The sequence below is a fragment of the Lytechinus pictus genome, chromosome 2 (assembly GCF_037042905.1).
Source record: "Lytechinus pictus isolate F3 Inbred chromosome 2, Lp3.0, whole genome shotgun sequence".
Taxonomy (NCBI): Eukaryota; Metazoa; Echinodermata; class Echinoidea; order Temnopleuroida; family Toxopneustidae; genus Lytechinus; species Lytechinus pictus.
Window position 1 is genome coordinate 55362330 of NC_087246.1, and position 72089 is coordinate 55434418.

The window sequence follows — 72089 nt, forward strand, 5'->3', positions numbered from 1 at the left end:
GGGATTTACGCCAGTGAATCACATTACTTGATGTTTCTTTGTATTTTTATCCTATTTTGCGAAATAAAGATTGAATTGAATTGAAAAGGTAAGAGAAGTTTAAATGAAAAAACAAAATAATTCAAGTAAATAAATAAATTTGTAAATAAAATTTGACAGCATAATTCGAAAATTGTGGCACAGATAATGAAAAGGTCAAGAGGAAGTCTCCTGATTAGCAAGAAGTCTGATCATCATATTACTCATATTCTGCAATTCTGGCGCAAGCCTCTTTTTGAACCCCCAACAAAAACGTCCCGTAATTCGCTCAAGCATGAACAAAAATTATTTTTTTAATTGCATTTCAAAGATAAGACCTTAGAGCACATATTAACACCAAAATATAGACATCATAATTTGAAACAAAAATTTTATAGACTTTTCAAATTTGTCCCGTTTTTTTTTATACGCACTGTAGAGGTATACATAACTCATTAATCAAAATGCGAGCACGCAGCTGCGCTAGCTGATAGGCCTACGTTTTAACAATCACATCTGAAATGGGATATTTTGAGAACTTTATGAAATACAAGAAGATAATAGGAACTTGGTAAATCAAATAATGCGACCGCGAAGCGTGAGCTGAAAACGTTAATAATTTATTAGACCATAAAATGGACATTTTACAGAGCACTTGAAAAAAAAAATCAATTTGTAAATAAATCTAAAAAATAATGAAAGCTCGATATCCGAGCTGGAAATTTATTTTGTATATTGACTTCAAAACTTGATATCTTAAGCTCTATATCAGCCGATATGGAGCAAGATATAAATCTCATCGAACAAGCAATGAGAGCGAGAAGCGCGAGCGAAAATTTTATATAGTGACATGAAAGATTTTTTTTTGAAAGCCTTTACCTCACCTTATTTCATTCACTCGTCTTCCTCCTCTTATTTTCCTCTTTTTTTCCCTCTATCTTTCCCCTTTTTTCTTCCTCTATTTTTTTGCTCCGCCAATTTTTTTTCGGGGGAGGGGGGCACCTGGGGTGCACACCAAATCCCGAAGCTACGCCACTGATCCTTTATAAAGCATTTTACTGAGTCTTTTATACCCTCGCCAATTTTACCGTAAATACGTAGCTTTCCTAGCGAAATGTATACTTTTTTTAGTATTTAAGTGTTTTTGACACCCTTATCACGTTACATACATAACGTGCCCAGTCTTGAAAAAGAGAATTTTACGCGTTTCTTTGGTCGTACCTCGTATCCACTCGTCAATGGAAGTGACCCCCCCCCCCATAAAGAAGAAAACGAATATACCAAAACAGTGCAATATCGTAGACACAGTGGCGTAACTACGGAGGGAGGGGGGGGGGGTAGAGTTAACCCCAAGACAAGAAAAATATTGTGTATTATATTATATTTTATTATATTATATTATTTGTTGTATTATATTATATTACATAAGAATTTTTTCCTCATTACTTTATGAAACATAATTTGCTTCAGTGCCTATGAGTTCAACACTCCCAAAGCTCGCATTGTCTGTTTAATGAGATAAATAATACTGTTGAGGGGGATCATATACACTAAATATACTTCCTCGCACTTCGAGCTAATTATTATTTTATGTAGTGACATAATTTATGCTTCCTTTTCATGACTACCATTAGTGATTACCCCTTTTAAGGTCTGAATATAAAACATTTCTAGTCCGTGCTTACGTTCGCATTAGTGGATTGGTGAGATATGTCCATCTGCTTTTTATGAACTCCTAAAACACTCCTTAAACTGTCCCTTTTTCCTTGTCTGAATATAACAAATTTTCAGCTCACAATATTTGTTTAGTGAGATACGTCGTATTCATGGTAATAATTACTAATTTACTACAAAAATTGCTTCATTATGTGTTTTGGTGCACTTCTTAAAAAACAACAGCACGCGTTGGACACTGGCATTAGATGACTATGGTGATATATATATATATATATATATGCTCTTCGTGAATTCTTAAAAAAAATAGTCCTTAAAATGTCCTTGTTTGGGGGTCGATATATACAAAAATTTCAGCTCGCGCTTTGCGCTCGCATTGTTCAGTGAGACAGGAATGTATAATCATTACAAAAATTTGCTTATAATGTCCATTTCTTAGGTCTGAATATTAAAAAAAATCAGCTCGCGCTTCGCTTGCGTCATTTGATCATTGAGATACATATCCTTTTAATGGCGCGGTCCTTGAAATGTCTCTATTAGGTCAATATACCTGGCTGTTGAGCGCGCTTCGCGCGTCCACTAATTTAAGCGAATCAAAATTTGTGCTGGTCCCCCTCCCAAATGCCGTGACCCACGTTACGCCACTGCGTACAAATGCACCAAAACATGAACTCTATTTTATATACGATTGTACCGCATCATACTAAATGGGGCTTACATGCAAAACACACCATCTATCAACCTAACGAAGGGAACGTTATTTAAACCAAAATAGTTCTTTGGTCATACGTGTAACTATCATGACTATATTACCCATGTGAGAGGAATTTCCCCTCATCATAATGCCTTGATGCCAGTGCTATACCCTCACTACCAAGCGCTGATCCAGGGGGCGAGGGTCGTGGTGACTTTGTTTGACTTGCCACCTTTTTGAAGTCCAAATGCCTTCCATTTTAATTGACGATTCTTAAAAATGTATTTATTTGATTTTTTTTTTTTTTTTTTTGGGGGGGGGGGGGAGAAAATGCACCCCTTAAAAAATCCTGGATCGGCGCAGGCTGCTGACTGCTATTCTAAATGTCATTCCATTCATTGAAAACCACTATCATGACTATTCTTAGTTCACCTATTGTACTGTGCGTCAATATTCATTTATGATCACTAGAACATCGTTACTGGACTACGTAGACATATCGTCGCTAGGTCGCTGCTTTTCCAACTTTATGAAAATACATTTTGATGTTTGGGAATTATCCCCGAGATTTCTTTGGGAAGAAGGAGTAGATATATAACTCATTTGTCTAAAACAAAGCTAAAGTGTTCACGGAGTGTACGAAGACGGAGTGCTCCACAATGTCGAGTAGACTGTTGATATTCAATGTGTTTGGGTAAAACCTTACACTTGAATTATCTCTACAACACAGGCCCAGGAACAGCACTGGTTTAAATATTGATGCACGTGAGAAACAGCTCACACAATGTTAAAAGATTCTTGAATAACGACATGTTGTGAAGATGACAGATCATTCAGAATCAAACAGGAAGAAGTTATCTCAAACGAGTAAAATAAAAGCCCCCGCAGGGTGTTAACTTTAACGAGACATCACAAATAAGGAAATTTCCACACCATGGTGCTGATGTGGAAACGGAAGGCCTGTGTGGTCAAACCACACTATCTAGCTGCTTCGCGAAAAAAATCCAAACCAGCGAAATCCATTGAAGGAGGTACAGATGACTTTGGGGTCAAACGATATTTTCTAGCTGCCCCACGAGGTATTTGTAAATCGGTTAAATCTATTGAAAATCTTAGAGTGAGTATGACTAAAAAAGATGTAGATGTCTTTGAGGTCAACCCATATTCTCTGGCTGTTACACGAGGAATTTCTCAATCAGCCAAATATATCAATAATCTTAGATTGACTTTGGTTAAAGAAGATACGGAGGACTACTCTCCATTATTAACGGCAGTAAGAAATGGTCAAATTGAAGAAGTACAAAGATTAGTCAATCAAGGGGCCAATGTGAATCAGGGTAATGCTGAAGGCAAAACGCCGTTGATGATTGCAGCAATGAGCGGCAGAGTTGAGATGTTGGTATATCTAATCGGTCTAGGGGCTGAGGTGAAGAAAGGAGATAACGATGATGTGACTGCATTACACTTTGCTGCTCAGAATGATCATCTTGATGTCGTCAAATATCTGATTAGTCAAGGAGCTGAGGTGAATAAAGGAGACAGCGACGGTTGGACTGCAGTACACATTGCTTCTCAGAAGGGACATCTCGATGTCGTCAAACATATGATTGGTCAAGGAGCTGCGGTGGATACAGGAGATAACGATGGTCGGACTGCATTACACATTGCTACTCAGGATGGTCACCTTGATGTCGTCAAATATCTAATTAGTCAAGAAGGTGAGGTGAATAAAGAGAATAACATTGGCGCGACTGCGTTGCACTTTGCTGCTCATAATGGTCATCTTGATATCACAAAATATCTAATCAGTGAAGGGGCTGAGGTGAACGAGGAAGATGACATTGGTTGGACTGCACTATACATTGCTGCTCAGAATGATCATCTTGATGTCGTCAAATATCTGATTAGTCAAGGAGCTGAGGTGAATAAAGGAGACAGCGACGGTTGGACGGCATTACACATTGCTTCTCAGAAGGGACATCTCGATGTCGTCAAACATATGATTAGTCAAGGAGCTGCGGTGGATACAGGAGATAACGATGGTCGGACTGCATTACACATTGCTACTCAGGATGGTCACCTTGATGTCGTCAAATATCTAATTAGTCAAGAAGGTGAGGTGAATAAAGAGAATAACATTGGCGCGACTGCGTTGCACTTTGCTGCTCATAATGGTCATCTTGATATCACAAAATATCTAATCAGTGAAGGGGCTGAGGTGAACGAGGAAGATGACATTGGTTGGACTGCACTATACATTGCTGCTCAGAATGATCATCTTGATGTCGTCAAATATCTGATTAGTCAAGGAGCTGAGGTGAATAAAGGAGACAGCGACGGTTGGACGGCATTACACATTGCTTCTCAGAAGGGACATCTCGATGTCGTCAAACATATGATTAGTCAAGGAGCTGCGGTGGATACAGGAGATAACGATGGTCGGACTGCATTACACATTGCTACTCAGGATGGTCACCTTGATGTCGTCAAATATCTAATTAGTCAAGAAGGTGAGGTGAATAAAGAGAATAACATTGGCGCGACTGCGTTGCACTTTGCTGCTCATAATGGTCATCTTGATATCACCAAATATCTAATCAGTGAAGGGGCTGAGGTGAATGAGGAAGATGACATTGGTTGGACTGCACTATACATTGCTGCTCAGAATGATCATCTTGATGTCGTCAAATATCTGATTAGTCAAGGAGGTGAGGTTATTAAAGGAGATGACGATGGTTGGACTGCATTACACACTGCTGCTCAGAATGATCATCTTGATGTCACCAAACATCTGATCAGTCAAGGAGCTGATGTGGATAAACGAGTTACCGATGGTTGGACTGCATTACACATTGTTGCTCAGAATGGTCATCTTGATGTCGTCAAATATTTGATCAATCAAGGAGCTGCGGTGGATACAGGAGATAATGACGGTTGGACTGCATTGCACATTGCTGCTCAGAATGACCATCTTGATGTCATCAAATTTCTCATTAGTCAAGGAGCTGCGGTGGAAACAGAAAATAACGACGGTTGGATTGCATTACACATTGCTGCTCAGAATGATAATCTTGATGTCGCCAAACATCTTATTAGTCAAGGAGCTGATGTGGATAAACGAGTTACCGATGGTTGGACTGCATTACACATTGCTGCTCAGAATGGTCATCTTGATGTCGTCAAATATTTGATTAGTCAAGGAGGTGAGGTGAATAAAGGAGATAACGACGGTTTGACTGCATTACACACTGCTGCTCAGGATGATCATCTTGATGTCGTCAAATATTTGATTAGTCAAGGAGGTGAGGTGAATAAAGGAGATAACGACGGTTGGACTGCATTACACACTGCTGCTCAGGATGATCATCTTGATGTCGTCAAATATCTAATTAGTCAAGAAGGTGAGGTGAATAAAGAGGATAACGTTGGCGCGACTGCGTTGCACTTTGCTGCTCAGAATGATCATCTTGATGTCGTCAAATATCTGATTAGTCAAGGAGCTGAGGTGAATAAAGGAGACAGCGACGGTTGGACTGCAGTACACATTGCTTCTCAGAAGGGACATCTCGATGTCGTCAAACATATGATTAGTCAAGGAGCTGATGTGGATAAACGAGTTACCGATGGTTGGACTGCATTACACATTGCTGCTCAGAATGGTCATCTTGATGTCGTCAAATATTTGATCACTCAAGGAGGTGAGGTGAATAAAGGAGGTAACGATGGTTGGACTGCATTACACACTGCTGCTCAGGATGATCATCTTGATGTCGTCAAATATCTGATTAGTCATGGAGGTGAGGTTAATAAAGGAGATAACGACGGTTGGACTGCATTACACATTGCTGCTCAGAATGATCATCTTGATGTTGTCAAATATTTGATCACTCATGGAGGTGAGGTTAATAAAGGAGATAATAACGGTTGGACTGCATTATACATTGCTGCTCAGAATGGTCATCTTGATGTCGTCAAATATCTGATTAGTCAAGGAGCTGAGGTTTATGAACAAATGGATAACGATGGTCGGAGTGCATTATACATTGCTGCTCAGAAGGGTCATCTCGATGTCGTCAAATATCTGATTAGTCAAGGAGGTGAGGTGAATAACATTGGCGCGACTGCATTGCACTTTGCTGCTCATAGTGGTCATCTTGATGTCACCGAACATCTGATTAGTCAAGGAGGTGAGGTGAATAAAGGAGATAACGACGGTTGGACTGCATTACACACTGCTGCTCAGAATGATCATCTTGATGTCACCAAATATCTGATTAGTCAAGGAGCTGAGGTGAATAAAGGAAATACCGATGGTTGGACTGCATTACACATTGCTGTTCACAATGGTCATCTTGATGTCGTCAAATATCTGATCAGTCAATGGGCTGAGGTGAATAAAGGAGATAACGATGGTTGGACTGCATTACACATTGCTGCTCAGAATGATCATCTTGATGTTGTCAAATATTTGATCACTCATGGAGGTGAGGTTAATAAAGGAGATAACGACGATCGGACTGCATTACACACTGCTGCTCAGAATGATCATCTTGATGTCACCAAATATCTGATTAGTCAAGGAGCTGAGGTGAATAAAGGAGATACCGATGGTTGGACTGCATTACACATTGCTGTTCAGAATGGTCATCTTGATGTCGTCAAATATCTGATCAGTCAATGGGCTGAGGTGAATAAAGGAGGTAACGATGGTAGGACTGCATTGCAAAACGCTTCTCAGAAGGGTCATCTCGATGTCGTCAAATATCTGATTAGTCAAGGAGGTGAGGTGAATAACATTGGCGCGACTGCATTGCACTTTGCTGCTCATAGTGGTCATCTTGATGTCACCGAACATCTGATTAGTCAAGGAGGTGAGGTGAATAAAGGAGATAACGACGGTCGGACTGCATTACACATTGCTGCCCAGAATGATCATCTTGATGTCACCAAATATCTGATTAGTCAAGGAGCTGAGGTGAATAAAGGAAATACCGATGGTTGGACTGCATTACACATTGCTGTTCAGAATGGTCATCTTGATATCGTCAAATATCTGATCAGTCAATGGGCCGAGGTGAATAAAGGAGATAACGATGGTAGGACTGCATTGCAAATCGCTTCTCAGAAGGGTCATCTCGATGTCGTCAAATATCTGATTAGTCAAGGAGGTGAGGTGAATAACATTGGCGCGACTGCATTGCACTTTGCTGCTCATAATGGTCATCTTGATGTCACCGAACATCTGATTAGTCAAGGAAGTGAGGTGAATAAAGGGAATAACATTGGCGCGACTGCATTGCACTTTGCTGCTCATAATGGTCATCTTGATGTCACCGAACATCTGATTAGTCAAGGAAGTGAGGTGAATAAAGGGAATAACATTGGCGCGACTGCATTGCACTTTGCTGCTCATAATGGTCATCTTGATATTACCAAATATCTGATCAGGGAAGGGGCTGAGGTGAATGAGGAAGATTACTTTGGGTGTACTGCATTATACATTGCAGCTAAGAATGGAAATCTTGATGTCGTCAAATATCTGATCAGACAAGGAGCCGAGGTGAACGCGAAAAATGAAAACGGTTGGACTTCTTTGGACGTAGCTCTTTCAACAAATCATCTTGATGTCATTCAAGTTCTAAAGGCTGAAGATGCAAAACGTCTCAATATCGCTTCCAATACCGAGGTAAATTTTTCGGCTATTCATTTGTGAATTCGGTGTGGTGTAATCTGAGAAGGGCAGAGGCTGATCATGCTGATGGGAGAGTATCGATGGGAGGGCGGTAGCATATTTAGGGTTTGATGTTGATTTCAGCACGAATTTAATAGTTTAACACAATGCACGTATATGCATAATTTCGTTTCGGGCAATCCCGATCCAATGCATTTCATTTTGATCACGCGTATGATTAATATGTTTTTAGTCATTAAAATGATTTGATTTTTCATTTTGTTTATTTGCACGTATTAGGATAATTAACAGAGGCCTGGATACGATTATTTACGGATGGGTGCTGGTCTGTTAGTTAAACAAGTCCCCCTCCAGAAAAAAACCCAAGGCTTTCACTCCCAAATGGGGAGGACATTGGTCAGAATACATTTGAAAAGCAAAATGAAAACAACAACAACAACAACAAAAAGGGATTTCTTTCCCAAAGGAAATTTGAGTTTTGTCAGACGTGTATCAATCAGATATGATTATTTACGTCTGGGACCATCCTTTAACGTCACCATCCGAAAGACGTGACCAGGGCTGAGGAATGAGATTGGGATGATCTCTACATCTCTACATAATGAGATTCCAGCGTTCTGTTTGACTAACTCTCCTTTGTGACAGAATGAACCTTTTATTGATTGTTCAAACCTATTTCAAACGAGATCTCATTTTCGTCCACTTACTAGTGTGTAATTTAATTATCTATTCCATTTCTCACTTTCACTCTCCTTTTATCTCATTCTTAACTCTCCTCTTAATTTTAATTCTGCCTGATTTAAAGGATATTTATCTTGCTATACAACATGGTCAAACCACTGCCATTGAGAGGTTAGTGTCTCAAGGAGCTGATCTCAATGTCCAGTCAGCTGACGGTCAGATGTGTCTTCATGAAGCCATCAAACTCTGCTACAATACTGAGAGAAATGTAGACGAAAGTGATTCTCTAAGAAAGGTAATTCATATTTCAATTCCGTCTTAAGCTTTGATTAATATACAATGATTAAAAATGCATATACGGAGATGTAATTTTTATATATTATTCACATCCCCCATCTTTCGATTCTTTGTGGAAGCATGACTTTTATATTTTAGGATACCGTCCTATATCGGCCATGTTTCTTATTTTTCTTTAGAAAAAGACCCTTTTGAAGAAATTTACTGATATAATATAAGCAGGTTACGGATAGAGATTTCATCATGATATTGTCTGCAAATTTCATGCTTGAGAAGAGGTTTCCTTCGCAATTAAGTTTGCAGGTATTTTTAATACCAATCGACCGGTATCCCAACCAAAATAAAACGGCATATGACATAGCAAAATACAAATTTGTCATATGACACCTATATACATGATTGTGATTGTTTTCCAAATGTTATAGTTTCTTCAATTAATAAATAGGATATACAATGTAAAAATGAACCGAAATAGAAACAGGCATATATCTTTGTGTGTGTGTAAAAGGCTGTGGTTGTGTGTATTAGAGAGAGGGTGGGTGTATATGTATGTGTGTGTGGGGGGGGGGGGCTTACCAAAACATAAGACGGATTAAAGTATAATTTGATTTTTTTTTTTGGTCATGATTAGTAAAGTTATTTTATTTTTTAATACAAATGACTTGTTTTTACAGTTCAGTTTCATATATTCAGTGACTGCTTGTATAGCACTGCCGTCCAATCACAGATCAATTTTTGATGCCCTGCCAATTCCGTTAATCAGTGGTTGGGACATGCACATACACATGAGGGCGCTTTACATGATATTTAGACGATGAAATGAATATTCATTTGAGCAAATAACGCCAATGATATCAGAAATGGAATAAGAGAAAATCGACAGTTTTTATCGTGTCGCTTTTGTTTCTACCACCAGCCAAAGCTTCTATGAAGTTGGCCAAGAAATGCGATTTGAGTTTGATTGTGAAACATTAGTATATGAATATTTTTTTCATTTTCAGTGTTCATCTTTCTCTTCCAGATCACATATTATAAATTATTCTTTGAAAATTATCATGACCAAGGGTAGGTTATACGATGATATTTAACAATAATCTACATTACTTTTGAGGTTTGAATTTATGTTTATTTACGATCAAATTTGTCGATGGGGAGGGTGGGGGTCGACCATCACCCCTACAAGGATGTGAGATCAGTTGAAATAGGTTTACGTGTTATGTTTGATTCAGATTTCAGACGAGTTTTACAATGGAAACTTATCACCCGAGAAGGCTTTGGTGTGCTATCTCCTTGACAATGGAGCTAAGCCAAATTTGGAAGATAAGTCAGGAAAACTACCAATCCTCTATGCCAAGGATGAAGTGGTTAAACAGATAATCTTATCGAGGTAATTTTTTTTCATGTATATAACCCTATAAGCAATTCTCTAATATTTTTCTTTGAAGAATTGTGATGAATGGAAAAATATATTATATCAAACACTCAATAATGAATAACAGCATTCATATTCCTAGTTTCATCTGTGTAGTTCAACAGTTTAGTGCACTGATCAAACAATAATAAAGAAATATTGTTCTTAAATCGAATAAATGTTTCGTGAATGGTAATATTAAAAGTTTGTCAGTCGTATATGTCGTCTCGCTTTCAATTTTACTGATTTCATCTCTTCCATATTGATATTCAACCTTCCTCTAACAAAGTATAACTGTATATAGCCATTGATTCAGTCGCGTCAGTGTTTTTTTTTTCTTCTTGAAATAATGTTTATTATAAAAATGCATGCTTGATTAATTTTCAGAATGGATCCACCTGAAGTGGCCCGGTATTATCAAGGTAAGATCATTATATGCAGGAAAATTTTACAATCTTAAGTGGTGGCTCAGGGTATTACATGGTATTAAGGGGAACCCGTGTATGTGTTCCATTACAGACATTAAAAATGGAATCTCCTGCCTTGTCAAGCGCTCGACGTCATATAATGGGGAAGGGCTCCAGAATTTTATTTATTGGCGCAAATTTGCGAAAACAGAATGGGAAAGAACGGACGTGGAGAATGCATATCTGGACCGTTAAAGTGGATGTTCATCGAAAGCCTAGCTGATGAAAGCGGAAGGAAGTGGATGACGCGACAGCTCCGAAAATTGTTTGAATACTTTATATTTGAGATATACGTATACATCCTTTATCTAATGTTTCCTACCCCTTTCCGTTTCAGCTGAAGTGGATGTGAGTAGCGAGGATGTGCACAGGATCGGCCTAAAGCGGACATGGAACTTTTATTGCTCGTATAATTATGTCGCTGATTTATATCGTATACACGACGGAACTGAAGTTCATCCGTTCTAAAAGTGTTGTGCAGCTCAAAACTTGTTTGCGCGCGCAAATGAAATCACAGTGGACGGATGCTCAATGGATAGAACTTATGAAACACGTATGCAATGAGTACACAACGGATACATAGCGTTTTCTGACGGATGGCAAGAGATTTTTACGTTTTACTTCCCTTTAAATCCTATGGGACCAAGCCTTTAAAATAATTCGGCTCAGTATACGAAAGCATATCCAGCTCCCGGTCCAGCTCGTGCTTCGCGCTTACATAATTTAGATCCTAATCCTCCTCACGAACATACATTAATGGTGCTTAAAACCTCCCATTTTGGTGTCTTAATATGTGGCGGACCAATTTTACAATCGGAGCAATCGTTGGCGGAGCAAATATTAGTTCAGATTCTGAACGATTTTATTTAAGAGCAATCCCCCAACCGCTGCCAGGCCGAGAGATGGCGTGATCCCGAATTGTCCGGGCGAGGAAAAAATTCTGAACGATTTTATTTAAGAGCAATCCCCCAACCGCTGCCAGGCCGAGAGATGGCGTGATCCCGAATTGTACGGGCGAGGAAAAAATCAAGCAAATATCGGCGAGCGAGTCTCGACGGAGCAATTGCCCGGGGGGGGGGGGGGGGAGCACTTACATTGACGAGTGGATAGCATGCGCGACCCCAAAAACAAACACGTAAAAAGGATGTCTTTTTCAAGATAGGGCACATTACGTACGTAACGTAATAAGGGTGTCAAAACACTAATAAAAATGAAAAAATTGTTTATATTTTCGATAGGAAAGCTACGTGTTTAGGGTCAAATTTGCGAGGGTATAAAAAATTAAGACTAAAATGTTTTAAAACGGATGTACTTTTTGCCCAAGAGTCAGCACGAGACGTGTTTAGCGTACAATTTGCGTGAGGTGTGGGGAGATGGGGCTGTATATATTATAAGGTCTTTGGGCTGTACTAATGCAGGTAAAGGTAAAACCGACGACCGACGCGTCCGTGCATGGCATAACGATTGAAATATCGCTGTACTTGTTTAGGGGTTCAATTCAGGGAATATTTGCCAAGAGTATCGTTTTGTTTTCAATACTTGATTAGGGTATAGGGTTTCACACGCCAATACTTGTTAAGGGGTGCATTTTCAGAATATGGAAAATACGTGTTTAGGGTGCGGGGGGGGGGGGTGATGGGCATCAAAGGTATATGTGTAACCAAACAGTTTCGAGCTAAAGGTCGTTCGTTCGTTAAAGGTCATTGCCCTGTGTCATTCACTGAAGGCTTATTATGCATGATTGTTGTTATTCACTCTTCTTCATCAAATGCACAGAAATCACGGATACAGAACATCCCAAGGAATTTAAAGTCTCGGATGAAGCATGGATCCCACTAGTTCCAGTAGGATCTATGGATGAAGCAACTCCAGAGCAATTCACTACGCCCCAGGAAGATCCAAAACCTGAAAAGGAGCCGAGTGGACGGAATGAAACTCAAACCCAAAATGCAGAAATCGAGGAGGATCTTACTGATGAAGAATATGACCTGATTCAACTTGAAAAGCCTAGTGGTATCACGGTCAGAATTTCGAAACATGAAATTTACAGCGCAAAGGACATCAGTGTGGAAGCAATTAAAGACGTCCCACCTGAGTTTGAGCTGAAGGAGACGGAAGCCATCATTTCGGTTGGATTGAAGATGTCGCCTTCTGATGCATTCTTTGACAGTCCTGTGAGAGTAACGATGCCCCATTGTGGTGTATTCACAAAACCAAGGGATGCAGAAGTCTACATCTATTATCGCAAGAACGGTACTTTTTTCTATTTTAATTTTGATCGCTTTCCTTTCATTCAGTTTTCCCACTCGCATTTTGAAGAAAGGAGTAATACTATTTATTTCTATTTTGAAATTATAGTTCATAATGATGTCCAAAACAGCTAGACTCCGTTTGAAAGATATGAAGGAGTAAAATACAACGATATAAGTTTCTTTAATTTCGCTGTTACACCCAAATATTGCAAGCCTCGATATTGGACTTATGTGACGGCATCTCATGTGAACCGAGCGCTGATTTGCATTCGTTTGTATATATTATATAGCATAGGACCTATCTATTTGTTAACGAGAAATTCAACATTCTTAAAATGATTTACACAGAAAAATCTAAGAATTAATTGCATTAAAAGTGGTGAAGCTTACAGCTGCAGAACACTTTGTGGCCAATTTACTTACCGGTTACTTGTCGTATTAGTACCAGTGTATCTGCATGTACATTGTAGGTAAGTCTTATAGAGGCAAAGCAAGAAATCACAATGTATGGCCGAAAGCTAATAGAAGTATCCGTCAATTCAAGCACTTGGAGTTGCCAAAGAAAATATCAAATATGCATATCACTTTATTTGATTTTTTTACCGGTAAAATCGAAATGAACAACTTCCATTTGTTACAACAAACGCATGTATAATCACACCTTCTTCCACATAATATGACGTCATACACTGCAAAAACACCGGTGTTGATTTAACACCAGCCCGGAATCTATATATGTCCACACCAGAGAAGTGTTAAACAACACAAGTTTTTGGTCTAACAGCAGATAGGTGTTTATACAACACCAATGAGTATTAAAACAGCATTGGTTTGACTCTAAACTGGTATTGTTTCAATACTTCTCTGGTGTGGACATAATATAGATTCCGGGCTAGTGTTAAAGGGGAATCCAACCCAAATAAAAACTTGTTTTTATAAGAAAAAGAAAAATCAGACAAGTTGATAGGTGAAAGTTTGAACAATATTGGACAAACAACAAGAAAGTTATGAATTTTTTAAAGTTGTAAATGTTGGTAATCACTATACCCATGGAGACTTCAAATTGGCCGCATATGGGATGTCATAGTGATGTAAGGCAAGGACTACTCTTCCATGTACTCCAATACATATTATGGCTAAAATGTCATTTTTCCTAAAAGTTTTATTTTAAATTATATTTTTCTTTCATGAGGACATAAAACAATATACTACCTGGGTTATATTTAGATTACTGCCCCAGGGGAATGGGTACTTAGGAGAAAACCACAAATCCCTGATAATAAAGTATATGGCCTATGGGAAAGTTGTCCTTGCCCCTTGTCATAATTTACTTACCTAGTTGCCAATTTGAAATCTACATACTATTAGTGATCTCAATTTTAAAGCAGCTATAACGTTCTTATTGCTTGTCTGATTTCTTTCAAACTTTCACCATTCTGTTTAATTTATTTTTCTCCTTCCCAACACGACATTTAATGGCCAAGGCTGGATTCCCCTTTAAATGAACACCTGAGTTCTTGCAGTGTGGAATCCAGGCGGTAAGTAGAACAAAACAGCCCGTTTCCCAGGTTCGCTAATTTGAGTAACGGTATTCTATAGCAAACAGTCAGATGGTGGAGTGTGATTATAAATGAATCGTTCATCTTTGTATTCTGTAGACTACTTACTTTCAACTTCTGTTTCATCTTTCACTCTAATTTACCGCTTCCGATAAGGTGTTGGAAGAAGTCCTTGAAATATAATTAGTACATTTTGAAACTTTTTAACAATACATATCTTTAGTAAAGAGTGATCTCCTTTGTTCTGTGGTTTGGTAGAAAGAGAAATGACACACTTTTATTTTTTAACAATTATTTTGCAGATTCTACAAAGTTTACAGCGACTCGTTCTACCAGCACGAGTAACCCAAGATGTGTCGTGAGAGATCACGATCTAGATATCTACCTTAACCACTTCTCGGAATTCTGGATTCGCATTTATGATAAATTAAGAGGGGTATTTATTGGCAAACGTGTTGTCTTTACGCCATGTGTTCCAGTGCCAGCACCGAGAAATGAAGAGCACGTTTTGCTGGTCAACGTAAGAGATCATAACGTTACAGACTGGAAGGTGGGTAATTAAGTACTTCTATCAGTGGCGTAACTACGGGGGTAGGCATGGGGGGCACGTGCCCCCCCCCCCCATCGGCTGGCCAAAAAAAAAACGGGGAAAAGGAGAAAAAGAGGGAGAAAGGAAGAGAAACGTGGAAAGAAGAAATTATTGTTCATTATAGTTATAATTATAATTATGTTATGTTTTATTATACATAGGAACCTTTTTGTCATAACTTTATGAAACATAATTTGCTCAGGGCCTATGTCTTCATTGTTCCTGGTGCTCGCATGTCTGTTTAACGAGATAATTATATTTTGATTTGATATCACTTTATTGAAATCACAATAAAGGAAAGAAATTTACAAAGTCAATACAAAACATAATAAATATAAAGATAGCCCAGGTCATGACTCATAACTGTCGATGCAGGGCAGTAGTATAAAACTTAATGTACAATTTCGATGTAACAGGTACATAACATAATTATACACATAACATATCTTTTAAAAAAAAATAATTCCGACCACAATCATGACAATACTAAACCTGATAGGCGTATTATTATGGATAATGAATGTCATCAGTATCGATATAATAATCTAGACTTCAACATGTACATTATATAATCAGAAAGAAGAAATGGAAAGCAATAGAAAAGAAAGAAGGAAAAAGAAAAAGGAAAAGAGATGGAATGAGGAGAGAAAAGAGGGGGTACGTAACGAGAGAGAGAGAGAGAGGGAGAGAAGAGAGAGAGAGAGAGAGGGAGAGAAGAGAGAGAGAGAAAGAGTGAGGAGAGAGATCGGAAATAGTGAACAATATGAGTTATTGCTCTAAAAGATTGTAGTCGCCCCAGGTGGATTCATCCTTTGCACAATATATTGAGAAAGATGAAACAACTGCCATTTTACTCAAATTATCTCTAATCGAAGAATATTTTGTACGCCTGGCATCAAGAAAAGAAAAGAAAGATTTGATTCGTTGGGTGTTTTCTTTGGAAAGAAAACCCCTTGAACCAATTTCAATGGCTAGGAAATCTACTCGGTAGCCATTATTCTCAATGTCGGTAATCAAGGCAGTGTACTTTTCTGTTTTGTATTGGTGCGCTCTGTCAATTGCAAGTTCAAAAGGAACTGTTAGTTCTAAAATTAATAATCTTTTGCTACGTTCATTTAAGATCGGATACTGTATATTCTCAAATCGAACAAAATAGCTTGAAAGGGAAGAAATCTGAAGCAAAAAAGCTGCTCACTCAAGAAGTAAGTGAGATTTGGCATTCACATGTAAAGAATCTACTAGTTCAAGGTCGGTTTCTGGATCTCCTGTCAACAGAAGACAATTGTGTCATCTGGAAAAGTATAATGTATAACTTACCTGTACGAGTGCTAAAATTTCTCATAAATCTGGTCTTAAATTCGTTTGGGTGCATGACATGGGGATGGTCGAGGCCGGAGAATAACCATTCATGTTCGGGATGTCGTGAAAGATTCGCAGTTCGGTTTTATCAATTGTGTTTTCTGTAGCCAGACGTACAAAGTATTTCAAAATATTTTTATGGCGCCATGTATAGCGGCCTTGTGAGAGGAAGGTAGGGCAGCTATTCAAGACATGATTTAATGTTTCGAGACCTTTACAATGTTTACATCTGTTTGTAACAGATTTACCCCATCTAACCAAATTAGCTCTAGTGTTGGTTGTGTCGGTTACAGAATTTATGAGAAATTTTAGCACTCGTACAGGTAAGTTATACATTATACTTTTCCAGATGACACAATTGTCTTCTGTTGACAGGAGATCCAGAAACCGACCTTGAACTAGTAGATTCTTTACATGTGAATGCCAAATCTCACTTACTTCTTGAGTGAGCAGCTTTTTTGCTTCAGATTTCTTCCCTTTCAAGCTATTTTGTTCGATTTGAGAATATACAGTATCCGATTTAACAATAGTTGATTTTTTCCTAACCCATTTCCTTTCTCGTTCCAGTCGAGTATCCAAACAGTGGTTTACATTTTCATCACCCTGTTCTCTCATAGTTACGTTTGAAAGTGTATGACATTCTCTATATACATCTGAGATATTCGGAATGTTTAGACCATTTGGCATATGTACAAAAGCCAACGTTGCTGAGGGGGGCATACCACACCATTTCTTAAGATAAACGTTAGAAACAGAATCCAAGGCTAGACAATGAGAGTGGGTAATATCATTTACGGTAAGATCAAAGCGTAGTGATGGCAACAAGTATCGAGAGTAAACCTTTAGTTTATATTCGTTCCCGGGGGGGGCACTCAGTATATAATGCATAGTGGGTATGTGCCGCGGAGGGGACCCCCATTTTTACACTCAAATTTCCGTTCCAAGGCATAGCATTTTTGTCTTATTGAGAAAAAGAACAAAGAAAGCCGCTCCAAGGCATAGCATTTCCTTCTTATCGAGAAAAAAGAAGAAAGAAATCCGCTCCAAAGCTTCGCATATTTTTCGTTACGCCGTTCCGGTCGCATTGATCTGCTACAATTTTGGTGAAAAGCGGCCGTAGAGCGCTTTTCGACCATCGCCTAAGCCCGAGCGCACCCGGCGGAGGCCGCGCTAGCTGCGTCATGCACGATTGCCCGTTACATAGGGATGCATACGCACTCACAGAGATACCGAGATCCGTTCCGAGGACCCCCGTTTTCACAAACATTTGTAGTTCCGAAGCCCGTTCCGAGGACCCTCCTTTTTACAATAAGCCCGCTCCAAGGCCCCCGTTTTTTGCCTCGCCCGCGGCACACCCCTACCACTTTTTTGGTCGAGTGCCCCCCCCCGGGTATTCGTTACGTATCAAAGAATCATCTATATTTTTCAAACGAGATTCAAGTTTATTTGAAATATACGCATGAACGTCAGAAGAGGCAAGGTTTTTGGTTATTACAGACCCGAGAAATTTATGAATGTCGTTCCCAATCGAAGACACTTGCTCTTCCCCAACCATGAACTCCGGTTCGTTAAACTTACCAGATGTAAGAGAAAGAGAACGACATTTTGAGGGTTTCAAAGATAGTCCCATTGATTTGATGTGGTTATCTATCTGGTTTAATAACCGTTGATGTGTTCTTTTATTATTAGATATCAGGCAAAAATCATCGGCAAAAGGTGTCGTTATGATCCGTTTTCCACTCAAATCGTAACCATAAGCCGAATTAACCTTCAAAAATTGAATTATTGGATCGAAACACATAATGAAAACTAGAGGAGAGAGTGGGTCCCCCTGAAAAATGCCCTTCCGAAACTTGAACTCGTTTGAAATCCAATCTTTAGTAATTACTCTTCCAGAAAGTGAGCTGTACAAAGTCTTCATGTATAACTGAACAGAATTAGGAAATTTATGTCTTTGTAACATGTGATAAATAAGATCGTGGCTAACCGATCCAAAAGCATCGGCCAGATCGAACCATGTCACATGTTCTGTCCTAGATTTACTTTTCGCATGGGATAGTACTTCATGCATCACTAGATTATGTTCAGTACATCCATTTATACCTTTCAGAAAAGCCTTTTGTAAGTTACAATCAATTATATTATTATCTGTCATAAAATTTTCAAATCTTTCGGCTAATATCTGGTGATAGATTTTTCCTACGACATTTGACAGTGAAATCATCCGAAAGTTGCCTGGCTGAGAAGTATCGCCAGATTTGTATATAAGTGTAACTTTACTTTTAGACCAATTAGGAGGAGGGATACCAGTTTGCATCACCTTGGTGTAGAGAGTAGCTAAAAAGTGGTGCGTGCAAGGTAATTTCTTTAACATACCATAGTACAGTCCATCAGGTCCAGGTGAGGAATGCGAACTCTTCTTCCGTAGAACATTCTTCACAATTGATGGACGAATTGGAGTAGTGTCAAATTGGGGTGGGGTTGCCTGTGTACTGGAGCAATCTGTGTCTGGAAACCAATTAAGATCTGAAGTTATAATTTCTGAAGGTGATTGGTAGCGGGAAGTGAAGTATTCGTCGGCGAATTCCTGGGAAAAAGAGGGCCTTGGAGTATCACTATATAACGAGCCGTTGACGAGCCTTTTACAATAGTCCCAAAAATTTGAATTGAAGTGCTTTTCTTCCCGGGCAGTAGTTCGCTTTCGTTCCTGGCGTCTGTCTAAACCGCGAAGATGGTCGTATGTATGGAGCGCATCGTAGAAATTCCGGCGATCATCTTCCGTGGCGTCTTTAGCGAAGGCTTTCTTCCTTAATCTATTTTTCATTCTTTTCACTTGATTGAGGGTTTTGGGGGTCTTTCAAAATAGGGCGATGTGCTACTTTTCGGTTCAAAATCTTTGATCTCGCCGAAAAATTTCTGCAACAAAATCGAAAAACAATCTCCTGCTTCCGAGGGGGGATAGCCCCCGAAGATAGGTAATGATGGAGGGGCGCAAGTCGTTTGGCAAGGTCGCTGTCAGGGTCATTCCAATGCGTTAATGGCAATTCTGGTAGAGCAAACCGTATAAAGGCCGCGATTGAACAGGCAGCGGACAGTACTTGTATCATGACCGCTGAACCACTGGATGGCGAGCAAAGTAGAAGGCTGCTCTTCCTGATGTACTAAAACCTCCGGTTTTAAGTCAAGATACACCAAATATATTTCCTCGCACTTCGAGTTATTATTGTTTTATGTAGTGACATATGCTTCTTTTTCATGACTTTTTAAAGTGATTGCCCAATTTTAAGGTCTTAATAGAAAAATTTTCCTGTCCGTGCTTACGTTCGCTTTAGTAGATCGGTGATATACGTCTGCTCTTCATAAAATTCCTAAAATCAGTCCTTAAAATGCACCCTTTTCTGATCTGAATATAAAAAAAAATAGTTTGTGCTTCGTGCTCGCATCATTTGGTTAGTGAAATACGTGTGGTCTTAGTGAAAAGTACAAACAAGCCTTAGAATGTCCCTCTTTAGGTCTGAATTTCCTAAATTTTCAGCTCGCGCTTCGCGCTCGCAATATTTGAGTAGTGAGATGCGTATGTTAATCATGATTACTATGACTGCAAGTGTTTCATGTATGTAGATGTAATTCTAACAAAATCAGCAAGCGCTTGGCACTCGCTTTATATGACCTTAGTGAGATGTGTATAATTTTATTGGATTCCTAAAATATAGTCCTTAAAATGTCCCTGTTTGGAATCAATATATACAAAAAATTTAGCTAGCGCTTCGCGCTCGCATCGTTGTTTAGCGATACAGTTACGTATCATGATTACAAAAATTTGCTTATAATGTCCCTTATTAGGTCTGAATATCAAAAGTTTTCAGCTCGCGCTTCGCGCTCGCAGTATTTGACCAGTGACATACATATCCGTTTAATGGCACTGTCCTTGAGATGTCTCTATTAGGTCAGTATACTTAGCAACTTAGTCACCAAGTGACTCGAAATTTTGCTGGTGCCCCCTAATGCTGTGACCCACGCTACGCCACTGACTTCTATTAAGTTTTATAATAGTTTTCTGCTATTTGTAATTGCATTTCTCATAGATTTTCTTTCGGCTGTATAATATGGTGGTAAACGTTGTAGGATATTAATTCTCCTAATCCTTAAAAACTTCAGATGAATTAGTGTAATGTAACCTCATATGAAAATATATACAAAAATGGGAAATATAATAAGATTATACTACAGTATTTTTCTTTATTTATGAACGAAAATTAGACTAAAAGTGAATAAAGTAGGTAATACTGAATCACCACCAAGATTTTTTCTTATATTTCATTTGGAAGCAATACCCTTTTCTTGGGGGGGGGGGTGGGGGCTTTTCATATTTGTTTAGACCAAAATCACCTTTATTCGGTTGGGAGTAAAATTTAAACAACAAAAGATTGTCAAACTTTTGAAAAAAAATCAGACCTCCTCTTTAAAAATATTTCCCATGCCCTTGTGATCTCGTCTGCACTTACATATGCTATACATTATTGTGCCTAACATGTTAGCACATTTTACAAAATTGAAAATACATGTATAGGGCTAATAAACTAAATTAAGGAAAGGCAATGATTGGACAACACTCAGCAAACACACCCAGTACACACATTCATTAACGTACTTGCACTCAAACACACACACACACACACACACCTGCTCCTCCCAGAAACGCACACACACAACACTCACACGAGTGTGCAAATCTGCTTTTCAATCAGGATTTTAGTGAAATTTTAGATGAAAAGGCTGTGAAAGGTGTAAGTTTATTAGAATTTTCAATTTAATTATTATTTAGATTTAGCAAATCATAATGTTATCGAACTGACAATTGTCGGTAACACGTGCATGCATTTCTGAAGCCCCTGATTATTTTTATACCTAAGCGAGGAGTTTTACTAATTGAATCTGCTTAATTTATAACTATACATTAAACGTTTAATTTCGTAATCCCTTTCTTAATTTCTATGTAAGTAATTAGTGATTTTTTTTATTTCTTTTCCAAAGGTATCCAATTTCTAATCTCTTTGGTCAGACCCATATACAATACATGCGTTATACATGCATGACTGAGTTAGAACAATGGAAAGTGGTGTTACCAAATTTGCACGCGCAAACTGCGATTTTTAGTTAATTTTTTTTCTGGCTTTTACTGCTGTCTATTCGGAAAACAAAGATCATGGCTGAATTATCCATCTTTTCTTCTTTCATGTGAGACATGCGTAAAATATGATTGACGCATGGTCGAGAAAAAGTTGCCTTAAAACATGCTCGATTACTATCTATTCAACGAATCGTTGAAAAACGAGAATTTCGTTTTCCCAACAAAGCAGACAATGGGCTAACGTCGAATTGGATAACTGTTCGGGCTGGAGAAGGAAAGCCCTTTATTGTTACAATAGTGATAATTTTGATAATTACATGAAAACATGCTCAATTTCTACCTCTTCGACGAATCGTTGAAAAGACTATGGACTAGAATACGCGGTGAGTGCGATCTTACACTTAGCTTTATCTTGAATATGACGTTGTTTGGGTTCTTTCAAACTTGTAAAAAGATGCTTGAAATTATTGGATGAGGCAGGGTCAGCGGAATGTTGGATGAGGATGACCCACTTAAAAAAAAAACCTTCCGAGCGAAAAAAACTCGGCTTTCTCCTCTGCAGTTGCATAAAGTAATGCACCCCTTTTTCTGCTTCACTCAACCCCCTGTGAAATGTAGCGACAAATAAAACGACAGAAAGAAGTTTTGAGATAACAAAATTATCAAAATCATTATATTGCAACATTGAATTCCCATTGCCATAGAATCTAGCCCGAGAAAATCCACGGCATTAGCCTCCTGTCAGTGTCATAGCTTATTGCAAATAAATAACAACAATAACGGGCTTTCCTAATTCCCCAGCCCGAACAGAGCCGTTAGCCCATTGTCTGCTGCTTTGTTGGGAAAACAAAATGCTTGTTTTTCAACGAGGTAGTAATCGAGCATGTTTTCAGGCAACTTTTTCTCGACCATGCATCAATCATAATTATTTTACGCATGTCTCACATGAAAGAAGAAATTATGGATATTTCAGCCATGATCTTTGTTTTCCGAATAGACAGCAATAAAAAAAAACCGTAAAGTGATATCGCAATTTGCTCGTGCACATTAAAATTTGGTAACACAACTTTCCATTGTTCTAACTCAGTCATTCTTGCATTATTAACGTTGATACGGGTTAATGAAAGAAGACAAGCATATCTTTCCGTTCATGTACATTTCATGAAACAAATTTTTGATCATGATAGCAAAAAAAAATACACTGAATCTCTGTTTCGTTTGACCTGGGACGCAATGTACAGTATATTCCTGATTAGCAACATTTTATAAATGCATCAAATACAATTGTAATTAATTCGTTTTTCTATAAATTCGTCGGCGGTCATCCGAACCGTCGTATCAGTCAATTTTGGTCGATTTTGAGATTTTTGCAGAAAATTAAAGTACAAGTCCTAGTCTATTGAATAGAACATCTTTCTTCTGTGAAATACCATCGCAATAATGTAACCTGCACTTTGTCTCTACTTTCATAATGTTTTGGGTTTTGTTTTTGTATTTTCTTGCAATTGCTCTTTAAAAGGTCCCGGATGGATATCAAGTTCCGATACCAGGACAGCAATTCTTAGTAAGATGGCGTTCAGGAGAATTAAAGATATCCTGTAAAGCAAACAACATCATAAACAAATCTGAGGTAACATGTTATTGAGAAAAAGATATCCTCAAAATAGACTTTTTTTAACTTCATGTTCTTTCATTTGCCTCCTTAAAAACAACATTACAAGTAAACCAAAAGATGGGGTCTTTCGACCAAAGAAAATGTTATATATATAAATCATCTTTATTTCATAATCAATAAACCCAGGTCCTCTGCCAGTGATGATAGGCAAACCCCCCTTCACTGGCAAAAGGCAGGGTGATAATACATGATATTGATTGAATAGGTACAATTCATAAGGTACAGTGCATAAGAGTTAACACATAATTTACATTCCATAAGAAAGCTGAATATTAAGATATACTTGACTAAATTGAATGACGTACAGTATGCGGAATGAGACAAGCATGTTAAATGAAAAAGAAAGGTGACTGTATCAATGAAAGAGAGATGGAGAGAGGGGCCAGACAGTAGGAAAATACAAAAGAGAAACCATCACTTTGTGATGAAGATATACATTCATAATACAATTACGCGTCGCCACAACGAAAACAGTGTTTGTAACATATTATATACTTATTCATATTCATATAATCTTGTTATGAGAGATATTTCCATCATGTTAACTATTTCAATTATGATATTTTAAAATGACAAACTAATAAATGTGAAAACTATAATATATACGAGTTAGCCTTATCTAGATCAAGTTGTTTTTCCTGGATGACATTTGGAAGTTATACATATCACAGATGATCCATTTATTTAATTAAATATTGTTTGAATAATTCACATTCTATTATTAGACGGTAAGTTTGTTATCATATATGTATAATTGTAATTATATAGTTCTAGTTTCATAATTGTTTCGTTAACGTCTTAATGTAGATTATAATTTAGAGATCAAAATATCTATATCGTGAGAAAAAAAAACAAGTTGAGTTACTTATCTTTATCGGGGTCAAAATCATCAAGCAGATAGAGTAGGCTAGCTTTGGTTGTTTTCCGGGACACTGAGCAATGGGGGCTCAGTCCAAGTTGGCTGGTCCTTTGCAAGGAACAGAGAATAGCTAGTCATAATGCTCAGCTTGCTTATCCTATTCAACATCATTTTGTTTTTCTTCCCTAGTTTCATCGTTTTGAGTAGTGATTCGATTCTAATTTTATTTTGCTTAGACACATAACTTCTTGAACCTCCTTCTATACAGAAAAGTTTGCATGAATATCCCTGGTCAACGAGTTAGAAGTGCATACTTATTGCATTTGCTCACATGACGTGAATCAATTTTTTGTTCGAAAGGAACTGTGCGTTCAACAATAATGACTTCTTTATTTTGGACAGATGAAAGAACACGATCGGGTCGTAGAGGAGTCGGTAGAATATTCATAGGAATTGTGGGTTGATTGGCTTTGTCAGGAAGATCTACTTGGAGAGTGTAATCTCCAGATAATGATGACTGAAGACACTCGTATATCGCGTTCAAAATGTTGTCGTGTCTCCATGTACATCTACCTTGTTCTAACATGATTTTGCATCCAACATGCAGGAGGGTCTGTTTATTTCCGCACAGTTTACAATTTGCTGAGAGTTTTTTTTACCCCATCTTTGAAGGTTCCTAAAAGTAGAGAGACAGTCAATAGATGACCTGACTGCAAAACTGCAAAACTTAGAACTGTGGATGGTAGGTCGTATACAATACTTTTCCACGTGAGATCTTCCTGCTCAAGCATCATGAGCTCCAAAATTTACCTTGGAGCAGCAATCCCTCAATCTTATCGGTCCATATATCTTGATATTTATTTTTAAAAACACATGTGATATTTGGTTTCACTTTTGACCATTTTCTATCTGGCGTGGTATTCATTGCAACGTTTACCATATCTTTAGCATCACTATTACCATACGATTTCCTAGAGTAAGATTGTTCTCTTACTATACATGCCGTCATAGCGGCCTTTTTTGGTGTAAAAGACTCCGTCTTTTCAAACTGTAATGATAAAAAAATTAATTTTTATGTGCAGACCATTTTGGTTAAACATTTTCAATGAGTGCATGTTTATGTGAAAATTGTTTAAGCATGTTTTTAAAGCCCAAACTGAATGGAAAAATACGATAGACATGGTAAATCGATAAGATGAAATATTTTTGCATATTGTACGCATATCAATTTTGTGTGTCGGCACTCATTTGACGGATTGGTTTATTGAATACCTGTTGGAACCGGTTTCTAGATTGCTAGAGGTCCTGTAAGTACTGAGCTGATTGGGCTTTTACCTTTGTTGGTGAACGAGCAGAAAGTAGGAGGGCATAGGAGCCCATCAGGAGGGAGCTAGGAATTCCGATGAGTGGTGTAAAATATCATAAATAGGCCTATACAAGTAAAATGTTTATAACTATTCTGTAGTATAATTGTTAGGATGTTATGTTTATTTTTTATCTGTTTATGTTTGTAGCATGTTCATACACAAGAGAACTGTTGTTGAGCCATCGCCATTAGCGTCATAGAACGTGTGTGAGGCTTTACAAATCCACTCTTTAATAATTATTATTATTTTCTTATTAATGTTTTTATTATAAAACCGACGATATGAATGGAGAGCAAAGTGTTGTTAAAATGCGTCGTGTTTGGCATATCATTTGGGAGATTATGAGATGAAAAAAGTGATTTTTCCTCTAAAGTATTTGCTGTGATTTTTATGATTATATTTCCAGACTATCAAAGAAAGTGATTTTCGCAACCTTACTGAGCACCAGAAAACGTTTGTGATGGATACAACAAATGTCACCAAGAATAAAATCATTCTAGAATTCACCTTCCAACAGAGTACAACAACAAAAACACTTCACACTGGGATGCGGTTAGGTAATAAATGCTATTGATATATTCAAATCGCGAGATCGTTGTAAAAGGTTTATGGCAAATTTCTCTGTTGTTTTATGAGGATTGATGGTGGATGATAAACATGGTGGAGGCACAAAATATAATGCTTATTTATAGTTTTCATGCAAATAATTCAGGCGCCGAGGAATCAGGGTAGTGGGGGGGGGGTCACCCAGGTGCGGATCCATTGGAGGGGGGGCCTCCCCCTGCTCAAAGAAAAGAGAGAAAGGCAAATGGAGGAAAGGATAGAAGAAAAACAGAGAGGAAGGGGGAGGAAGAGAAGAAAAAGAGAGAGGAAGAGGGGGAAAGAAAGAGAGAAGGAAAACAGAGGAAGGGGAAAAGGGAAAGAGGAAAAGAGAAAGATAAAGGAGGAGAAACGGAACAGGGAGAGGGGATAGGAAAGAGAGAGGGAAATGACTGTTAAAATGAGCGGAAGCGCCCATTTGATGTGCGAACTAGGGGGCGCCGAATTGATGTTCGATCCAGCGGGCGCGAAATTGATGTCCGAAGTAGGGGCGCCAAATTGATGTTCGACATAGGGGGCGCCGAATTAATGTTCAACATAGGGGGGCACCAAATTGATTTTTGACATAGGGGGCGCCGAATTGATGTTCGACATAGGGGGGCACCAAATTGATGTTCGAACTAGGGGGTATCGAATTGTTGTTCAAACTAGGGGCGGTGAATTGATGTTCGAACTAGGGGGGGGGGCGATAATTGATGTACAAACTAGGGGGTGCGCCGAATTGATGTCCGAACTAGGGGCGCTGGATTGTTGTCCGACACAGGGGCGCCGAATTGATGTTCGACATAGAGGGAAGCCGAATCGATATCCGACATAGGGGGCGCCGAATTGAAGTTTGACGTATAGGGGCGCTGAATTTATCTTCAACCTGGGGGGAGGGGGTGGTGGAATTGATGTTCTACCTACGGGCGCCGTTATAGGGACCGCCGAAATTGAAGTTCGAATTAGGGGGCGCCGAATTTATGTTCGAACTAGGGGGTATCGAATTGTTCAAAATAGGGGGCGGTGAATTGATGTTCGAACTAGGGGGCGCTAAAGTGATGTACAAACTAGGGTTGTGCCGCATTGATGTTCGACCTAGGGGCGCAGAATTGATGTCCGACACAGGGGCGCAGAATTGATGTTCGACGTAGGGGGTGGCGAATTGATGTTCGACAGAGAGGGAAGCCGAATTGATATCCGACATAGGGGGCGCCGAATTGAAGCTTGACATATAGGGGCGCTGAATTTATCTTCAACCTGGGGGTGGTGGAATTGATGTTCTACCTACGGGCGCCGATATAGGGAGCGCCGAAATTGAAGTTCGAATTAGGGGGACGGTGAAGTGATTTTCGAACGGGGGGGGGAGGGGGGCGCTAAAGTGACGTACAAACCAGGGGGTGCGCCGAATTGATGTTCGACGTAAGGGCGCAGAATTGATGTCCGACGTAGGGGCGCAGAACTGATGTTCGACGTAGGGGGTGGCGAATTGATGTTCGACATAGGGGGTGGCGAATTGATGTTCGACATAGGGGATGGCGAATTGATGTTCGACATAGAGGATGGCGAATTGATGTTCGACATAGGGGATGGCGAATTGATGTTCGACATAGGGGATGGCGAATTGATGTTCGACATAGAGGGAAGCCGAATCGATATCCGACCGGGGGGGGGGGGCGCTGAATTGATGTTTTACTTAGGGGCACCGAATGGATGTTTGACGTAGGAGTAGTGCCAAATTGATGTTCGACATAGGGCGCCGAATTGATCTCCAATCTTGGGAGGCGCGGAATTTTTGTTCTATTAACGGGCGCTGATATAGGGGGCGCCAAATTGAAGTTCGACAAAGGTGGGCCGAATTTATGCTCAACCAAGGGGGGCGCCGAAATGATGTTTGACCTAAGGGCGCCGAATTGATGTTCGACATATGGGGGAGCCGAATTGATCAATGCTAGCGCATTAACTTTATCTCAAATCTGGACCTGTCTAATGCCTAATGCCGACTTAATGCCATGGTTAACTTCGAACTTGATAATTCCGAACTTTACGTTTAATTAGGTTGGACCAATTACCTAAGTAGCCTTCAACAGATCTAGTCCGTATACAGAACTAGTCCTAGATCTAAATATATTTTTCTTAGATCTAGTCTAGTCTCTAGACCTTGATAGACTCTGATCTACTCTGTATCAGCATGGAACGTATTCTAACGTCAGGCACAGACAGTGAGCAGAACATACACGTAAACTGTCTAGGCCAATGTTTATCACACGGCTCTGCATTATACTACTGCAATCGCATATTAAACTCGCCCCGAAACTCCCGAACTTGATCCCCGTCTTGATCAACAAATATAAAAGCTGATTGGTCTAACGTAAATCAATGTAAAGTTTGGATCGAATTAACCAATTCTAAGTTAACCATGGCATTAGTCAGCCGCAGGCATATATAGACACGTCCAGATTTGAGGTAAATTAGTTAATGCTCTAACCTAGGCTAGCTATAGCCTAGTATTTTTTTCCTGTTATAAATGGCAATTTGATAAGTGTTTAAGAATTGGATCTAGAGATAGACCTAAGCCTAAGGCCAATTCATGGCAACGCGAACGACCACAATTTTGTAAAGATCAAGTCCACGCGCATGCGTACTCGTATTCCGAAGACGCAAGTCATGAATATTCATATTGGCTCCCACAACTGTGGCGGGAAAAATAATTTCGCTACCGGGACCCATAGGCGGCGGAAGCGGGGGGGGGGACCTGTCCCCCCTAAATTTGAGGTGGGGGACGACCCCCCAAAAAAAAAAAATTGTTGCTGATAACCTTTTTTTTTTTGCTTGTCAATTTTTTTTCCTGCGTCCCCCCTAAATTCAGGTGATCCCCCAATTTATTTTTGTGTCCCCCCCTAAAATTTTGGTTGATAAACTTTTTTTTTTTGCTTGTCAAATTTTTTACCTGTGTCCATCCCAAAATTTCAGGTGGACCCCCCTAATTTTTTTGGCTTCCGCCGCCAATGCCGGGACGCGAAATTATTTTTCTGCCGGGACCAGTAGCTATATTGCTGGCCGTGTGCCAACGAAGTCAGACATCGGCATGATTGCGAAGATAATCGTAACACAGGATTGCCTGGTAGATAGCGCTTTTTCCATATCCTGTTGGTAAAGCAACAAATATGTCGTCAATCACGCTACGAATGGATAGGCGCCGCTTTTCCGACGGCGGCGGCGTCATCAACATTGAAATCTTAACCAAGATTAAGTTTTTGAAATGTCATCATAACTTTGAAATTTTATGAATCTAGTTGATGAAACTTAGACATAAGAGCAATTATGTATCCCTGAACATCCCGTGCGATTTTCAGGTCACATGACCAAGGTCAAATGTCATTTAGGGTCAACGAACTTTGATAATGTTGAGGGTATTTGTGGAATTGTCATCATAACTTTAAAAGTTTATAAATCTAGTTCATGGAAACTTGGGACATAAGAGTTACCATGTATCCCTGAATATCTTGTGCTTGTTTCAGGTCACATGACCAAAATCAAAGGTCATTTAGGGTCAATGAACTTTGGCCGTGTTGGGGGTATTTGTTGAATTGGCATCATAACTTAGAAAGTTTATGGATCTGAACATGTAGTTCATGAAACATAGACATAAGGGTAATTAAGTATGTTTTGCACATGTCTTAGGTCACATGATCATGGTCAAGGTCATGTTGGGTCAATGGACGTAGTATTTCATTATCATACGAGAGTTTTCTTTTGTGAATAATTATTCTATAGCTGTTCTTAAAGTCAGCACTGCTGCTATATCGAATCGCGTAATGCAGGCGAGACTGCCAGAGGCGTTCCACTTGTTTTTGATCGTCTCGGAATTTTCCACTAGGAATGCCGAGTTTATCGGCAGCATAATCCAAGCTTTCTCGCAGAAGCTTCTTGCGTGTACCCGTACTCGCCATTTTGGATGAAGAAAGTGACGTCATTTCACATGACTTATAGATACGCATTAGGCTACCTTCTTCTTTCTGACGTATTTCTGATTGGTGCGATTTATTTTTTCTTCATACGTATTATCCATGAGAATTTTTCGTACGCAAAACTGGCGTCTTTTCATTTTCGATAAAAAAATAAATAAATAAAGCAAGATGGGAGTGTGGTGGCTGCTTCGCAGTTCGTAGTCTTTGCCACATCAGACGTATCGCTTGCGTTCAGCATAACAGTAAAGACAATAACTACAGCCTCCGTCTAGATGATAGGCTAGTTCAGAGAGGAATAAAACTTTGTTTCACAGGACAATGGGGGGGGGGGGATTAGAATTTTTCATATTTCATGTAATAAAATACAAAATAAATAGTGAGTGGATGACGTCATCAGTTCCCTCATTTGCATACCGATCAGGATGTGGATATAGATGTTTTGTGAAATCAAGCGAAACTTTAAAATGTCATAAATTTCTTACTTTACATCCGATTTTGATTCAGCGTTATGCTTGTTTTATTTATTTTTTCTCTTTTTATTCAAAATAACTTTTTGTTGGGATTTTCCTGCATGTTAATTAGTGCTCTAAAGGTTCCCACTTCTGGTCTCCAAAATAAGATTTCAGCTTGAGCTTTGGGCTCGCATCAATCTTTCATTGAGATACACAAATTGTTCTTCGTCTAAAAACGTGCTTAAAATGTCAAATTTTCAGATGGGAAAAATAATCCAGCTCGCGCCTCGCACTCGTATTACTTTTTAGATACTGTCACCTTGGACATGATTTATTTTTGTTCAGGACTATTGAAGACACTTATTTTGTCCTAATCTTACACCTTTGTTGCATATAATGTTTAACCAGCTGCTTACATTCCTCAGGTGCGGTAGGGTAGGGAGCTTGCACGCAAAAAGGGCTGCTGCATTGTTAGGAGCTTGCGGTGACACGACATTTGCTCCTGCGACAATTGCTCCGGGCTTAATATTTCAGAAGGCATAGGATTAGAGTTAGGATTGTGATAGAGTTTTTGGTTCAGAATATTGTAATGATTACGAATAGGGTTTATTTAGTTTTGGAAGTTAGGTTTTATGTTTTGCTTATTGTGTAGATTTTCCATCGGAGCAATTGTCGCCGGAGCAAATGTCATGTGATTGGTTAGAAATTGAGGTGTGTGTTGGAGTGAGCATTTTGAGCAAGATACCCTGAGCAGAACATATTTTAACCTTGGTTTGGGAAGGTTAGGTTTTCACCTCTTCCTGTGTGAGAGATGTTGCTGAGGTGTCTCGAGTGTTGAGACCGGTGTGAAGAGGGTTGAACGATTCAACACTTAGCATTTTCAGGCTGGCTATTCCTAGAATCCTCATGACTGCCACACACACCATGATCAGCAACAAGCACCGGAATTACCAAGATATCCGTAAGTTTTGTATGTTTGTATCTTTTGCAAAAAAAATGAAACCACTTAAGAGCTTACTTGGTATCTTGAATGTTAGTGATCAATATTGTAGAACTCTTATTTTAAAACACAAGATGAATAGTGTGTTTGGATTTTATGAGAATTGTCAATTGGCATTAGAGTATATGAAAAGTTATATTATATGTCTCCTTTAAAGTCTCTTTTGGAAGAAATGTTTTGTGGAATGATTGTTGATTTAATAATATACTGTATTGTTGATTTAATAATATACTGTATAGTGAGCATCCAAATTCATGATCAATCATGAAGGTTTTTTGGGAGAATGTTATTTAAGCCAGGTAGTATAGTTAATATAATTGTTGCATGATTATGGAAGGGAACTTTTTCTGGAAAACTTTGTTATTTCTTTAAAACAGTCGCAGTTTTGGTCTACCTCTTAGCTGGCCTAAGAGTGTAATATCCTTGTCAAGAGATACAACACAGGCTCTGGGCCTGATGACACTACATAATTCCAATGTAATTGGGTCTTCGACGGACTCGCCGTCAACATTCAACACTTCTGAGTGAATGGTATTGAGGAACTACGCTGTGTTCCTGGTGATTGTCTTCATACACCCCAATTGTCGACTCAAGAGAACGTTCGTTCGCCAGTATAGACAGTGGTATTGTCACCCGCTTTCATCGAAGAAAGTATGACTGAACCATGATATTTGAAATCATGAAGTATATACCGGAACTCATTTTCTTTTCACAAGAAACCGAACGTAAATTATCAAATTGCTGAAAGTATTATTATTATTATATGCTAAAGTTACAGGTTTTCATTGCATTGACGCCCAACGGCGACAATGCATTGTTCTTGTTCCGTATTCCTATTCCGTCGTCTTTGCATTGACGCCCACTGGCGACAATGCATTGTTCTTGTTCCGTATTCCTATTCCGTCGTCTTCTTCTTTGCATTGACGCCCAATGGCGACAATGCATTGTTCTTGTTCCGTATTCCTATTCCGTCGTCTTTGCATTGACGCCCAATGGCGACAATGCATTGTTCTTGTTCCGTATTCCTATTCCGTCGTCTTCTTCTTCTTCTTCCACCAAATCCCATTTGTTTAACACATGGTTTTTGTTAGCTCTACCCTGGCTCCGTCCCTCATCCAAATTCATCCAAACTTTGTAGACATGTTGTCCAGCATCCTTAGTTGTGCACCTCGTCTTCCATTTTCCAAAATCACTCATGCATGACCATCAAGGCGCCATTTTGTAAATTTCAAGTCCATTTGCATACCATTACTAATCTCGTCCTAACTCCCGCATCCTGCATGCTACAGACTTCTAACAAATTGCTATAGATAGTCAAAGAGTTGCTTCATCATTTGCGACATATAACCTGACCTTAAAAATGCCTGCTTCATGCCCTAAATTCAAATCCGAAATAGCCTTCCTTCAAAAACTTCATATTTATTGAAATGTAAAGTCAAAAAATCGTAAAATGGCCATAACTTTCTGTTTTTTTTGCAATTCGAGCTCATATATTTAGGAATGAATACTGGCAACATATCATACATACGAGTCATTTTTCACGCATCATTGACCTTCCGGTATTGAAATAGCGCCCTCTAAAGTTTCAAAAACGCTTACCTTTGAATGCTCCTCGTTGCGTCATGCATGGCCAAACCCGTACCCTTTTTTAGATTTAGGGTGTTCAAGATATGCCCTTTCATGCCATTTAGAAAAATATATACCTTACCACTGACGAAATATCTGAAAAATGCTCCCGAAAATCAGCAAAATACGCAAAAATGCACTATAATGCCAGCACAACTTCAACTTGCTCTTATTTCCTTATTATTGAAGCTTATTCTTTCTAACTTGGCAGATATGAGGATTGATATATACTTTAACCGTTCGTCAACCTTTTGTGACAGAAACTGACATAGAGCTGACGTCAGGTTAAAATTATTGTGCAAAACTGTCATTTTTAATGTCTTTCTTTATATGGCATTTACTTCCGGTCTATTGCTTGCGCACAAATAAAAGTGGTATCAATGTCACCGCATTGGAATGCTCTATCCATTGATACCAAATACGACATAGGTTACAACAGAAAATTTCAAGATAAGCCAATCTGAACACATGGTATACTACTCACAATGCACACATTATCAACAACAGAATTGTACACAATGTCTATGGCATAACGTATTATGCATGCACATCTTTCTGTTATGTACTTTACACTGAGTTACGTTAATGAACTGTCAGGGAAATTTGTATGCTTATTCATATCACTCTTTGTGTCTTTTTCTCCCTTCTCTCTCTTTGTTGAGCAGCCATATGGTCTAAAAATGGACGAAATCTGTTTGACTCGAGAATGTAACTTCCTATGGAGGGCAAAATGTACCAAAATCTACTTTGATTAACATGTAATTTTTGTTAGTCCTCCCCTGCTTCCGCTCCTCATCCAAATTCATTCCGATTTAGTAGACATGTTGTCCATGATGAATTATTGTGTACCTCTTATTTCATTTTCTAAAATCATTCATGCATGACAGTGCATGCGCCATTTTGAGTGAGTGACATCATCATCTCTCTCATTTGGATGTAACTGGCTCGTTCATGTAATAAGCGAAACTTTGAAATGTCATAACTTTCTTATTTTTCATCCGATTTTGATGAAATTTTCAGCATTGTGCTTGTCTGATTTTTCCCTATTGATTCAAATCAACATTTTTCTGAGGTGGACTTCACCTTTCAATCAGACGCGTCAATGCATGCACATCGTTCGGAAACGATTGCAGTTCTAGTTGCATTGACGCCCAATGGCGACAATGCATTGTTCTTGTTCCGTATTCCTATTCCGTCGTCTTCTTCTTCTTCTTCTTCCACCAAATCCCATTTGTTTAACACATGGTTTTTGTTAGCTCTACCCTGGCTCCGTCCCTCATCCAAATTCATCCAAACTTTGTAGACATGTTGTCCAGCATCCCTAGTTGTGCACCTCGTCTTCCATTTTCCAAAATCACTCATGCATGACCATCCAGGCGCCATTTTGTAAATTTCAAGTCCATTTGCATACCATTACCAATGTCGTCCTAACTCCCCCATCCTGCATGCTACAGACTTCTAACAAATTGCTATAGATAGTCAAAGAGTTGTTCTATCATTTGCGACGTATAACCTGACCTTCAAAATGCCAGCTTCATGCCCTAAATTCAAATCCGAAATAGCCTTCCTTCAAAAACTTCATTTTTATTTAAATGAAAAGTCAAAAAATCGTAAAATGGCCATAACTTTCTTGTTTTTATTTGTTTTGAGCTCATACTTTCAGGAATTGATACTCGCAACATATCATACATACGAGTTAGTTTTCACGCATCATTGCCCTTTCGGTATCTAAATAGCGCCCTCTAAAGTTTCAAAAACGCTTACCTTTGAATGCTCCTCATTGCGCCATGCATGGCCAAACCCGTACCCTTTTTTAGATTTAGGGTGTTCAAGATATGCCCTTTCATGCCATTCAGAAAAATATATACCTTACCACTGACAAAATATCAGAAAAATGCTCCTGAAAATCAGCAAAATACGCAAAAATGCACTATAATGCCAGCACAACTTCAACTTGTTCTCATTTCCTTATTATTGAAGCTTATCCTTTATAACTTGGCAGATATGAGTATTGATATATACTCTAACTGATCGTCAACCTTTTGTGACAGAAACTGACATAGAGCTGACGTCAGCTTAAAATTATTGTGAAAAACTGTCATTTTTAATGCATTTCTTTATATGGCATTTACTTCCGGTCTATTGCCTGCGCACAAATAAAAGTGGTATCAATGTCACCGCATTAGAATACTCTTTCCAGTGATACCAAATACGACATAGGTTACAACAGAAAATTTCAAGATAAATCAATCTGAACACATGGTATACTGCTTACAATGCACATAATATCAACGACAGAATTGTACACAATGTCTATGGCATAACGTATTATGCATGCACATCGTTCTGATACGTACTTTACATTGAGTTACGTTAATGAACTGTCAGGGAAATTTGTATGCTTATTCATATCACTCTCTCCGTTTCTTTCTCTCCCTTCTCTCTCTCTTTGTTTAGCGGCCATATGGTCTAAAAATGGACGAAATCTGTTTGACTCGAGAATGCAACTTCCTATGGAGGGCAAAATGTCCAAAATCCACTTTGATTAACATGTAAATTTTTTTATTCCTTCCCTGCCTCCGCTCCTCATCCAAATTCATTTGGTAGACATGTTGTCCATGATACATTAGTGTGTACCTCTTATTTCATTTTCTAAAATCATTCATGCATGACAGTGCATGCACCATTTTGAGTGAGTGACATCATCATCTCTCTCATTTGGATGTAACTGGCTCGTTCATATAACTCTTTTGTTAAAAATAAGCGAAACTTTGAAATGTCATAACTTTCTTTTTTTACATCCGATTTTGATGATATTTTCAGCATTGTGCTTGTCTGATTTTTCCCTATTGATTCAAATCAACATTTTTATGAGGTGGACTTGACCTCTAAATCAGACACGTCAATGCATGCACATCGTAATGAAACGATTGCAGTTCTAGTTGCATTGACGCCCAACGGCGACAATGTATTGTTCTTGTTCCGTATTCCTATTCCGTCGTCTTCTTTGCATTGACGCCCAATGGCGACAATGCATTGTTCTTGTTCCGTATTCCTATTCCGTCGTCTTCTTCTTCTTCTTCTTCTTCTTCTTTGCATTGACGCCCAATGGCGACAATGCATTGTTCTTGTTCCGTATTCCTATTCCGTCGTCTTCTTCTTCTTCTTCTTCTTCTTCTTCCACAAAATCCCATTTGTTTAACACATGGTTTTTGTTAGCTCTGCCCTGGCTCCGTCCCTCATCCAAATTCATCCAAACTTGGTAGACATGTTGTCCAGCATATCTAGTTGTGCCTCTCGTCTTCCATTTTTCAAAATCACTCATGCATGACCATCTAGGCGCCATTTTGTAAATTTCAAGTCCATTTGCATACCATTACTAATCTCGTCCTAACTCCCGCATCCTGCATTCTACAGACTTCTAACAAATTGCTATAGATAGTCAAAGAGTTGCCCCATCATTTGTGACGCATAACCTGACCTTCAAAATGCCATCTTCATGCCCTAAATTCAAATCCGAAATAGCCTTCCTTCAAAAACGTCATATTTATTGAAATGTAAAGTCAAAAAATCGTAAAATGGCCATAACTTTCTTGTTTTTTTTCATTTCTAGCTCATATTTTCAAGAATTCATACTTGCACCATATCATACATACGACTTAGTTTTCACGCATCATTGACCTTCCGGTATTGAAATAGCGCCCTCTAAAGTTTCAAAAACGCTTATCTTTGAATGCTCCTCATTGCGTCATGCATGGCCAAACCCGTACCCTTTTTTAGATTTAGGGTGTTCAAGATATGCCCTTTCATGCCATTTAGAAAAACATATACCTTACCACTGACGAAATATCTGAAAAATGCTCCCGAAAATCAGCAAAATACGCAAAAATGCACTATAATGCCAGCACAACTCCAACTTGCTCTTATTTCCTTATTATTGATGCTTATCCTTTCTAACTTGGCAGATATGAGTATTGATATATACTTTAACCGTTCGTCAACCTTTTGTGACAGAAACTGACATAGAGCTCACGTCAGCTTAAAATTATTGTGAAAAACTGTCATTTTTAATGTCTTTCTTTATATGTTATTTACTTCCGGTCTATTGCCTGCGCACAAATAAAAGTGGTATCAATGTCACCGCATTGGAATGCTCTTTCCACCGATACCAAATACGACATAGGTTACAACAGAAAATTTCAAGATAAGCCAATCTGAACACATGGTATACTGCTCATAATGCACATATTATCAACAATAAAATTGTACATAATGTCTATGGCATAACGTATTATGCATGCACATCGTTCTGCTATGTACTTTACACTGAGTTACGTTTATGAACTGTCAGGGATATTTGTATGCTTATTCATATCACTCTCTCTGTGTCTTTCTCTCCCTTCTCTCTCTTTGTTGAGCGGCCATGGTCAAAAAATGGACGAAATCTGTTTGACTCGAGAATGCAACTTCCTATGGAGGGCATAATGTCCTAAATCCACTTTGATTAACATGTAATTTTTTTTAATTCCTCCCCTGCCTCCGCTCCTTATCCAAATTCATTTGGCAGATATGTTATCGATGATGCATTAGTGTGTACCTCTTATTTCATTTTCTAAAATCATTCATACATGACAGTGCATGCGCCATTTTGAGTGAGTGACATCATCATCACTCTCATTTGGATGTAACTGGCTCGTTCATATAACTATTTTGTTAAAAATAAGCGAAACTTTAAAATGTCATAACTTTCTTATTTTACATCCGATTTTGATGAAATTTTCAGCATTGTGCTTGTCTGATTTTTTCCCTATTGATTCCAATCAAGATTTTTCTAAGGTGGACTTGACCTTTCAATCAGATGCGTCAATGCATGCACATCGTTCGGAAACGATTGCAGTTCTAGTTGCATTGACGCCCAATGGCGACAATGCATTGTTCTTGTTCCGTATTCCTATTCCGTCGTCTTCTTCTTCTTCTTCTGCTTCTTCCACAAAATCCCATTTGTTTAACACATGGTTTTTGTTAGCTCTGCCCTGGCTCCGTCCCTCATCCAAATTCATCCAAACTTTGTAGACATGTTGTCCAGCATCCCTAGTTGTGCACCTCGTCTTCCATTTTCCAAAATCACTCATGCATGACCATCAAGGCGCCATTTTGTAAATTTCAAGTCCATTTGCATACCATTACTAATCTCGTCCTAACTCCCGCATCCTGCATGCTACAAACTTCTAACAAATTCCTATAGATAGTCAAAGAGTTGCTCCATAATTTGTGACGTATAACCTGACCTTCAAAATGCCATCTTCATGCCCTAAATTCAAATCCGAAATAGCCTTCCTTCAAAAACTTCATATTTATTGAAATGTAAAGTCAAAAAATCCTAAAATGGCCATAACTTTCTTGTTTTTATTCAATTCGAGCTAATATTTTCAGGAATTATTACAGGCAACATATCATACTTACGAGTTAGTTTTCACGCATCATTGACCTTCCGGTATTGAAATAGCGCCCTCTAAAGTTTCAAAAACGCTTACGTTTGAATGCTCCTCATTGCGTCATGCATGGCCAAACCCGTACCCTTTTTTAGATTTAGGGTGTTCAAGATATGCCCTTTCATGCCATTTAGAAAAATATATACCTTACCACTGACGAAATATCTGAAAAATGCTCCCGAAAATCAGCAAAATACGCAAAAATGCACTATAATGCCAGCACAACTTCAACTTGCTCTTATTTCCTTATTATTGATGCTTATCCTTTCTAACTTGGCAGATATGAGTATTGATATATACTTTAACCGTTCGTCAACCTTTTGTGACAGAAACTGACATAGACCTCACGTCAGCTTAAAATTATTGTGAAAAACTGTCATTTTTAATGTCTTTCTTTATATGGCATTTACTTCCGGTCTATTGCCTGCGCAGAAATAAAAGTGGTATCAATGTCACCGCATTGGAATGCTCTTTCCACCGATACCAAATACGACATAGGTTACAACAGAAAATTTCAAGATAAGCCAATCTGAACACATGGTATACTGCTCACAATGCACATATTATCAACAATAAAATTGTACATAATGTCTATGGCATAACGTATTATGCATGCACATCGTTCTGCTATGTACTTTACACTGAGGTACGTTTATGAACTGTCAGGGATATTTGTATGCTTATTCATATCACTCTCTCTGTGTCTCTCTCTCTGTGTCTTTCTCTCCCTTCTCTCTCTTTGTACCTCTTATTTCATTTTCTAAAATCATTCATGCATGACAGTACATGCGCCATTTTGAGTGAGTGACATCATCATCTCTCTCATTTGGATGTAACTGGCTCGTTCATATAACTATTTTGTTAAAAATAAGCAAAACTTTGAAATTTCATAACTTTCTTATTTTACATCCGATTTTGATGAAATTTTCAGCATTGTGCTTGTCTGATTTATCCCTATTGATTCGAATCAACATTTTTCTGAGGTGGACTTGACCTTTCAATCAGACGCGTCAATGCATGCACATCGTTCTGAAACGATTGCAGTTCTAGTCTTCTTCTTCTTCTTCTTCCACAAAATCCCATTTGTTTAACACATGGTTTTTGTTAGCTCTGCCCTGGCTCCGTCCCTCATCCAAATTCATCCAAACTTGGTAGACATGTTGTCCAGCATATCTAGTTGTGCCTCTCGTCTTCCATTTTTCAAAATCACTCATGCATGACCATCTAGGCGCCATTTTGTAAATTTCAAGTCCATTTGCATACCATTACTAATCTCGTCCTAACTCCCGCATCCTGCATTCTACAGACTTCTAACAAATTGCTATAGATAGTCAAAGAGTTGCCCCATCATTTGTGACGCATAACCTGACCTTCAAAATGCCATCTTCATGCCCTAAATTCAAATCCGAAATAGCCTTCCTTCAAAAACGTCATATTTATTGAAATGTAAAGTCAAAAAATCGTAAAATGGCCATAACTTTCTTGTTTTTTTTCATTTCTAGCTCATATTTTCAAGAATTCATACTTGCACCATATCATACATACGACTTAGTTTTCACGCATCATTGACCTTCCGGTATTGAAATAGCGCCCTCTAAAGTTTCAAAAACGCTTATCTTTGAATGCTCCTCATTGCGTCATGCATGGCCAAACCCGTACCCTTTTTTAGATTTAGGGTGTTCAAGATATGCCCTTTCATGCCATTTAGAAAAATATATACCTTACAGCTGACGAAATATCTGAAAAATGCTCCCGAAAATCAGCAAAATACGCAAAAATGCACTATAATGCCAACATAACTTCAACTTGCTCTTATTTCCTTATTATTAAAGCTTATCCTTTCTAACTTGGCAGAAATGAGTATTGATATATACTTTAACCGTTCGTTAACCTTTTGTGACAGAAACTGACATAGAGCTGACGTCAGCTTAAAATTATTGTGCAAGACTGTCATTTTTAATGTCTTTCTTTATATGGCATTTACTTCCGGTCTATTGCTTGCGCACAAATAAAAGTGGTACCAATGTCACCGCATGGGAATGCTCTATCCAGTGATACCAAATACGACATAGGTTACAACATAAAATTTCAAGATAAGCCAATCTGAACACATGGTATACTACTCACAACGCACACATTATCAATAACAGAATTGTACACAATGTCTATGGCATAACGTATTATGCATGCACATCGTTCTGGTCCGTACTTTACACTGAGTTACGTTAATGAACTGTCAGGGAAATGTGTACGCTTATTCATATCACTCTCTCTGTGTCTTTCTCTCCCTTCTCTCTCTTTGTTGAGCGGCCATGGTCAAAAAGTGGACGAAATCTGTTTGACTCGAGAATGCAACTTCCTATGGAGGGCATAATGTCCTAAATCCACTTTGATTAACATGTAATTTTTTTTAATTCCTCCCCTGCCTCTGCTCCTCATCCAAATTCATTTGGCAGATATGTTGTCGATGATGCATTAGTGTGTACCTCTTATTTCATTTTCTAAAATCATTCATACATGACAGTGCATGCGCCATTTTGAGTGAGTGACATCATCATCACTCTCATTTGGATGTAACTGGCTCGTTCATATAACTATTTTGTTTAAAATAAGCGAAACTTTGAAATGTCATAACTTTCTTATTTTACATCCGATTTTGATGAAATTTTCAGCTTTGTGCTTGTCTGAATTTTCCCTATTGATTCAAATCAACATTTTTGTGAGGTGGAGTTGACCTTTCAATCAGACGCGTCAATGCATGCACATCGTTCTGAAACGATTGCAGTTCTAGTCTTCTTCTTCTTCTTCTTCCACAAAATCCCATTTGTTTAACACATGGTGTTTGTTAGCTCTGCCCTGGCTCCGTCCCTTATCCAAATTCATCCAAACTTGGTAGACATGTTGTCCAGCATCCCTAGTTGTGCCCCTCGTCTTCCTTTTTTCAAAATCACTCATGCATGACCATCTAGGCGCCATTTTGTAAATTTCAAGTCCATTTGCATACCATTACTAATCTCGTCCTAACTCCCACATCCTGCATTCTACAGACTTCTAACAAATTGCTATAGATAGTCAAAGAGTTGCCCCATCATTTGCGACGTATAACCTGACCTTCAAAATGTCATCTTCATGCTCTAAATTCAAATCCGAAATAGCCTTCCTTCAAAGACTTCATATTTATTGAAATGTAAAGTCAAAAAATCGTAAAATGGCCATAACTTTCTTCTTTTTATTCAATTCGAGCTAATATTTTCAGGAATCTATACTGGCATAATATCATACTTACGAGTCAGTTTTCACGCATCATTGACGTTCCGGTATTGAAATAGCGCCCTCTAAAGTTTCAAAAACGCTTACCTTTGAATGCTCCTCATTGCGTCATGCATGGCCAAACCCGTACCCTTTTTTAGATTTAGGGTGTTCAAGATATGCCCTTTCATGCCATTTCGAAAAATATATACCTTACTGCTGACGAAATATCTAAAAAATGCTCCCGAAAATCAGCAAAATACGCAAAAATGCACTATAATGCCAGCACAACTTCAACTTGCTCTTATTTCTTTATTATTGAAGCTTATTCTTTCTAACTTGGCAGATATGAGTATTGATATATACTTTAACCGTTCGTTAACCGTTTGTGACATAAACTGACATAGAGCTGACGTCAGGTTAAAATTATTGTGCAAAACTGTCATTTTTAATGTCTTTCTTTATATGGCATTTACTTCCGGTCTATTGCTTGCGCACAAATAAACGTGGTATCAATGTCACCGCATTGGAATGCTCTATCCAGTGATACCAAATACGACATAGGTTACAACAGAAAATTTCAAGATAAGCCAATCTGAACACATGGTATACTTCTCACAATGAACACATTATCAACAACAGAATTGTACACAATGTCTATGGCATAACGTATTATGCATGCACATCGTTCTGTTATGTACTTTACACTGAGTTACGTTAATGAACTGTCAGGGAAATTTGTATGCTTATTTATATCACTCTCTGTGTCTTTTTCTCCCTTCTCTCTCTTTGTTGAGCAGCCATATGGTCTAAAAATGGACGAAATCTGTTTGACTCGAGTATGTAACTTCCTATGGAGGGCAAAATGTACCAAAATCCACTTTGATTAACATGTAATTTTTGTTAGTCCTCCCCTGCCTCCGCTCCTCATCCAAATTCATTCCGATTTGGTAGACATGTTGTCCATGATGCATTATTGTGTATCTCTTATTTCATTTTCTAAAATCATTCATGCATGACAGTGCATGCACCATTTTGAGTGAGTGACATTATCATCTCTCTCATTTGGATGTAACTGGCTCGTTCATATAACTCTTTTGTTAAAAATAAGCGAAACTTTGAAATGTCATAACTTTCTTATTTTACATCCGATTTTGATGAAATTTTCAGCATTGTGCTTGTCTGATTTTTTCCTATTGATTCCAATCAACATTTTTCTGAGGTGGAGTTGACCTTTCAATCAGACGCGTCAATGCATGCACATCGTAATGAAACGATTGCAGTTCTAGTTGCATTGACGCCCAACGGCGACAATGCATTGTTCTTGTTCCGTATTCCTATTCCGTCGTCTTCTTCTTCTTCTTCTTCTTCTTCTTCCACAAAATCCCATTTGTTTAACACATGGTTTTTGTTAGCTCTGCCCTGGCTCCGTCCCTCATTCAAATTCATCCAAACTTGGTAGACATGTTGTCCAGCATCCCTAGTTGTGCCCCTTGTCTTCCTTTTTCCAAAATCACTCATGCATGACCATCTAGGCGCCATTTTGTAAATTTCAAGTCCATTTGCATACCATTACTAATCTCGTCCTAACTCCCGCATCCTGCATGCTACAGACTTCTAACAAATTGCTATAGATAGTCAAAGAGATGCTCTATCATCTGCGACGTATAACCTGACCTTCAAAATGCCATTTTCATGCCCTAAATTCAAATCCGAAATAGCCTTCCTTCAAAAACGTCATATTTATTGAAATGTAAAGTCAAAAAATCGTAAAATGGCCATAACTTTCTTGTTTTTATTCATTTCGAGCTCATATTTTCAGGAATTGATACTGGTACAATATCATACATAGGAATTAGTTTTCACGCATCACTGAATTTCCGTTACTGAAATAGCGCCCTCTAAAGTTTCAAAAACGCTTATCTTTGAATGCTCCTCATTGCGTCATGCATGGCCAAACCCGTACCCTTTTTTAGATTTAGGGTGTTCAAGATATGCCCTTTCATGCCATTTAGAAAAAAATATACCTTACCGCTGACGAAATATCTGAAAAATGTTCCCGAAAATCAGCAAAATACGCAAAAATGCACTATAATGCCAGCACAACTTGAACTTGCTCTTATTTCCTTATTATTTAAGTTTATCCTTTCTAACTTGGCAGATATGAGTATTGATATATACTTCAACCGTTCGTTAACCTTTTGTGACAGAAACTGACATAGAGCTGACGTCAGCTCAAAATTATTGTGCAAAACTGTAATTTTTAATGTCTTTCTTTATATGGCATTTACTTCCGGTCTATTGCTTGCGCAAACATAAAAGTGGTATCAATGTCACCGCATTGGAATGCCCTATCCAGTGATACCAAATACGACATAGGTTACAACAGAAAATTTCAAGATAAGCCAATCTGAACACATGGTATACTACTCACAGTGCACACATTATCAACAACAGAATTGTACACAATGTCTATGGCATAACGTATTATGCATGCACATCGTTCTGCTATGTACTTTACACTGATCGAGTTACGTTAATGAACTGTCAGGGAAATGTGTATGCTTATTCATATTACTCTCTGTGTCTTTCTCTCCCTTCTCTCTCTTTTATTTGAGCGGCCATATGGTCTAAAAATGGCCCAATGGACGAAATCCTTTTGACTTGAGAATGTAACTTCCTATGGAGGACAAAATGTACCAAAATCCACTTTGATTAACATGTAATTTTTGTTAGTCCTCCCCTGCCTCCGCTTCTCATCCAAATTCATTCCGATTTGGTAGACATGTTGTCCATGATGCATTATTGTGTACCTCTTATTTCATTTTCTAAAATCATTCATGCATGACAGTGCATGCACCATTTTGAGTGAGTGACATCATCATCTCTCTCATTTGGATGTAACTGGCTCGTTCATATAACTCTTTTGTTAAAAATAAGCGAAACTTTGAAATGTCATAACTTTCTTTTTTTACATCCGATTTTGATGAAATTTTCAGCATTGTGCTTGTCTGATTTTTCCCTATTGATTCAAATCAACATTTTTCTGAGGTGGACTTGACCTCTAAATCAGACACGTCAATGCATGCACATCGTAATGAAACGATTGCAGTTCTAGTTGCATTGACGCCCAATGGCGACAATGCATTGTTCTTGTTCCGTATTCCTATTCCGTCGTCTTCTTCTTCTTCCACAAAATCCCATTTGTTTAACACATGGTTTTTGTTAGCTCTACCCTGGCTCCGTCCCTCATCCAAATTCATCCAAACTTTGTAGACATGTTGTCCAGCATCCCTAGTTGTGCACCTCGTCTTCCATTTTCCAAAATCACTCATGCATGACCAATAAGGCGCCATTTTGTAAATTTCAAGTCCATTTGCATACCATTACGTATCTCGTCTTAACTCCCGCATCCTGCATGCTACAGACTTCTAACAAATTGCTATAGATAGTCAAAGAGTTGCTCCATCATTTGCGACGTATAACCTGACCTTCAAAATGCCATCTTCATGCCCTAAATTCAAATCCGAAATAGCCTTCCTTCAAAAACTTCATATTTATTGAAACGTAAAGTCAAATAATCGTAAAATGGCCATAACTTTCTTGTTTTTATTCAATTCGAGCTCATATGATTAGGAATTGATACTGGCAAAATATCATACAAACGAGTCAGTTTTCACGCATCATTGACCTTTCGTTATTGAAATAGCGCCCTCTAAAGTTTCAAAAACGCTTACCTTTGAATGCTCCTCATTGCGTCATGCATGGCCAAACCCGTACCCTTTTTTAGATTTAGGGTGTTCAAGATATGCCCTTTCATGCCATTTAGAAAAATATATACCTTACCACTGACGAAATATCTGAAAAATGCTCCCGAAAATCAGCAAAATACGCAAAAATGCACTATAATGCCAGCACAACTTCAACTTGCTCTTATTTCCTTATTATTGATGCTTATCCTTTCTAACTTGGCAGATATGAGTATTAATATATACTTTAACCGTTCGTCAACCTTTTGTGACAGAAACTGACATAGAGCTCACGTCAGCTTAGAATTATTGTGAAAAACTGTCATTTTTAATGTCTTTCTTTATATGGCATTTACTTCCGGTCTATTGCCTTCGCACAAATAAAAGTGGTATCAATGTCACCGCATTGGAATGCTCTTTCCACCGATACCAAATACGACATAGATTACAACAGAAAATTTCAAGATAAGCCAATCTGAACACATGGTATACTGCTCACAATGCACATATTATCAACAATAAAATTGTACATAATGTCTATGGCATAACGTATTATGCATGCACATCGTTCTGCTATGTACTTTACACTGAGTTACGTTTATGAACTGTCAGGGATAATTGTATGCTTATTCATATCAACCTCTCTGTGTCTTTCTCTCCCTTCTCTCTCTTTGTTGAGCGGCCATGGTCAAAAAATGGACGAAATCTGTTTGACTCGAGAATGCAACTTCCTATGGAGGGCATAATGTCCTAAATCCACTTTGATTAACATGTAATTTTTTTTAATTCCTCCCCTGCCTCCGCTCCTCATCCAAATTCATTTGGCAGATATGTTGTCGATGATGCATTAGTGTGTACCTCTTATTTCATTTTCTAAAATCATTCATACATGACAGTGCATGCGCCATTTTGAGTGAGTGACATCATCATCACTCTCATTTGGATGTAACTGGCTCGTTCATATAACTATTTTGTTTAAAATAAGCGAAACTTTGAAATGTCATAACTTTCTTATTTTACATCCGATTTTGATGAAATTTTCAGCTTTGTGCTTGTCTGAATTTTCCCTATTGATTCAAATCAAGATTTTTCTGAGGTGGAGTTGACCTTTCAATCAGACGCGTCAATGCATGCACATCGTTCTGAAACGATTGCAGTTCTAGTTGCATTGACGCCCACTGGCGACAATGCATTGTTCTTGTTCCGTATTCCTATTCCGTCGTCTTCTTTGCATTGACGCCCACTGGCGACAATGCATTGTTCTTGTTCCGTATTCCTATTCCGTCGTCTTCTTCTTTGCATTGACGCCCAACGGCGACAATGCATTGTTCTTGTTCCGTATTCCTATTCCGTCGTCTTCTTCTTCTTCTTCCACAAAATCCCATTTGTTTAACACATGGTTTTTGTTAGCTCTACCCTGGCTCCGTCCCTCATCCAAATTCATCCAAACTTTGTAGACATGTTGTCCAGCATCCCTAGTTGTGCACCTCGTCTTCCATTTTCCAAAATCACTCATGCATGACCATCAAGGCGCCATTTTGTAAATTTCAAGTCCATTTGCATACCATTACTAATCTCGTCCTAACTCCCGCATCCTGCATGCTACAAACTTCTAACAAATTGCTATAGATAGTCAAAGAGTTGTTCCATCATTTGCGACGTATAACCTGACCTTCAAAATGCCATCTTCATGCCCTAAATTCAAATCCGAAATAGCCTTCCTTCAAAAACTTCATAATTATTGAAATGTAAAGTCAAAAAATCGTAAAATGGCCATAACTTTCTAGTTTTTATTCAATTCGAGCTCAAATTTTCAGGAATCAATACTGGCAACATATCATACATACGAGTCAGTTTTCACGCATCATTGACCTTCCGGTATTGAAATAGCGCCCTCTAAAGTTTCAAAAAAGCTTACCTTTGAATGATCCTCATTGGGTCATGCATGGCCAAACCCGTACCCTTTTTTAGATTTAGGGTGTTCAAGATATGCCCTTTCATGCCATTCAGAAAAATATATACCTTACCACTGACAAAATATCTGAAAAATGCTCCCGAAAATCAGCAAAATAGCAAAAATGCACTATAATGCCAGCACAACTTCAACTTGCTCTTATTTCCTTATTATTGAAGCTTATCCTTTCTAACTTGGCAGATACGAGTATTGATATATATCCTAACCGATCGTCAACCTTTTGTGACAGAAACTGACATAGAGCTGACGTCAGCTTAAAATTATTGTGAAAATCTGTCATTTTTAATGTTTTTCTTTATATGGCATTTACTTCCGGTCTATTGCGTGCGCACACATAAAAGCGGTATCAATGTCACCGCATGGGAATGCTCTTTCCAGTGATACCAAATACGACATAGTTTACAACAGAAAATTTCAAGATAAGCCAATCTGAACACATGGTATACCACTCATAATGCACACATTATCAATAACAGAATTGTATACAATGTCTATGGCATAACGTATTATGCATGCACATCGTTCTGATACGTACTTTACACTGAGTTACGTTAATGAACTGTCAGGGAAATTTGTAAGTACGCTAGTGCCGGGGGGAGGGGCACTCAAATCATTTTTTGATGGGGGCGTGCCTCACGAAACTCTGAAATGGGGGTCTATTAGGAACTGACTAAAAGGGTAAAATACGGGGTCTTGGGAACTAAATATATACCGAGCGGTGTGAAAAACAGGGTCTACGGAATAGGATCGCAGCACTGCAAATACGTTGCACCATAGCGATGTGCATGCACTCGCCATGCATAGAGCGGCTACTAGTATTATGTAGGGAGTTGCAAAGACGTACGTGCATCTCTCATATCATATGCGGTGCTCACGCTGGACAACTTTGGTAGAACTGAGATGGATGGTAACGGGGGTCTTGCGAGCGGGGCTGGGCGGCTACTGAACTGAAGTTTTGTCATTCGGAGTACGAGTATCTAGAGAACTGAAAATTGGGTCTGAAAAAGGGGGTCATCAAAGCGGCACGTCCCCGTACCACCAATATATGTGAGTGCTCCCCCCCCCCCCCCCGGGGCTAAATGTACCAAAATCCACTTTGATTAACATGTAATTTTTGTTAGTCCTCCCCTGCCTCCGCTCCTCATCCAAATTCATTCCGATTTGGTAGACATGTTGTCCATGATGCATTATTGTGTACCTCTTATTTCATTTTCTAAAATCATTCATGCATGACAGTGCATGCACCATTTTGAGTGAGTGACATCATCATCTCTCTCATTTGGATGTAACTGGGTCGTTCATATAACTCTTTTGTTAAAAATAAGCGAAACTTTGAAATGTCATAACTTTCTTATTTTACATCCGATTTTGATGAAATTTTCAGCATTGTGCTTGTCTGATTTTTTCCTGTTGATTCAAATCAACATTTTTCTGAGGTGGACTTGACCTTTCAATCAGACGCGTCAATGCATGCACATCGTTCTGAAACGATTGCAGTTCTAGTCTTCTTCTTCTTCTTCTTCTTCTTCCACAAAATCCCATTTGTTTAACACATGGTGTTTGTTAGCTCTGCCCTGGCTCCGTCCGTCATCCAAATTCATCCAAACTTGGTAGACATGTTGTCCAGCATCCCTAATTGTGCCCCTCGTCTTCCTTTTTTCAAAATCACTCATGCATGACCATCTAGGCGCCATTTTGTAAATTTCAAGTCCATTTGCATACCATTACTAATCTCGTCCTAACTCCCGCATCCTGCATTCTACAGACTTCTAACAAATTGCTATAGATAGTCAAAGAGTTGCCCCATCATTTGCGACGTATAACCTGACCTTCAAAATGCCATCTTCATGCCCTAAATTCAAATCCAAAATAGCCTTCCTTCAAAAACTTCATATTTATTGAAATGTAAAGTCAAAAAATCCTAAAATGGCCATAACTTTCTTGTTTTTATTCAATTCGAGCTAATATTTTCAGGAATTATTACAGGCAACATATCATACTTACGACTTAGTTTTCACGCATCATTGACCTTCCGGTATTGAAATAGCGCCCTCTAAAGTTTCAAAAACGCTTACGTTTGAATGCTCCTCATTGCGTCATGCATGGCCAAACCCGTACCCTTTTTTAGATTTAGGGTGTTCAAGATATGCCCTTTCATGCCATTTAGAAAAATATATACCTTACCACTGACGAAATATCTGAAAAATGCTCCCGAAAATCAGCAAAATACGCAAAAATGCACTATAATGCCAGCACAACTTCAACTTGCTCTTATTTCCTTATTATTGATGCTTATCCTTTCTAACTTGGCAGATATGAGTATTGATATATACTTTAACCGTTCGTCAACTTTTTGTGACAGAAACTGACATAGAGCTCACGTCAGCTTAAAATTATTGTGAAAAACTGTAATTTTTAATGTCTTTCTTTATATGGCATTTACTTCCGGTCTATTGCCTGCGCACAAATAAAAGTGGTATCAATGTCACCACATTGGAATGCTCTATCCACCGATACCAAATACGACATAGGTTACAACAGAAAATTTCAAGATAAGCCAATCTGAACACATGGTATACTGCTCACAATGCACATATTATCAACAATAAAATTGTACATAATGTCTATGGCATAACGTATTATGCATGCACATCGTTCTGCTATGTACTTTACACTGAGTTACGTTTATGAACTGTCAGGGATATTTGTATGCTTATTCATATCACTCTCTCTGTGTCTTTCTCTCCCTTCTTTCTCTTTGTTGAGCGGCCATGGTAAAAAAATGGACGAAATCTGTTTGACTCGAGAATGCAACTTCCTATGGAGGGCATAATGTCCTAAATCCACTTTGATTAACATGTAATTTTTTTTAATTCCTCCCCTGCCTCCGCTCCTCATCCAAATTCATTTGGCAGATATGTTGTCGATGATGCATTAGTGTGTACCTCTTATTTCATTTTCTAAAATCATTCATACATGACAGTGCATGCGCCATTTTGAGTGAGTGACATCATCATCACTCTCATTTGGATGTAACTGGCTCGTTCATATAACTATTTTGTTTAAAATAAGCGAAACTTTGAAATGTCATAACTTTCTTATTTTACATCCGATTTTGATGAAATTTTCAGCTTTGTGCTTGTCTGAATTTTCCCTATTGATTCAAATCAACATTTTTCTGAGGTGGAGTTGACCTTTCAATCAGACGCGTCAATGCATGCACATCGTTCTGAAACGATTGCAGTTCTAGTCTTCTTCTTCTTCTTCTTCTTCTTCCACAAAATCCCATTTGTTTAACACATGGTTTTTGTTAGCTCTGCCCTGGCTCTGTCCCTCATCCAAATTCATCCAAACTTTGTAGACATCTTGTCCAGCATCCCTAGTTGTGCCCCTTGTCTTCGTTTTTCCAAAATCACTCATGCATGACCATCTAGGCGCCATTTTGTAAATTTCAAGTCCATTTGCATACCATTACTAATCTCCTCCTAACTCCCGCATCCTGCATGCTACAAACTTCTAACAAATTGCTATAGATAGTCAAAGAGTTGCTCCATCATCTGCGACGTATAACCTGACCTTCAAAATGCCATCTTCATGCCCTAAATTCAAATCCGAAATAGCCTTCCTTCAAAAACGTCACATTTATTGAAATGCAAAGTCAAAAAATCGTAAAATGGCCATAACTTTATTGTTTTTATTCATTTCGAGCTCATATTTTTAGGAATTGATACTGGTACCATATCATACTTACGTCTTAGTTTCCACGCATCACTGAATTTCCGTTACTGAAATAGCGCCCTCTAAAGTTTCAAAAACGCTTATCTTTGAATGCTCCTCATTTCGTCATGCATGGCCAAACCCGTACCCTTTTTTAGATTTAGGGTGTTCAAGATATGCTCTTTCATGCCATTTAGAAAAATATATACCTTACCGCTGACAAAATATCTGAAAAATGCTCCCGAAAATCAGCAAAATACGCAAAAATGCACTATAATGCCAGCACAACTTCAACTTGCTCTTATTTCCTTATTATTGAAGCTTATCCTTTCTAACTTGGCAGATATGAGTATTGATATATACTTCAACCGTTCGTCAACCTTTTGTAACAGAAACTGACAAAAATCTGACGTCAGCTTAAAATTATTGTGCAAAACCTTCATTTTTAATGTTTTTCTTTATATGGCATTTACTTCCGGTCTATTGCTTGAGCACAAATAAAAGGGGTATCAATGTCACCGCATTTGAATGCTCTTTCCAGTGATACCAAATATGACATAGGTTACAACAGAAAATTTCAAGATAAGCCAATCTGAACACATGGTATACTACTCAGAATGCACACATTATCAACAACAGAATTGTACACAATGTCTATGGCATAACGTATTATGCATGCACATCGTTCTGCTATGTACTTTACACTGAGTTACGTTAATGAACTGTCAGGGAAATGTGTATGCTTATCCATATCATTCCGATTTGGTAGACATGTTGTCCATGATGCATTATTGTGTACCTCTTATTTCATTTTCTAAAATCATTCATGCATGACAGTGCATGCACCATTTTGAGTGAGTGACATCATCATCTCTCTCATTTGCATGTAACTGGCTCGTTCATAATTAAAACTATTTTGTTAGAAATAAGCGAAACTTTGAAATGTCATAACTTTCTTATTTTAAATCCGATTTTGATGAAATTTTCAGCATTGCGCTTGTCAGATTTTTCCCTATTGATTCAAATCAACATTTTTCTGAGGTAGACTTGACCTTTCAATCAGACGCGTCAATGCATGCACATCGTTCTGAAACGATTGCAGTTCTAGTTGCATTGACGCCCAATGGCGACAATGTATTGTTCTTGTTCCGTATTCCTATTCCGTCGTCTTTGCATTGACGCCCAATGGCGACAATGCATTGTTCTTGTTCCGTATTCCTATTCCGTCGTCTTCTTCTTCTTCTTCTTCTGCTTCTTCCACAAAATCCCATTTGTTTAACACATGGTTTTTGTTAGCTCTACCCTGGCTCCGTCCCTCATCCAAATTCGTCCAAACCTTGTAGACATGTTGTCCAGCATCCCTAGTTGTGCACCTCGTCTTCCATTTTCCAAAATCACTCATGCATGACCATCAAGGCGCCATTTTGTAAATCTCAAGTCCATTTGCATACCATTCCCAATCTCGTCCTAACTCCCGCATCCTCTATGCTACAAACTTCTAACAAATTGCTATAGATAGTCAAAGAGTTGCTCCATGATTTGCGACGTATAACCCGACCTTCAAAATGCCATCTTCATGCCCTAAATTCAAATCCGAAATAGCCTTCCTTCAAAAACTTCATATTTAATGAAATGTAAAGTAAAAAAATCCTAAAATGGCCATAACTTTCTTGTTTTTATTCAATTCGAGCTAATATTTTCAGGAATTAATACAGGCAACATATCATACTTACGAGTTAGTTTTCACGCATCATTGACCTTCCGCTATTGAAATAGCGCCCTCTAAATTTTCATAAACGCTTACGTTTGAATGCTCCTCATTGCGTCATGCATGGCCAAACCCGTACCCTTTTTTAGATTTAGGGTGTTCAAGATATGCCCTTTCATGCCATTTAGAAAAATATATACCTTACCACTGACGAAATATCTGAAAAATGCTCCCGAAAATCAGCAAAATACGCAAAAATGCACTATAATGCCAGCACAACTTCAACTTGCTCTTATTTCCTTATTATTGAAGCTTATCCTTTCTAACTTGGCAGATATGAGTATTGATATATACTTTAACCGTTCGTCAACCTTTTGTGACAGAAAATGACATAGAGCTGACGTCAGCTTGAAATTATTGTGAAAAACTGTCATTTTTAATGTCTTTCTTTATATGGCATTTACTTCCGGTCTATTGCCTGCGCACAAATAAAAGAGGTATCAGTGTCACCGCATTGGAATGCTCTTTCCACTGATACCAAATACGACATAGGTTACAACAGAAAATTTCAAGATAAATCAATCTGAACACATGGTATACTGCTTACAATGCACATATTATCAACGACAGAATTATACACAATGTCTATGGCATAACGTATTATGCATGCACATCGTTCTGATACGTACTTTACAAATAGGTTACGTTAATGAACTGTCAGGGAAATTTGTTTGCTTATTCATATCACTCTCTCTGTGTCTTTCTCTCCCTTCTCTCTCTTAGTTGAGCGGCCATATGGTCTAAAAATGGACGAAATCTGTTTGACTCGAGAATGTAACTTCCTATGGAGGGCAAAATGTACCAAAATCCACTTTGATTAACATGTAATTTTTGTTAGTCCTCCCCTGCCTCTGCTCCTCATCCAAATTCATTCCGATTTGGTAGACAGGTTGTCCATGATGCATTATTGTGTACCTCTTATTTCATTTTCTAAAATCATTTATGCATGACAGTGCATGCACCATTTTGAGTGAGTGACATCATCATCTCTCTCATTTGGATGTAACTAGCTCGTTCATATAACTATTTTGTTAAAAACAAGCGAAACTTTTAAATGTCATAACTTTCTTATTTTAAATCCGATTTTGATGAAATTTTCAGCATTGTGCTTGTCTGATTTTTCCCTATTGATTCAAATCAAAATTTTTCTGAGGTAGACTTGACTTTTCAATCAGACGCGTCAATGCATGCACATCGTTCTGAAACGATTGCAGTTCTAGTCTTCTTCTTCTTCTTCTTCTTCTTCTTCTTCTTCCACAAAATCCCATTTGTTTAACACATGGTTTTTGTTAGCTCTGCCCTGGCTCCGTCCCTCATCCAAATTCATCCAAACTTGGTAGACATGTTGTCCAGCATCCCTAGTTGTGCCCCTTGTCTTCCATTTTTCAAAATCACTCATGCATGACCATCTAAGCGCCATTTTGTAAATTTCAAGTCCATTTGCATACCATTACTAATCTCGTCCTAACTCCCGCATCCTGCATTCTACAGACTTCTAACAAATTGCTATAGATAGTCAAAGAGTTGCTTCATCATCTGCGACGTATAACCTGACCTTCAAAATGCCATCTTCATGCCCTAAATTCAAATCCGAAATAGCCTTCCTTCAAAAACGTCATATTTATTGAAATGTAAAGTCAAAAAATCGTAAAATGGCCATAAGTTTCTTGTTTTTATTCGTTTTGAGCTCATATTTTCAGGAATTGATACTGGTACAATATCATACATAGGAATTAGTTTTCACGCATCACTGAATTTCCGTTACTGAAATAGCGCCCTCTAAAGTTTCAAAAACGCTTATCTTTGAATGCTCCTCATTGCGTCATGCATGGCCAAACCCGTACCCTTTTTTAGATTTAGGGTGTTCAAGATATGCCCTTTCATGCCATTTAGAAAAAAATATACCTTACCACTGACGAAATATCTGAAAAATGCTCCCGAAAATCAGCAAAATACGCAAAAATGCACTATAATGCCAGCACAACTTGAACTTGCTCTTATTTCCTTATTATTTAAGTTTATCCTTTCTAACTTGGCAGATATGAGTATTGATATATACTTCAACCGTTCGTCAACCTTTTGTGACAGAAACTGACATAGAGCTGACGTCAGCTCAAAATTATTGTGAAAAACTGTCATTTTTAATGTCTTTCTTTATATGGCATTTACTTCCGGTCTATTGCTTGCGCAAAAATAAAAGTGGTATCAATATCACCGCATTGGAATGCCCTATCCAGTGATACCAAATACGACATAGGTTACAACAGAAAATTTCAAGATAAGCCAATCTGAACACATGGTATACTACTCACAGTGCACACATTATCAACAACAGAATTGTACACAATGTCTATGGCATAACGTATTATGCATGCACATCGTTCTGCTATGTACTTTACACTGAGTTACGTTAAATGCACTATAATGCCAGCACAACTTCAACTTGCTCTTATTTCCTTATTATTGAAGCTTATCCTTTCTAACTTGGCAGATATGAGTATTGATATATACTTTAACCGTTCGTCAACCTTTTGTGACAGAAACTGACATAGAGCTGACGTCAGCTCAAAATTATTGTGCAAAACTGTAATTTTTAATGTCTTTCTTTATATGGCATTTACTTCCGGTCTATTGCTTGCGCACACATAAAAGTGGTATCAATGTCACCGCATTGGAATGCCCTATCCAGTGATACCAAATACGACATAGGTTACAACAGAAAATTTCAAGATAAGCCAATCTGAACACATGGTATACTTCTCACAATGCACACATTATCAACAAAAGAATTGTACACAATGTCTATAGAATAACGTATTATGCATGCACATCGTTCTGCTATGTACTTTACACTGAGTTACATTAATGAACTGTCGGGGAAATTTGTATGCTTATTCATATCACTCTCTCTGTGTCTTTCTCTCCCTTCTCTCTCTTTGTTGAGCGGCCATTTGGTCTAAAACTGGACGAAATCTGTTTGACTCGAGAATGTTACTTCCTATGGAGGGCACAATGTACCAAAATCCACTTTGATTAACATGTAATTTTTGTTAGTCCTCCCCGGCCTCCGCTCCTCATCCAAATTCATTCCGATTTGGTAGACATGTTGTCCATGATGCATTATTGTGTACCTTAGAGTTCATTTTCTAAAATCATTCATGTATGACAGTGCATGCGCCATTTTGAGAGTGACATCATCATCTCTCTCATTTGGATGTAACTGGCTCGTTCATATAACTATTTTGTTAAAAATAAGCGAAACTTTGAAATGTCATAACTTTCTTATTTTACATCCGATTTTGATGAAATTTTCAGCATTGTGCTTGTCTGATTTTTTCCCTATTGATTTTAATCAAGATTTTTCTGAGGTGGACTTGACCTTTCAATCAGACGCGTCAATGCATGCACATCGTTCGGAAACGATTGCAGTTCTAGTCTTCTTCTTCTGCTTCTTCCACAAAATCCCATTTGTTTAACACATGGTTTTTGTTAGCTCTACCCTGGCTCCGTCCCTCATCCAAATTCATCCAAACTTTGTAGAAATGTTGTCCAGCATCCCTAGTTGTGCACCTCGTCTTCCATTTTCCAAAATCACTCATGCATGACCATCCAGGCGCCATTTTGTAAATTTCAAGTCCATTTGCATACCATTACTAATCTCGTCCTAACTCCCGCATCCTGCATGCTACAGACTTCTAACAAATTGCTATAGATAGTCAAAGAGTTGCTCCATCATTTGCGACGCATAACCTGACCTTTAAAATGCCATCTTCATGCCCTAAATTCAAATCCGAAATAGCCTTCCTTCAAAAACTTCATATTTATTGAAATGTAAAGTCAAAAAATCGTAAAATGGCCATAACTTTCTGGTTTTTTTTGCAATTCGAGCTCATATATTCAGGAATGAATACTGACAACATATAATACATACGAGTGATTTTTCACGCATCATTGACCTTCCGGTATTGAAATAGCGCCCTCTAAAGTTTAAAAAACGCTTACCTTTGAATGCTCCTCGTTGCGTCATGCATGGCCAAACCCGTACCCTTTTTTAGATTTAGGGTGTTCAAGATATGCCCTTTCATGCCATTTAGAAAAATATATACCTTACCACTGACGAAATATCTGAAAAATGCTCCCGAAAATCAGCAAAATACGCAAAAATGCACTATAATGCCAGCACAACTTCAACTTGCTCTTATTTCCTTATTATTGAAGCTTATCCTTTCTAACTTGGCAGATATGAGTATTGATATATACTTTAACCGTTCGTCAACCTTTTGTGACAGAAACTGACATAGAGCTGACGTCAGCCTAAAATTTTTGTGCAAAACTGTCATTTTTAATGTCTTTCTTTATATGGCATTTACTTCCGGTCTATTGCTTGCGCACACATAAAAGAGGTATCAATGTCACCGCATGGAAATGCTCTATCCAGTGATACCAAATACGACATAGGTTACAACAGAAAATTTCAAGATAAGCCAATCTGAACACATGGTATACTACTCACAATGCACACATTATCAACAACATAATTGTACACAATGTCTATGGCATAACGTATTATGCATGCACATCGTTCTGCTATGTACTTTACAGTGAGTACGTTAATGAACTGTCAGGGAAATTTGTATGCTTATTCATATCACTCTCTGTGTCTTTTTCTCCCTTCTCTCTCTTTGTTGAGCAGCCATATGGTCTAAAAATGGACGAAATCTGTTTGACTCGAGAATGTAACTTCCTATGGAGGGCAAAATGTACCAAAATCCACTTTGATTAACATGTAATTTTTGTTGGTCCTCCCCTGCCTCCGCTCCTCATCCAAATTCATTCCGATTTGGTAGACATGTTGTCCATGATGCATTATTGTGTACCTCTTATTTCATTTTCTAAAATCATTCATGCATGACAGTACATGCGCCATTTTGAGTGAGTGACATCATCATCACTCTCATTTGGATGTAACTGGCTCGTTCATATAACTATTTTGTTTGAAATAAGCGAAACTTTAAAATTTCATAACTTTCTTATTTTACATCCGATTTTGATGAAATTTTCAGCATTGTGCTTGTCTGATTTTTCCCTATTGATTCCAATCAACATTTTTATGAGGTGGACTTGACCTTTCAATCAGACGCGTCAATGCATGCACATCGTAATGAAACGATTGCAGTTCTAGTATTACATTTCTTGTAATTCAGTATCTTTATGTTCCTGCCCTAAATTTTGCAATAGAAACTCCATATGCCTTTTTTCCAAATTGGATGTAATTATTCATCTGGTCATTGTATGCTGATTTAGGATATCAGAATATTGAATTAAACAGTTGAACTATAAACGTCAAAAAGTATTTATTGTTTCTTATGTTATTGGTAACCGTGTTATTCAAGTTAATTAACAAGTAAATTGATTTAAAATTTTAAACAGGCAACAAACAAGTGACAGTTACACAGCTATTTGTTTATTTTAAAACATGCATAAAGTTGCCAGTTGTCTGGTTAGAATATCAATATTTATTCTAACTTATTCTAAATTATTCTAGCCTGACAACTGAAAATATCCTTTTTTCATTTCATTATAAAAATTATCAGCTCGTGCTTCGCGCTCGCATGATTTTTAAAAATTAGATTTGCATCGTGTTCTTCATAGCAACTTCTTAAATTTTTAGGATAAACAAAGTAAAATATCAGATCGCGATTCGCGTCTGCAAGAGATATCTCATTGTGTTTTTTAGAATAAATCTATGATTTTCTTTAACTTCGGTCTGTACCCACCCCCCCTAAAGAAAAACTTGGTCCCCTTACAAATCCCCCCGTGTGCCCCTGCTGAATAAATCCCAGCTACGCCACTGATGAGGGAATTGAGTCGATTGCCTTTGTTTGTTTGTTTTATCTCCGTATATAAAATAACAAATACAAAGTACATACAAATACATATAACATGATATGATGAGGTCAATGTTAAGATACAATAATAAAAGGTAAGAAATAAAGTAAATTATACGGCTGGTAGTCTATATTCAGCTGCAATAATGCATTTGCTGCTAGTCTTCCATGGAGCCAGTTTACTTACAAAAAGGCTATGATTACCATAAAGTTAAGGAAGTTGACCATCAGACATAGAAGTGAAATCATTAAAAACAAAGAAAAATCATATAACCTACACCTACCCCCCCCCCTCCCCCGGTACAAATCAGTGATTTAATTTCATTTAGCACAGATATATTTCAAAAATGTATTTTTAAAAGAATTGAAAGTGGTGACATTACGCACGCACAAAGGGATTCTGTTGAATTCAGAGGCAGCTCTGTAAGAGAAAGATCTTTTACAACTATTGGTTCTAGGTCTGGGTAAACATGTATTATTTTCATTTCTAAGAGGGTAAGGAGTAGCTTTTGTATGAAACAAATTTTTCATATATTCAGTGGACATGTTGTTAATTCTTATACGTGAATAATATCAAGTGAGTATACTGTCTCTTTTGAATAGTGTCCCAACCCAGAATAGAATGAATTTGAGAGGTTGAAGTGTGTGAATAGAGGTCAATTTTCAAGATTGCATTATTTCCAAGAGGTTAACAATAATATTATTGAGGGATATTCTAAAACGACTAGTAAAGTAATCACAGCTCCCGCTCACACTATTCTAGTTGGGTCTACTATCTGATGAGAAGTTAAACGAAATTGAAACCCTCAAATGCTTAAAACAGAAAGCAGAAAATTGCGCGCGCTTCGCGCTCGCATTTATTCCTTTTTTAAAATGTGATATAGCATATATTCATTGATTTTTTTTTCTTCATGAACACATCATTGAAAAGAAGTGGTCTACATGCCTTTTTTCATGTGGCTTTGAAATAATAAAATTCAACATGCATTTAAGCCACTTATGTCTGTCTGGCGAGGAGGAAGGGGCGCCATTTTTGGAAAAGTACAAAGGGGCGCCAAAATCAGGTCAAAATCCCCCCCACTCCCTACGAAATCCTGGGTCCGTGCTTACGTGTCTCTGTCATATATTAAAATCATAAGGACATGTTCGATATACGAATACAAATTCTACCGCTTCCTGAATGTCCCTGATATATACGCTAAAACATTCGCTATTTAAGTTGCTAAATATTCCTCTTTGAAAAATACAATGTAATATCTGGCCTAATATTTGGAAATGACAATGTAGGTTTTTAATGCTTTGCAACACAAGCGCATCTTTGCACGAGTCTTTGTTAGTTTAACTGATAAGGCTCACTTCTATCTAAATTGTTCAATACATGCTAAGAAAATGGTTTAATATGCAAAATATTGGGTAAAAATGATTGGCATTAGAATGGGACCAATGACATAATAAATTTCATGCTAATACTAAAATTGGGGGAAATTCACTGATGCAGAAAATGCTTAATTGCACGACGAATGCAAAAGATTATCCATCCAATGACATAAAGACAGCATTCTTAATTCATGTTTTTTTAGACATCTATTTCATCGGCTTATACTAATCACTCGGGTCGCGTGCGCGTGCGAAATCACTCGTGTTTTGGATTTTTGGCGATTTTTTTTTTTATTTCGATTCAATTTTTTTTCTAACGGTGTCTTCAATGGGACAAACGCGCTGGGAAAATAAAATGAAATTGAAATTCGAGTTTCGTTCCAAGCCGGCAAGTGCCATAGATAAAATGTACTGGACTACTGTTTTAACATAGCAAACAAGGACCTGGGAAGCGGGGGTGCTGGGGGTGCTGAAGCACCCCCAGAAATTTTCCTGGGGGTGCTGCGTGTATTATTTTCCATAGGCAGCACCCCCACGAAATCAGGTTCCCTTTGTATTTTTGTATATATGTTATAATGTACATAATTATCACATCCGACAATCGCAAATCATTTATAGTCTTTCACATATTCCAATAATATAACGCGACTCAATCAAGCTCCGGCACTCCGATACAGACGTGGTCGCTCGCGATACGTGATAACCATAGTTTACACACTACTCGATAGCAGGGAGGGACATGGGTGTGGTTGGATTTGAAACTTCCAGGTTTTATGTCTAATCAAGACAGTGTGCGCAAGCCTGAATTACAAGTCAGATAGAAATCAAATTTCACAGTCTTTTTCGCCCTGCCCCATGGCCCTGGGATGCGGGAGTGCTGGGGGTGAAGCACGTATCCCCAAAATTTGGGGGTGCTGCATGTGTTATTTTCCATAGGCAGCACCTCCTGAAAATCTAGTGGTAAGTTGATAAATGACAGAAATGTAATGAAAATGAACGTTTTGTAGACCCCCCCCCCCCCCAATTCAGAATTTTCCGACGCAGTACTTAAAATAGTGTTTAAATCCACCCTTTTTCAGATCGGAATATCAAATATTTTCTGCTCGCGCTTCGCGCTCGCATTATTGATTTTTATAATAGAAAATGTATTTACAATGCCCAGATACTAGGTCTAACTCTAAACACGCGCATGTTTATTCAGATACGCGGCTTGTTTTGGGGCTACTCCGGGCTAAAAATATTTATATCAAATACAATTGTATCAAAATCTGATCACAAATAATTAAGTTATTTAATTCTAAAGTTTAGCAATATTTTATGAAAATGGTGATATGCATGTCGTCATGAATATCTAATAGGTGGGTTGACCTGTGCGGAAATCTGTCCCCAAAGGTAGAGGGACCAGGGCCTGGAAAATCTGACAAGCAAAAAAAAAAGTTGCAGCAAAAAATATCTAATAGACTAAATCAGTTGTCAATTCAACTGTTTTGGGGTCTTGAAGGGAAAATATTAAGTAAACCTAATTTTATATAATAAGAAACAAAAGAACAAGTGGGGATATGACATCAGTTTGCTCATTGAATATTAATGAAGACATGCTTAAAACTGTTTCACCGGAATAATGCTAATCTTTAAAATGCAATAACTTTGATATTCCTTGTCGGATTTTGATCAAACTTTCTTCTTATGTTCGTCTGATTTCTCTTTATCTGTTCAAACCATATTACATTCAGTGTGGAGTTTCAGATCAGAATATCAAAAATTTTCTACTCGCGCTTCGCGCTCACATTATTAACGTAAGAATATATCCAATTACCAATTTTTCTTGATTTACAAAACATGAATAGAATGTCCCTATTATAGGTCTGAAATCTCAATTTTGTTTCCACTCGCGCTTTGCGCTCGCATCAATTGTATAGTTATATACCTATCCTGTTAAAGATTAGAAAATTGCTTAAGATGTCCTGTTTTAAAGTTTGAAATCTCATTTTTATTTCCGCTCGCGCTTCGCGCTCTCATCAATTGTATAGTTATATACCTATCCTGTTCATGATTATAAAAGTGCTTAAGATGTCCCGTTTTTAGGTCTGAAATCTCATTTGTATTTCCGCTCGCGCTTCGCGCCCGCATCAATTGTATATTTATATACCTATCCTCTTAATGATTGCAAAAAGTGCTTAGATTGTCCAGTATTTAGGTCGGAATGTCAAATGGTCGTTTTTTGTGTCTGAAATCTCAATTTTGTTTCCGCTCGCGCTTCGCGCTCGCATCAATTGTATAGTTATATACCTATCCTTTTCATGATTGCAAAAAGTGCTTAGATTGTCCATTATTTAGGTCGGAATGTCAACTTTTTCAGCTCGCGCTTCGCGCTCGCATTATTTGATTGTTGATATATGTATCGTCTTAATGGGTAACTGCAAACAGTCCTTTCGATCAGACCAGAGCGTTTATAAAAGATATCTGCTCGCACGTTCGCAGTTATTATTTGCTACATACGCATCTTGTTCAGGACCACAAACACTGCTCAAAATGTTCAATTTTTCAGGACAAAATGCATGAAATTTCCCTCCCCCCTATAAAAATAGCTCGCGCTTCGCGCTCGAGTTATCTAATTATATATCTATGTTCTTTTATAAGAAGAAAGCTAAGAAGTGACTGTCATATATATGTATATATATATATGTGTGTGTGGGGGGTGGTGGGTGTGTGTGTGTGTTGCCCTTAGAGGTGTGTGAGGGTGTGTGTGTGTGTGTGTAATTATGGAAAACTCAAGTGCGTCCCTTCCTCCTCCCCCACCTTTGAGAGATTTCAGCACCCCCACTGAAAAAATCGTTCCCAGGTCCCTGATAGCAAACAAGCAAATCAGCCATGAGGCTCAACTAACTTAGAATAGATCCTGACTTCTACTGTGTCTTATACAAGGACTCCGAGTCGGAACTTGCCATATCTGCCACATCGATATTACATCGTATCATTCCCATCTGCGTACATGCCTGCATGCAATTGCCCCAAGGCGGGACCCGGCAGCGGTCGGACACGGCGTGCATCGGTAGCATGGAGCAAGCTAACGTGAGTCGAGCCGAGGTAGATCCAACGTTACAGTGCCAGTCGGTCCACAGCCCGTCCGACAGTATTTTATTCAGCGGTATGAATAGCCATTCGTGGTTTAATGCATATACGTAGTGAGCTGTGAACTTGTGAAGACGATCTTTCCCATCGGCATTTTAAAATTTTGATCTTAGAATTGTCCATTTCTCATAAAATTGGTCTTATTTTATAGATAAAAGGGCCATATCGTGTTTTAAGTAACTGGAGACCTAAAAAATTCCCTACCTAAATTCTCGAGACATTGAATAGGTGATGTGCTTGATTGATCTTCTTTGTGCTCGCGTGCGAAACGTACGTTGAGCTGAACGGGGAGACTTTCTCTCTGTCTCTCCTACCTTCCGAAATTAAACAGTCCCTCGGACTCAGTTTAGACGCAGGACAAATAATGCTCTGACAACCAAACTAACTTCTCATCAGCGTCAGTAAAAATGTGAATGGACTTTTAAAACTAATACCAAAACTTATCTAAAATTTATCTTAAATAGATTTTAAAGTTGATTTTAAAAATTGATTTTAAAGTCAGTTTTAAAATCGTAATTACACCTGTCCTAATTATTCCATCAACCCCTCTTTTTCCTCCTCTTCAAAACCACTCTGCCACTTTTAGACAGATATAATTTTAAATCGTATTTTAAATTGATTTTAAAAGCTCAAAAATATTTCAAGACAATTGGCTATAGTCACGATATCGCCTTGTCAATCCCACTAAAATCCCATAGACGGAGCCCTAAAGGAGGACTAAATAATAAGCAGTGATTTCGCACGCGACCCGAGTGATTAGTATAAGCCAATTTATCAGAATATGATATGATTGTGTTTTTTCTGGGACCGAACTTTATCGGTGGCCGAGCAATGCACTGAGGATTACCCCTTACTCAAGTCCAAATCGGGGAAACTTCTGTTTGGCGTCCGAACAGTTATCGGCTGACGACCCACCGATTCCTGGGCGGCCTCCCACCGGGCACCGGTTTATATTTAAGTAGGCCTAATCGCCCGACTGATCTGAATTCGCCGCGAGATTATCAACTGATCTCAGAGCGTCCAGCGGTCGGCAACCGGCCGGTGACCACTCGACAGCCTTTGATCAAACAGTTTTTGACGTAAATCGTTCGACGATGACCGCTCAATTATGTCGGCGCCCGGACGGCGACCCCCGGGCACTGAGCGTATTTAGGGCGGCGAGGGAAGAGTGAGCAGGCGCCGGCAGAATTTTAACTCCGCGCTAAATCCTAGCGGCGACCGAGCGATGCCCCAAAAATCAGTGGTGCCCGGACGTCTGCCGCTCGGTGACCGGGCGAAATAGGCTTAAAACACGCCGCTCGGTCGCCGAGCAGGCTAATATTGGGGGTTGTGACCAGGCTGGAACCTCGAACCTCTGTATCAGTATGTAACTTCCCTACATACATGACGTACGTAGCTTGGACAATATAGGAGCACAGCGCAACGCCATGTTACTTGCGATTTCATACTTTGTAAATGTTGTTCAAATGTGTCATTCTTTCAATCAGAAACAACTACGGAGGGAGGAGCACATTCAACATCAACGATGCCTATAGCATCCCAATCGGTTGGCAATCACCCTGCAGAGTATCCTAGTTGTAGTTATTCTTCTGAAATAAGGTGATGGGTTATAACGATAGATTAATCTATTGAGAAATAAACACCCGGGATAAGCAAAGCTTAAAGGACAAGTCCACCCTAAAACAACTTCATTTGAATAAAAAGAGAAAAATCCAACAAGCATAATACTGAAAATTTCATCAAAATCGGATGTAAAATAAGAAAGTTATGACATTTTTAAGTTTCGCTTAATTTAAAAAAAATAGGTATATGCACACCCTGGTCGGTATGCAAATGAGGAGACTGATGACATCATCAACTTTCCACTCAACATTTCTTTTGTATCTTATCATATGAAATATGAAATACTCTATTTTTCTCCTCATTGTCAAGTGAAACAGTGATTAATTCCTCCCTGAACGAAAGCGAAATTTAAAATGTCGTAACTTTCTCTTCTTATACTTCCGATTTTGATGAAATCTTTAGCATAATGTTACTTTGATTTTTCTCTATTTATTCAAATCAATATTTTTCTGGAGTGAATTTGACCTTTAATGAAAGAGAATATTGTGATATCTTGATTTGATTCAAGCACGTAGAGAAAGGTAGTTGGACGTGCGGGATACGCTCATATTCAAAGTGAGGTAACAAAAGCAATTTCAACTTGAATTCCAATATCCATCATCATAAGTTATAAAAAAACGAAACATAATATTATTATAAATTAAACAAACTCAGTATCGAATAAGGAAAGTTAAAATTCAAATACTTACTTTCCAGATAGTAAATAATAATCCTTATTCCATTTTTTAAGGGTATCAAAAACATCGATTTTCAAGAAAAAGGGTGGTTTTGAAATATTGATCAATGGTCAATCGCGGGGTCAAACGTATTTAGGGTATGTTTTTTCCCCCAAAGCTTTTTTTTAAAGACTAGCCAAACGTGTTTAGGGTATGTTCTTTTCCCCAAGCTTTTTCCCCGAGATCATTTTTTGGAAAAAATGGTTAGGGGCCAAAATGTATAAATAAAGCCCGCGAAAGACTTGTGTAGGGGGTTATTTTGCACACAGAGAAAAACTCGTTAAGGGGGTGTTTGGAAATTCCTTGGTCACGCGTGTGTACAGCAATATATTTGACTGCCCCCCCCCCCTCCCGGGACATGCATTACATTTGTAAGATGCCATTGCTAAAAGCACCCTTCTTGGAGGAAAATGATAAGACTGCCGAGAGAGGGCGCTATACAGTGCGTATAAAAAAAACTTTACACTTTGAAAAAGCCCTGGGAATTAAAAAATATACGACATGTGGATATTTTTTCACATGTATTATTGGGGTTTGGGTCTCATCTATGCAATGAAAGTAAAAGTTTAGACAGAATGTTACACTTGAGTGAGCACTGTCCATTTTTTTAAAGCTTACAGAAATCTGTTTGCGCAGAAGTGCTCGTTTGCACGCTTTGTCAAGGGGAAAAGGCGAAATCAAACTTAACTTACCTGTATGCGAAACATTTCTCATACATTTCAAGCATTTTGTAACAATTTTGCCACCTAAATTGAAATTTTAACACTTAGTAACAATGATTAACAAAATGAAAATCAAGCCAATAAGCACTTTCATGTAAATCACAGCTCAGTGTAAAGCAAATATCGTTACGATTGAGTGTGGTGGGGCGCAATGGCACTCTTTTTAGTGTTTTGGGCAAGGAAACAACTTGAGAAAGGTAAAAGATATCAATTTTTCTAGCTAAATTCCATGTGTTATTGATTAAGGTCTACTTTTATTCATATAACTATTTCAAAGTTCTTCGCTAATCATTTTTCACTAACTTTTCAAAAGTAAATGGTGCTCACTCAAGCGGAAATATTCTTCGACAGTATATCGTCATTTGCTTAAATGGATCTGTACCAATGTTAAAATGTGGAAAAATCTCCAGGATATTACAAATGTGTAAGTTTACAGGATATTTTCTAAGTGTAAACTTTTTATTGATACGCACTGTAGATCTAACATATTTGAACTCTTTAATCTGCAGTTGAAAAAAAATATCTGCTTGGTAAGAATACCGTATATAAGTTGATGCTTGATTATCTTTATATAAGTGAACCTTGGCAGAGGAATAAATCCATTTGGGTGATTTAAAACTGTAGTTATAAAGGCGTTTGCAAATAATCAGAGGGTAATGATCACTACAGTCGTTATGTCATCGTTGAACATCACCACCATCACTATCATCTTCATAATTCTAAAGTTTATTTTATATATTTTATGTAGAGAGCCAAGGCGAAAAGGCGAGAATGATTTCGATGACATTCTGAGGGCGATTGCAAAGAATATCGTCAAAAGTAGTGATATTGATAATCTAGGCGGTAAACTTGGCTTTGAACCAGGAGATATACAACGCTACATAGAGGCTAACACGAATGCAGATTACATGGGTACGCTGAATATGCTCAATACATGGAAGACAGGAACAACTAAATCGAAAGAACGTGAACTGTTGAAGAAAGCCCTTACAGACATCGGGTACATTCGTCTGGCAGAGGAGTTACTAGGAGACGAGGGGCAGGAGGGCAGTCAACCCCCTAATCAAAAGAGAGGGGGACAGATGTCAAGTTCGCTCCCTCCTGTAAAGAAAATAAAGCTGAAATAAATCACAAGATAGGAGAGGAAGAAGTTGAAAGAAAGGAAAGATAATTTGAAAAGAATAATTATACCAAAGGCCTATTTTTTTTTTGCCGCGCGCATTGAGCGAGTGGATTTTGGATGGATACTCTTAGGTTTCATGACATTTGCTCAGGCGACAATACGAGATGGTGTGCTGAAAAGCAAAGAAGTTGAAGAGAAAATTGCGATCGAGCGGAATACGCTAACGCGACACTGTAAAAAAAATGGGGATCCTACATTAAATTAGACGGAAGGGGAGGCAAATGCATCCTGTCCTCACATTTCTGGCGCCATTGACAGACCATAGTTTGCATGTGTTTTTATAATTATCACTTTATCATTCAGAATGGGAAAGGGAGGGTGTTGCCGGCTTGCTAAAGTTTTAGTAGGCCCGTCGGATGTGCCGCTGTAGATTGCCTCTATTCTGTTGTGTTTTGTTGTTAGTTTTTTTTTCTTTCCTTTTTGTACGTTGCTTGTTGATGTTTGCTTTTTTATGTTCAGGTTGTCTATAGTTTTTGGTGTTTGGTCCACTTTTTTTAACAAGTGCTCACCTAAACTGGATTCCAAAAGAAACTTATCACACTTCACAAGCACACTACACAAACTCCATTTAGTTAAAATAAACAAAGTTTTGACACAGGCTAGCTTCAATAATCTTTAAGCGCATGTCAATAATGAAGAGATTGGTTTAATAACAAAGAGTCTGTAGCCCCTCAAATCAATTGGTTCCAGAATCGAAAGTCACAAAAGTCTTAGGGCCTTTTCACACGTAAATCTTGAATCATCATTGTATTGATGATCGCAATTAGTCTTTAGAATCATTGGACCTTTCACACGCTCATTCGAAAACTGTGATTTGAATTTGAATTCCCGACCGAAGGCGGTGTGTCCTTGTCCTTGGTGACTTGTCAATCAAAGCACTGCATCAATACGATGAGTGCATTACAAATGTGTTATCTACGGAAGTGCTTGAGAGGACACGTAAGCTCCGCCCCCTAAAGAAGTTTTGGAGGTCAAGCCTTTCACACTTAAGATTCGTACCGTAATTTGAGTGACACTTAATTGGAATTTACCTCCGGAGTAGAATTTGAATTCGTGATTGTGATTATCATTCGTGATTGGAGTTTAGTTTCAGTACGTGCCGAAAATTCGTCATTAGCCTTATTTTTCACTGGAATCATAAATCAAATTACGATTTTTTTTTACCGTGTGAAAAGGCGGTTAGTTTCAGGGCCTTTTTACACGAGAATCTTGAATCATCATTGTGATGATGATTGCAATTCGTCTTTAGAATCATTGTACCATTTACACGTTCACTCGAAAACTGTGATTTGAATTCGAATTCCTGAGCGAAGGCGGTATCGTGTCCTTGGTGACTTGTCAATCAAACCCAATCAAAACATGCCTTGCAAGAAAGAAACTACGATGAGTGCATGACAATGCAGGCGATTCCATACGTGTCAAATGGGACATTTTGACAACAATTTCTAGTTTCCTAGCCGAATGCTTGAGCAATAAAATATTCTTATTTTGTCAATGATAAAGCTGTAGTGGGTAGTCATGTGATAAAATAATAACCAACACAAAAATGTTGATTATGGGTAAATTATTGGTGAAAATGTGTGTCGTACGACACGCAACATTTTAAGCTCTAATTCACTTATGGACGACATATTTTTTGTTGGTTGTCAGTTTCTGCATGTCTACCTAGTAGTACTTTAATATACCACAAATCAAATTGAAGCTCTTCGTTCGTTTGGACAGCAGGTTGAAAAATATTGTGAAAATGGCTGATTTTTCGAGCATGGAGTCGCCCATCTACGGAAGTGCTTGAAAGGTCACGTGAGCACCACCCCTCAAAAAATGTTTTGGACGTCGACCCTTTCAGACGTAAAATTCATACCGTAATTTGAGTGAAACTTAACTAAACTTAACTGAAATTCACCTCCGGAGTAGAATTTGAATTCGTGATTGTGATTAGCGTTCGTGATTCTAGTTTGGTTTCATATTCGTCATTAGAATTATTTTTCACTCGAATTATCATTCAAATTACGATTATGCTACCGCGTGAAAGGGCGGTCAGTCTCAACCAAATGTTCATTCTTTGCTTGACTGCTATTGACATGATTGAGTCCATTCATGCATTATACTTTTTTTTACCTCAATAGGTGTGTTTAAAATGTTAATTTCAAATTCCTGTGAATCAATTAAATATGCCCGGATGGTCATACTGTGAACTTTTATAAGCTGGTAAGTTTGTTTAATCCCATCTCATTTTTATTAGTCTTTCTTTTGTCCGGAACCAATTGATTTGACAGGTTTCAACCTATTCGTTATTAAACCAATCTCTTAATGTTAGGCATGTGCTTAGTAAAGATTATTGAAGCTAGCCTGTGTCAAAATTTTGTTCATTTTGACTGAGTGGAATTTTTGTAGTGTGCTTGTGAAGTTATTCCTTTTGGAACCCAGTTTAGTTACCAATCATGCGTATAGCATTTCCATTTATTTGAATGCAAGATAAAAGAGCAATGTCGATTGAATGCCTTGCTCACGGGCATAGGTGCCGCGGTCGGGGATCGAACCCCAGACTTTTCATGTATAGCCAAGCGCCTTAGACCACTCGGCCACGGCACCTCCAAATTGTTCCACTGTTGCTGTTTGGGTGTTCATGTGTATGGTGTGGGGTTTCCTGTCCTTCAGGTTTATATATTTTTATCATATTTAAATCATTCAGTACACAAGGTAGAACATATGAGTTATATTGCAAAGCAGTTCGATGTAAAATATCATAATTAACGATATTCACTTATGTATATATTCTTTCAGACACTTTCTTTGACGACGATCACAGGTTTCCCCCTCCACAACAACAGAAGAGGAAGAAAATGAAGATCTCAGTTGTTCAATTTTACTGTCAAAAAACTTTGAGAACTTCTGGGCAATCTCAGCACTTGACTGATGTGATGGCAATGATTTATCAGGCTTTTCAGCAATCATCTTGTCAATCACATGAAACAGTTGTTTGCTGTTGCTAGTGGATATAAGTTCTTGAAGATGCTGACGCTTAAAGTTATTGACAAGTTGGTAATATTCTCTCGTTGCTTCCTTCATGTCATCAGATACAACTGTTCTAGATGAACGCTTGGTCTTTCTCCATCTCCTTTCGCTTGCACGAAGGTCTTGTTTGGCCTTGCGGATTGCGTCGTTGTACCATGGAGCATAAGGACGCACTCTCACTTTCCTTTTCTTGTTTGGTGCATGACGATCTAGATTAGAAGCAAGAGAGTCATTGAAAACATGTACCTTCTGGTCAATTTCCATTTCCTCTAGGTTTGTAACTGCTTCGAAGGACTCGATGATATCTAACTTGAATTGATCAATGTCAAGTTCACGTAACATACGGGCATGAATGACATTAGATGTTGGCGATGGTCTCACGAAGGGGAGTGAAAAGATGATTGCAGAATGATCTGATGGCAAAGTCTGGGTTACCACAATGTCCCTAATTGAGTGATCATTATCCCTCATAATTACCAAATCAAGAGTGTGTCCTTTAATATGAGTAGGTTGGGATATACGCTGACTCAAACCCGCTGATTCCAGTAGATCTTTAAAGTTCTTTGCGTCTGCATTTGTGTCACTGTCAACATGTATATTGAAATCACCCAAGATAACCACTTGATTCAGAAGCAAGTTGGCCGATTCAAGAAGTTTTGAGAACTCAATCAGAAAATGTCCAAATGATTGACCACGCAAGCACGATGGTGGTCTATAGATTACAAACAAAGAGAGACTTCTCTGGCTACTCATCTTTCTAGAGCTTGCAGTTACCTCAAGGCATTCAAATGTGTCAAACACATGTGGCTTCTTTTTAGTAGAAAAAGAATTTCGCAAAATTACACAGAGACCACCACCCCTCTTTCCTTTTCTGGGTAGTTTTAGTAGCTTGAAATCCTGAAGTGTATTCTGTATGCCTGCTATTGTAGGGGAGTCTCTCCCGTCGCCTCTGAGCCACGATTCTGTGACAGCCAAGACATCAATGCGTTCCGAGATGATAAAGTCACAAACTTCAGTCTCCTTGTTCATCAAAGATCGAGCATTCCAAAGTCCAATCCTTGTTGGAGAATTTTCATTCCCCTGGAGACTAATGGTTTGTGGGATTTGCCTGAGATGCTGTGGTGGATGTT

The 72089-nt window shown here is 38.2% G+C and overlaps 2 protein-coding genes across 2 annotated transcripts in view; one reads left to right on the top strand and one right to left on the bottom strand.

The window, feature by feature from the left end:
- Positions 1 to 3320: 3320 nt before the first annotated feature.
- On the top strand, positions 3321 to 27446 carry LOC129277486 (uncharacterized). The gene is made up of 9 exons (XM_064095696.1): positions 3321 to 8072; positions 8884 to 9054; positions 10286 to 10443; positions 10855 to 10889; positions 12711 to 13187; positions 15048 to 15295; positions 23344 to 23454; positions 26132 to 26282; positions 27325 to 27446. Exons 1-9 carry the CDS (start codon positions 3321 to 3323, stop codon positions 27444 to 27446), a joined length of 6225 nt encoding a protein of 2074 aa, XP_063951766.1.
- A 43258-nt stretch (positions 27447 to 70704) lies between these two features.
- The window catches only part of LOC135153244 (uncharacterized), a 1608-nt gene continuing 223 nt past the window's right edge, over positions 70705 to 72089 (bottom strand). The window contains exon 1 of the mRNA XM_064095697.1: positions 70705 to 72089. This exon is cut by the window's right edge and continues 223 nt beyond it. Coding sequence (XP_063951767.1) covers positions 70705 to 72089 — 1385 coding nt within the window.

Bases quoted from the DNA above. Each gene is read 5' to 3' on its own strand.
- LOC129277486 (XM_064095696.1), top strand. From the start codon at position 3,321: ATGGTGCTGATGTGGAAACGGAAGGCCTGTGTGGTCAAACCACACTAT. The intron at 8,073-8,883 runs GTAAATTTTTCG...CCTGATTTAAAG, and splicing joins ATATCGCTTCCAATACCGAG to GATATTTATCTTGCTATACA. The intron at 26,283-27,324 runs GTAATAAATGCT...TGTTCAAAATAG, and splicing joins TCACACTGGGATGCGGTTAG to GGGGCGGTGAATTGATGTTC.